Source organism: Ruditapes philippinarum, unplaced genomic scaffold (assembly GCF_026571515.1).
Source record: "Ruditapes philippinarum isolate M1 unplaced genomic scaffold, ASM2657151v2 ctg2780_1_1_1_1, whole genome shotgun sequence".
Lineage (NCBI taxonomy): Eukaryota > Metazoa > Mollusca > Bivalvia > Venerida > Veneridae > Ruditapes > Ruditapes philippinarum.
In genome coordinates, this window is record NW_026859087.1 from 197730 (window position 1) to 264032 (window position 66303).

Here is a 66303-nt window from a genome sequence, read left to right on the forward strand (position 1 = left end):
CTGATAAGGAACTAAAAGAAAACAAATAAATGATTAAATATTAGGCCCATAAACACTTGTTCTCAAAATTCCAGCCAATCGACTGTCCCTTGCATATAATATCATTTTTAAGCAAAAAAACAACTCCAATGAAACAAAATTACACGTATAAAGTTAAAACCAAGTATGTAATAATGTTTTGTAATCAAAACATTTCAAAATAGATATTTCAACATTCACAAATTGGATAGTCACATGGTCCCCCAAACAAAAATGCTACTGTCTCAAACCAATATCAATATAATTTGTGGCTTTTTTCTTTGCATTTTAAGCTTGTATAACGTTTAATTGGCCATTTTTTAACATTGTAAGAGCTTCTTGAAGTATAATGAATACGTAAAAGATTAAGTCCAACTTTTAAAATTGTAATTTTGCATTTGAAAGTTTGTCCCACGTATACTGTATTTTACGTGACATCTTAGGACAATGCAGAATAAGATGGGAAAAACTGATGAAAACATATCAACTGTATAAGCTTAATATTACCCATTCATTCAGTTTATGTAAGTTAGAATAGATCCTTTTGGCCATCACTAATGTTAGCAAAATTATTTTCGCTCAGATGTGATACCTGCGGTATGGAGTTTTTTTGTTGTATTCATACGTGACGCTCACTGACGAAAAAAATAGCCTTGTCCGCTTTCCTAGACTACCCTGTGGGGTACATATTTACGTACTTGAACCACGATAAAAGTTATAAGGTATTGTTGATAATATATATGTTAACATTTTATTCAACATAATGAAAATATGTTTACGTGACTGTAGCTTTACGTGACACTCATTCTTCTTTTGTGCTAAAAATTGATCCGACAACGATAATATGCTTCGTGTTGGTATTTGAATGACGTCACTGCATGTTTGGGTCCGCCATTTTTTCAAAATAACAGCTCTCTTCGTGGCAAATAATTTTAACCCCAGGTAAGAACATATTAAAATTTATGTATTTTTATGCCACCGCAGCATCTGCGATGCGGTGGCATATAGCGATTCACCTGTGTGTGTGTGTGTGTGTGTGTGTGTTTGTTTGTTTGTTTGTGTGTGTGTGTGTTATATAGATTATATAGTGAACTTAAAAAATCTTCTTGTGAAAAACCACTAGTCCAATTTCAACCAAACTTGGCAGGATTGATCCTTGGGTGAAGGGCTTCCAAAGTTGTTCAAAGAATTTAATTCCATGCAGAAATCTGGTTGCCATGGCAACCAAAAGGAATTATAAGAATAAATTTAAAAAATCTTCTTGTAAAGACCCAAAAGGCCTAGAGCTTAGATATTTTGCATAAGGCATTGTCTGGTAGACCTCCACCAAGATTGTTCAAATTATAGCCCTGGGGTCAAAATCGGCCCGCCCCAGGGGTCATTGATTTTCACTATATGTACATATAGTAAAAACTTAAAATACCTTTTTGTAAAGACCCATAGGCCTAGAGCTTAGAAATTTTGCATATGGCATTGTCTGGTAGACCTCTACCAATTTTGTTCAAATTATAGCCCTGGGGTCAAAATCAGCCCTGCCCCGGGGGTCATGGATTTTCACTATATGTACATATAGTAAAAATTTAAAATACCTTCTTGTAAAGACCCAAAAGGCCTAGAGCTTAGATATTTTGCATAAGGCATTGTCTGATAGACCTCTACCCAGATTGTTCAAATTATAGCCCTGGGGTCAAAATCGGCCCGGCCCCGGGGTCATTGATTTTCCTCATATTTACATAGTAAAAACTTTAAAAAAATTTCTTCTAGCAATTGACAAATGCTAGAGGTTAGATACTTTGCATGAAACATTGTGAAGTGAACCTCTAGCAAGAATGTTCAAATAATAGCCCTGGGGTCAAAATACCCCCGCCCCGGGGTCATTGATTTTCAATATATACATATAGTAAAAAATAAAAATAATCTTATTGTCTGAAGGTACAAGGCTTAGAGCTTTAATATTTGTTAAATGATATCATCTATAGGTACTCTACCAAAGTTGTTCAAATTTTGCCTCTAGTGTCAAAATTAAAAGTGAACTTTGATATCAGCTGACCTAGATTTTGACAAAGTGTATTACATGTTGTCCTTTGATGCAGTCATGAAATTTTAGGCTGTGTGAAATATGACCTTCACCACCAAATTCACTAGACTCAAGTGCATTGATATATTCCTACTCTGATCTTTTATTGAGTTAACAATAGATTTAACCACTAATCTGATAATAAGAATTAGATATGCATTATGACAATCTTCAATTGTATAGAAACAAAAAAATCTGTTCCTACACTACTATTTAGTGTTGTATTATTGCGGTGGCATAGCATTTTTCTCAAATGCAATCTTGTTTAGTTCTGTTGAACAACATAGACATAATTTCTTTTTAGGCAGTATTGAATGTTTTTAAACACTGAATAGAATAATAAATATGTTTGTAAACAAATGCCATTTAGAAATGTCAATAAGTACATATCAATGAAGTGTCATTCCATTTACAGTCTGTGTCACGTAAAATACTGTTGGTGTCACGTAAAATTCAAACATATGCATTGTATGTTTAAGACATTATTATAAGCATTACTGTCTTCATTTTTATTAAAAAACGATGTTTTTCAATAGAAACCATCTGTATATAGATGGAAATAAATTAGAAAAATATCACATTACAAAATTATACTTTAATTGTTCTCTTTTTCTTCATTTGCAAAGTGCAATTTAAATGAGTTAAACTAATTTAGAAGAAATACATCAGTATTCTATGGAATGAAGTTTATTTTTTTTATATAGTTTTTACCAAAGACAGAAACCAAGGCTTTAAATTGTAGACGTTGTCAGTTAAAATATTATATGAGTAGATATAGAAAAATGTTTTCTTCTCTTTGTCACGTAAAATACATAAATCATGTATTTTCAACTTTCATTACAGAAGTTCCATAAGCATGGCAAAAACACATGCTCAGCGCCAAAAAGAGTACAGAGAAAGAAAAAAAGAATCATTAGGCAAGACATGGTTAGCTTCCGAAAGTAAAAGAACAAAGAAGTACTACAAAAAGGTGTCAACTCTTAGTACCAGTGAAGCAAAAAAGAGGAGAAAACAGCTTCGTGAAAAGCAGGCGTCATATCGTGCAAGAAAGTATTTGGAAAGAGGTGTTAACAATGAAGCCCAACAAGGTACAACATTAAGCACTGCTCATAATGACATCCAAACTAATGAAGTCTCAAGTACTAGTACTGATTCAAGACTTATTGTAAAACTAGCATATCATAAGAAACAAAAGAAGTACAATAAGAAAATACAATACCTTAAACAAGTAAGTGAAGTTATGAAACGAAAGAATGAAAATCTAAGAAGGCAGTTAAATAGAATGAAACTCAAAATAAAAAAGAAGGGGAACATTGAAACTAAAAGTCCAAGAACACCAAAATCAAGATCTGAGAGTGAAATGAAGAAAGCTGGTATTGAACCTGATAAACATCCAAATATCCGGAAAAAGCTTATGTTTGCAAACTGTATTGTTGGTGAAATGAGAGAGAAAGTTATGTCAAGAAGAAGCTTGGATAACACTGTCATCAAAAAGGTAGTAGCTGGAAATATTATGAGAAAGTACCATTTGACGCAATATACTGCAAATCTCATTGGTTTACGTGTTCGACATAAAACAAACAGCGGTCTTGAGAGAAGGAACCTAGCTAAACAAAGATATACAAAAGTTACAGAATTCCTTGAGCGAGAAGACAATTCTCGACTGATGCCTGGAAAGGCAGATGCAGTCAAAAATGGGAAGGAAGGTCGCAAACAAAAGTTTGTGTTAAATGATTACTTAAGAAATATCTATATAAAGTATAGAGCGGAGTATCAGAATGAACACATAAGTTTTGCAACTTTTTGTCGAGCCAGACCAAAACACATTGCCCTAGTAAACTTTGCTGCTAGAGTTACATGCCTTTGCACCAAACATCAGAATTTTGCTTTGAAATTACAATGCTTGAAGAAGTATGGGCTGACGAAGAACACAAGTCCTGATAGTTTTTCCGATACCATTGAAACTGATGAGATGCATAAAAAACTTCAATCTGTACAACAAGATAATATCCATTATAAGGAATGGCGGAGAGTTAAATGTGATGATGGTAAGCAGAGGATGAAACTTTTGGACATCGAAAAAGATACAAAGAAGTTTGCAGATGATTTCATGGTCGAATTTCAGGCCTTTAAAGAGCATGCACAAAGAGTAAAGGGTCAATACCAGGCATTCAAACATATGAAAGAAAGTCTTTTAGAAAACAACGACCATGTTTGTTTACAAATGGACTTTGCTGAAAACTACAATATCAAAGAGATGGAGGAAATACAAAGTGCGTATTGGAATCAGGAATCTGTAACCCTTCATCCTGTTGTCATGTATTTTCAGAAAGATGGTTCTCTAATGCACCGCAGTATGGTTGTAGTTTCAGAAGTCCTCAACCATAATTCATCAATGGTACAATCTATCATTAAAAAGGTCATACCTTGGGTGAAGGAAAACAGTCCGAATGTCAACTTTATTCACTATTGGACCGATTCGCCAACTTCACAATATCGGAACAAGGCAATATTTGACCTAGTTGCAAGACACCCAAACCTGTATGGTATAAAAGCAAGCTGGCATTACTTTGAAGCCGGACACGGAAAAGGAGCATGTGACGGTATAGGAGGTGCTGTTAAGAGGTCTGCTGATACTGCAATGAAGATTGGAAAGGTAAATATTACATGTGCAAAGGACTTTTATGAATGGGGCTCAAAGTCAGACAGCAAAATAGCATACAAATTTGTAGAAAAACACGAGTATGAAGATTCAAACAAAGAGCATGAAGAGTTGGTGAAAGAATTGAACACAATAAAGGGTACTCTTAAACTGCACGTCGTAGTTGGTCTGAATGCAAACGAAATCATGGTTAGAGAAACAACATGTGTATGCAATAAATGTTTCGCAGACACTGGGTTCATTTTTGATAAAGATAACACTTGTGGTTGGCAAAAACACTTTGTTAAAAATGTTACGCATGAAGAAGAAGTCTCTGAAGATCAGAATGCAGAAATAGCGGTAGAAGATGTTACCTTTCCACATATTGTGAAAGGGGACTTTGTAGCAGCAATGTATGATGGGCATGCATATGTTGGTAAGGTCATTGATATTGATGAAGGAATGTTTGAGGTATCATTTATCATGGAGAAAGGCTCGAAAGTGAAAGACTGTTTAAAATGGCCAAAAAAAGAAGATAAAATCTGGATTGAACCAAAAAATTTGCTATGTAAAATTCAAGAACCAAAGGCACAAGGGAAAGGGATGCGTTCTTTTAAAATAAGTGACACTGACAAGGCGCTGATTGCTGAATGTAAATCTAAGTAAAAATTGTATTTTACGTGACAAATGATAGAACAGTAACAAACCATTTTGAACAAGGTCTTCACTTGTAACACGTATAATGGCTTAAAAAGACTATTAGTTGGTTTAATTTGTAAGTAATGGACTTACAACTGTTAACAATTCTGTAGTTATTAACTGGTATCAGTGCTCTTATCAGAGCGTTGAATTTTACGTGACGAAATTTATATCAAACCTAGCGTAAATATGTAATTATACTTTTTTTGTTGAGAGAGAAGAATGTTTTAACATTGCAATTATCACATGGATTAATATTAAGTTTGACGGAATTGTTGTACACTAGAGTTTTTTAATAATTATATGTTCAGTAATTTCCAATAATTATGAATTTTACGTGACAATAGTTATATGAACACTAAGAACAGTTACAAAGCATTGAATAAGTTCTTCACTTGTAACAAGTATAATGGCTTAAAAAGACTATTAGTAGGTTTTGTATGTAAGCTATGGACTTGAAACTGTTAACAATTCTGAAGTCATTGACAAGTATAAGTTCTCTTATCAAAGTGTTGAATTTTAAGTGACAAAATATATAACAAACCTATCGAAAGATGTTATTATACACTTTTTGATGAGAATGCAGAACTTATGAACATTACAATTATCACATGGATTTATTTTAAACATGACGGAAGTGTTGTACACTAGAGTTTACTTATAATTATATGTTCAGTTATTTCTAATAATTATGAATTTTACGTGACAAAAGGTTCATGGTATTTGAAATCAGTTACGAGGGGTGTCCCAGAATTACGTGGACTTTTGCTATAACTTTTTTATTTTTTAATGCATTTTTTAGCAAATTTGTACACAATACTCTTAACATATCCTTAATGAATATGTCCATTATTTTTAAATTTCTAACATTGTTTCTCTATATTTTACGTCGCTATAGTGACGCAGTATGCGCAGGGCGGGGCAGTCCAATATTTTGTATTAATAAGTTGTCTTTACTTTCGTATATCTTGCGTATTTATACGTAAAAAATGGCGCGACGTCGTAAGCATATGCAGTGACGTCATATGAACGTTCGTTTGAAATTTTGACGTCATAGCTGTTTCCGTTATTGTTTACCAGCGGACAACTGACAGCCGTTGATCTTGAATATTTAACAAAAAATGACGTCCACGGATTACGCAGAACATCGGACTATCATCAAGTTTTGTGTTAATCTTGGGAAGACGCCAACACAGACGCAGGAAATGTTGGAGACTACAAAAGTGAGACCTTCTGTTTGTCGATCACTCGTTTTCAAGTGGCATAAGCGTTTTCGAGACGGCCAGGAGGACATTGAAGACGACAAGGGTCGTGGGAGAAAGTCAACGTTGACTGCGGCGTCAATTAAGGAAGTCAAGAACGTCATAGATCGGGACAGGCGTTACACTGTGCGGGACGTGTGCGACATCACGGATTTGGGAAGAGGAACGGTCCACCGCATTATAACTACCCACCTGAACATGAAGAAACGTAGCTCTCGCTGGGTACCTTTCTTTTAAGAAAGTGAACTCAAACTGCTATAGTAAGCAGTGCGCATGATAGGCTATTTCCCTTGTTAACGCACATTGTCTTTGCATACAAAATAAACTCCACAATAATAATAATAAAAATAATAATAAAAAGAATGATAATAATAATAATAATTATAATAATAATAATAAAAATAATAATGATAAATAATAATTATAATAATAATGATAATAATAATACGGCGTCAGCATTATCACCGTCGTCATTAACACTATTATCGTAACAAAAGTTAATAGTATGCTTTATTATTATTATTACTATTATTATTATTATTCTTTTATAAGGTGTATTGAGTTAGGCGGCGACTATGTTGAGAAAAACTGACATTCGACGCCACGCATTTATTAACAACTAGCGACGCCACCGGAATGACGTCGTAACGTCGGAATGGACTGCCCCGAACCCGCTACCCCTTGTCTCATTACCCTGCCCTTAGACACTGATCTAGTTCCCGGACAACTTTTTTTTACGAATGCAATAAAGTTGCATTTTGTTCATGTTAATTTTTGTTTGTTTTTATTTTCAGTAGTTTTTGAGTTACAGCAAGAGTCCACGTAATTCTGGGACACCCCTCGTATTAGTAGCATTTAATGGTTTAAGCCAATACCTGCCACAAATAAATTTCATAATGATATATGTAAATAGTAAATGCATGAAGAAACGTCCATAACAAAAGTATAACATGCTTAAACAATAATGCCAAAGTCGCCATTTTATTATGTTATGTCAGTTATTGTTAGAAAAGTTGTGTTTACATTTTTAACGTTGTGCATAGTTCGCACATTGTTTTATACTAAACTTTTTCTTTATTTCAATTTAAAGCCTTATATGGTCTATCAATAAAAATGGGTATTTTTTATTTCTAAAAGATAATGTTAAAAAAAACTTTTATTGTTTTAGATATACAAGGATACACATAACGTAAAATACACTTCAAATGCACAGGGTTTGTCATATCATTAAATTTTTTAAAAAATTGCTGTTTCTGATTGAACCCACATAATAAAATATTACCCAAAGACATCAAACTTTTGTTTTTAATTGATTTAACTCCTATACTGGAACATTTAAAATTCACCTATTCTGGTATGATTTTTGGCTGGAAATTTGAGAACGAGTGAAAGTCAAAAGGCACAGGGGAAGGGGACATGAGGAAGGGGGGGGGGATAAATAAAAAAATGGGACAAAGGGGAAGATACTTTTCGTAGACGAGAAACAACAAGAGACACAAGCAAAACTGTCACGAAAACAATATAAAATATCATAGACATACATCTGAGGAACACTGAGGGGCGCCGCCTTAAAACGGTCAGTAGCATAATAATGACTACTGGGGAGTTTAAACCGGTTAATGGTGCACCAAACCTCGCTCTTAGTCCCACCATGTTCCTATAAACAAGACAGTGTAAATAAAATGAATCTCCGCAAAGTGAAATTCTAACAGTTGCCATGGTTACAAAAGGTTAAATAAGTAAAACACCAAAATGATCATGTAGAAACATATAAAATTAAACCCAATGACCATAACAAAAGTACTCGATGTCTTAAAGGAAGACAGAGCAACAAGAAAATCACCTACAAGGGCCCCGACGAAGCAAGAATGAAGACAAACATTAAGGCAATTCAGTCCCAAAGGGCTTTAAGAACTGTCCATCATATAGTCTCCCACTTGGTCCGTCACATGTAATCAAAAGAGGAAAGCGTAGTGTCCAACTGTAAATGAGTTGAACACTAAGCATGCGGTACGTCTTAAAATAGTAGGGTCATAACCCCTTTTAATAAAACGTTTAATGATTTTAGTAAACACAACAGAAAAATTACAATGACCCAAAATCTTACGAAGTTTGTAAACAACATCCCCGTAAAAAACAGGCTGGCTAATCCCTTGTCGCAGAAGTGTTCATTGAACGCCACCTTTCCTTGTTGATCTTGTTTTTCATATTTTGAGATCACTAATATGAATTTTGAAATTAAATCAAAGTTACGATTGTAAAATTTTGTAAAATATTTACGTAATTTATAATAGCGGTAGCCCTGTTTTAGTAGCTTACCGGTAATGGAAATGTTTCGTTCGTTAAAATCCTTTACGTTGCTACAAGCTCTAGCGAATCTAATTCATTGAGATATATAAACCCCGTAAGATGTTGCATGCGGTACGTCTCCATCCAAATGAGGATAATTTACTATACTAAAAGCAAAGTCATCTATTTTATCATAGATTTTCATGTGAATTGAATTGTTTTTAATAGTGATATGAAGATCTAAAAATGATGTAGTTAAATTTCAAAAATTCGTTTTATTAAGTTGTAGCTCCGCAGGATAAATATTAGGCACCATTTGATCAAAAAAAGAATGATGTAAATTAAAAATGTCATCAAGGTATCTGGAAGTGCTATTAAATGCTGATATAACATCTTGTTGTGTATTTTCAGAGAGACTCAACATAAAATCTCTTTCATAGCAATACAAAAACAAATCGGCGACCAGGGGTGCACAATTAGTACCCATAGGAATTCCTATGATTTGTTTGAATAGGGTATTACCAAACCTGACATAAATATTGTCTTAAAGAAAAGAGAGTGCTTTACAAACTTCGTCACAGGTCCACATAATATATTGTTTCACAATACAGTTCGTAAAGAAGGCTTTTGTTAAGAGGGATCACTTTGTTTCCAGAATTTTGTACTTCACAACAGCAGGTGTCAAGTGCTGTGTGGCAGCCGTAAAAAGTTGCCCCGTACTTCACTTCAGTGTTGTTATATTTTCTGGTCCTTCGGGATCATTGATGCCAACACTGAAGTGTTGAGAATTGAATACCGCTCAAGCCGGTGCTAGGGTGCGTGAGGGATGTTGCACTTATCCATTATCCCTCATGTACAGACTCAATCAAACCGAGTCTGCAATTCTTATGTTATTTTGTTGTTATTAATGATTCCGAGGGATCACTTTGTTTCCAGAATTTTTGAGAGTTACATGCAAGAAATGTAACTTTTTCCCGTGCAAAGGTTTTCTGAATAAGGGAAATTAGTTTATAATAATAAATATGAATATGAATAATGTTGAATCACCCTTAGGATATGTTGCCTGCTTTTTAAATTTGTCTTTTGACGTCTTATCTGTGATACGCAGATACGCGTTCATTGAACGCCGCCTTTCCTTGTTGATCTTGTTTTTCATATTTCATAACCTCTGATCCCCTTTCAAAATTCCATTTTCTTTAGTTCCGCCCATTGTTTTCTCGTTTAGGGCACACGCTTTTTATTACTTGGGGACCTTACGCCGCTTTTCATGGAATGGCACGGAAGTGTCACATTGAAGGTTCCATGATGACCGCCGTATGAACACATCTGCGGATGTTTCTAAATTCAAAATTTTACTATTTCACGTTTAAATGTTGAATTCTGCTTAAGCCGGTGCTAGGGGGCGTGGACGGTAACTTGCACTTTCCAGTACCGTCCATGAACAGGCTCAATCAAACCGAGCCTGCAACATTTTCAATTTTGCCGTGTTGGGCTTTCTTTAGGGATTCTGTGTTTATCTATTTTATCATTAATTAAATTGTGTGGCAGTGTAGTTTAAAGGGTAGAAAAATCGTATGTACTGACAGTTGAAATATGATAAACAAGATCGACAAGGAAAGGCGGCATTCAATGAATGTAGCCCCCACCCGACCCAGCAACAAGCGCCAGCGGCAAGGAGCCCAGGAGGACCCCAAAGAAAAACAGGACAGGGCACAAGGCAGAGTACGGGCAGGCAAACCACTACATCAGAATACATAATAAGTAACTTATAAGGAAATAAAACAAAACAAATAAATGATTTAATATAAGGCCCACAATGTCAAAAGGCACAGGGGAAGGGGACATGAGACACGGGGAGGGGGGGGGGGAATAAAATAAATATAAACCAGGGACAAAGGGAAGATACTTACCGTAGACGAGAAACAACAAGAGACACGAGCTAAAGTGTCACCAAAACAGTATAAAACAACATAGACATACATCTGAGGAACACAGAGGGGGCGCCGCCTTGGAACGGTCAGCAGCATAATAATGACTACTGGGGAGTTTAAACCGGTTAATGGTGCACCAAACTCGCTCTTAGCCCCACATGTTCCTATAAACGAGACAGTGTAAATAAAATGAATCCCCGCAAGTGAAATTCTAACAGTTGTTATGGTTACAAAAGGTTAAATAAGTAAAACACCAAAATGATCATGTAGAAACATATAAAAGTAAACCCAATGACCATAACAAAAGTACTCGATGTCTTAAAGGAAGACAGAGCAACAAGAAAATCACCTACAAGGGCCCGACGAAGCAAGACAGAAGACAAACATCAAGGCAATTCAGTCCCAAAGGGCTTTAAGAACTGTCCATCATATAGTCTCCCACTTGGCCCTCAGATGTAATCAAAAGAGGAAAGCGTAGTGTCCAACTGTAAATGGGTTGAACACTAAGCATGCGGTATGTCTTAAAATAGTAGGGTCATAACCCCTTTTAATAAAACGTTTTATAATTTTAGTAAACACAACAGAAAAAATTACAATGACCCAAGATCTTACGAAGTTTGTAAACCACATCACCGTAAAAATCAGGCTGGCTAATCCCTTGTCGCAGAAGTGTTTTTAAATCACTATTGAATTTTGAAATTAAATCAAAGTTTACGATTGTAAAATTTTGTAAAATATTTACGTTAATTTATAATAGCGGTAGCCCTGTTTTAGAAGCTTACCGGTAATGAAAATATTTTCGCTCGTTAAAATCCTTTACGCTGCTACAAGCTCTAGCAAAATCTAATTAACTGAGATATATAAACCCCGTAAGATGTTGCGTGCGGTACGTCTCCATCCAAATGAGGATAAAATTTACTATACTAAAATCAAAGTCATCTCTTTTATTCATAAATTTTCGTGTGAATCGAATTGTTTTTGATAGTGATATGAAGATCCAAAAATGATGTAGTTTAAATTTCAAGAATTCGTTTTATTAAGTTGTAGCTCCGTAGGATAAATATTTAGACACCATTTGATCAAAAAAGAATTATCTAAATTAAAAATGTCATCCAAGATATCTGGAAGTGTTTTAAATGCTGATATAACATTTCTTGTTGTGTATTTTCAGAGAGACTAACATAAAATCTCTTTCATAGCAATACAAAAACAAATCGGCGACCAGGGTGCACAATTAGTACCCATAGGAATTCCTATGATTTTGCTTGAATAGGGTATTACCAAACCTGACATAAATATTGTCTAAAAGAAAAGAGGGTGCTCTACAAACTTCGTCACAGGTCCACATAGTATATTGTTTAAACAATACAGTTTGTAAAGACGGCTTTTTGAGAGTTACATGCAAGAAATGTAACTTTTTCCCGTGCAAAGGTTTTCTGAATAAGGGAAATTAGTTTATCATTAATTAAATTATGTGGCAGTGTAGTATAAAGGGTAGAAAAATCGTATGTACTGACAGTTGAAGCCCGATAGTTCTTAATTTTTAATTTATCCAGAATTTCACCGGAATTCTTAATGGACCAAAATAGATGTTTGCCTGTATTTTCGTATACTTTATCACAGTATCTAATTACATGTGTTTTAATGGCAGTCAAACAAGACGTCAATAAAATAGAAAGTTTAGTTGTTGTGCTAGATGTAGAATTAGCAATGAATCTGGCTTTGTAAGGTTTTTTATGTAATTTAGGAATCCAATACATAATAGGAAGTTTTAGTTCTTTTTCATCGATTCGGACTTTTAGACTGGAAATATTAGTAACATGATGTTATATTTTCGATCCTTGAAGATCGTTCAGCACGACATTATTGTTGTGCTTGTGGTATTTTTAGTTTCAACTTTTCGGCATTTTCTAGTTGGGTGGTTCCAATATTCCTACTTGAATAATGTTGAATCACCCTTAGGATATGTTGCCTGCTTTTAAATTTGTCTTTTGACGTCTTATCTGTGATACGCAGGCTTCATAACCTCTGATCCCCTTTCAAAATTCCATTTTATTTAGTTCCGCCCATTGTTTTCTCGTTTAGGGCACACGCTTTTTATTACCTGGGGACCATACGCCGCTTTTCATGGAATGGCACGGAAGTGTCACATTGAAGGTTCCATGATAACCGCCGTGTGAACACATCTACGGATGTTTCTAAATTTAAAATTTTACTATTTCACGTTTAAATGTTGAATTCTGCTTAAGCCGGTGCTAGGGGGCGTGGACGGTAACTTGCACTTTCCAGTACCGTCCATGAACAGGCTCAATCAAACCGAGCCTGCAACATTTTCAATTTTGTCGTGTTGGGCTTTCTTTAGGGATTCTGTATTTATCTATTTTAACAATGTCTTTTTCAGAAGCAGTAGTTTTAGAATACGCATTAGTGCTATTAAGTTCTTTATGTAAAACGTTAATGTAATGGATACGTCATACAATTATGATATTATTAGCCGCCTTGTCCGCTGGTACCAAAACAAATTTTGAGTGAAAAGCTAGAATATATTTTTTCAGATGTCTTAAAGTAAGTCTCGGTTTAGGTGGAAGAAGATGTTCATTTCCACGATAAAAGTTAATACGTGAATCAATAATTTTGAAAATGTTACGTTTCCAAGTAGCTAGAGCATTACTATCAGCATTTTCACGGCGACACCATTTACTTGAAAAATCCTCAATTGTTTCAGCAATCTGACAACGACAAGCATTAAAATCAATTTCAGAGGGAATTCTGTATTTAGGTTCTTTTAAGAATAAATTACGAATTCTTTTGTCTGCAATAATATCAAAATTACCAGTGATAATATGGCCAAAATATGAATTACAGAAATTAGAAGTATTGCAGTCTCACGTAGTTGGAGTATTAGACTGAATATCTAAGTCAGAGACCACTTTGTTGTAATTAAATATGATATTTCTAACAGGCTTCTTATATTTATAGCAAATAATAGGTATCTCAGAGTTTTTGAAGTATAATGGAACTGAATCAGTGACACGTTTATCACGAAATATACTGGGTAAATCGATGAAGTCGATACCTTTATTAAGGAAGGTAACTTTTAGGAAATGCCTGTCGTGGTCAGAAGTGTTGTCGATATGAGGTCTTAAGACTTGCTGAGTATAACTTTGAATAAGATAAGCTGCTGTATATAAAGGATCTGTTTGAATAACTATATTATCTGCCTCCGCGTCTAAGATTTTCAGAGATGATAATGAAAGAGAAGTAAGACGTGATAACATTGCATGCTTACCAGAATTTTTTAAGATATTATTTAAGTCGTTGACAGACAGGGTAATTTTAGATTTACGTTTGACGTTGCCATTTTTACGTGTTCCGTGAGATCGGGATTTACGTTTACGAATATTCAGAATAGAAAATATATCAATGTTAGGATCTTTAGAGATGTTACCTTGTTGAAGCCTGATAGTTCTTAATTTCTAATTTATCCAGAATTTCCCCAGTATTCTTAATGGACCAAAATAGATGTTTGCCTGTATTTTCGTACCTTGTAGGTTATTTTCTTGTTGCTCTGTCTTCCTTTAGGACATTGAGTACTTTTGTTATGGTCATTGGGTTTACTTTTATATGTTTCTACATGATCATTTTAGCGTTTTACTTATTTAACCTTTTGTAACCATGACAACTGTTAGAATTTCACTTGGCGGGGATTCATTTTATTTACACTGTCTCGTTTATAGGAACATGGTGGGGCTATAGCGAGGTTTGGTGCACCATTAACCGGTTTAAACTCCCCAGCAGTCATTATTATGCTGCTGACCGTTCCAAGGCGGCGCCACACTGTGTTCCTCAGATGTATGTCTATGTTGTTTCATACTGTTTTGGTGACACTTGTGCTTGTGTCCCTTGTTGTTTTCTCGACTACGGTAAGTATCTTCCCCTTTGTCTCTAGATTTTATTCCTTTGATTAAACACCCCCCCCCCTTCCCCCGGTCTCCTGTCCCCTTCCCCTTTGTGGGCCTATTATTATTTTCTTTGAATTCCTAATCAGTTACAAATTATTTATCATTTAATGATTAACGTGTCTTTGCCCTGTCCTTTTTATGTTTTGGGTCCGCCTAAGCTCCTTGCCATTGGGTTCTTGTTGCTTGGTCATATGGGGGTTGCGTTCATTGAACGCCGCCGCCTTTCCTTGTTGATCTTGCTTATCATATTTCATTTATTTCGGAACCATACGCAGCTTTTCATGGAATGGCACTACTGTGTCACATTGAAGGTACCGTGATAACCCCCGTATGGACACATCTGCGGCTGTTTATAAATTCAAAATGTCACCATTTTGTATTTAAATGTTGAATTCAGTTTCAGCCGGTGCTTAGGGGCGTGGACGGTAACTAAGTGACGTCCATGAACAGGCTCAATAAATCTGATCCTGTATTTTCAATTTGGCCGTGTTGGGTTTTCTTTAGAGATCATGTTTTTCTCTACTTAACTTAACATTTTATAGCCGAAAACGTCATGAAAGGAGTGGCATGCATGAAATTGATAAAATAGATTGATGTTGTTTACAGGGAACAACTTCTAAATTATTTCTAGAAATGACTAAAACAAATTGTTTGATGTCACTTTGTTTCCAGATTTCCCCCCCCCCGCCGCTAACAATTGGCAACGTTTCGAATTCTCTGTGAAATACTTCACAGCCAACAACTTGACAAATACTGTAAAGGTGCCAAAATGTTCCAGAAAAAAAAACGTTAAGAGATTCTAAAACAAAAGTAGTCAGGATAGCTTGGTTCGTTAGGTATGGCTGGTATATATTCATATGGTTCCTGTCTTACAAAAGTAGACAACTACCGAGAGATCGCGTAAATGTGAGGATACTATTTCACAGGCAAAATATATGCTCCCCTCCTTGATATTTGCCGGGCATACCAAATTCTGGAAACAAAGTGATCCCTCGGAAGCATTAATCACAACAAAATAACATAAGAATTGCAGACTCGGTTTGATTGAGTCTGTACATGAGGGATAATGAATGATGTGCCGCCTCCGTGGTCGAGGGGTTAGAGTCGATAACTTCTAATCCAGTTACCTCTCTGGCGTGGGTTCGATCCCCGGGAGATGCTTTGGTAGTTTAGCGCGGAGGAAGGTAGTCTAGTACTGGTGTAACTCTCCAGGAACGATGGTTAGGAAACTACCCGCCTATATGACTGAAATACTGTTGGAAAAAGGCGTAAAATAAAACAAACAAACAAACAAGTGCAACATCCCTCACGCCCCCTAGCACCGGCTTGAGCGGTATTCAATTCTCAAAATTCTGGAAACAAAGTGATCCCTCGGAAGCATTAATCACAACAAAATAACATAAGAATTGCAGACTCGGTTTGATTGAATCTGTACATGAGGGATAATGAATAAGTGCAACATCCCTCACGCCCCCTAGCACTTTATAGTGTTGGCATCAATGATCCCGAAGGACCAGAAAATATAACAACACTGAAGTGAAGTACGGGGCAACTTTTTACGGCTGCCACACAGCACTTGACACCTGCTGTTGTGAAGAACAAAATTCTGGAAACAAAGTGATCCCTCGGAAGCATTAATCACAACAAAATAACATAAGAATTGCAGACTCGGTTTCTGGTCCTTCGGGATCATTGATGCCAACACTATAAAGTGTTGAGAATTGAGTACCGCTCAAGCCGGTGCTAGGGGGCGTGAGTGATGTTGCACTTATTCAGTATCACTCATGTACAGACTCAATCAAACCGAGTCTGCAATTCTTATGTTATTTTGTTGTGATTAATGCTTCCGAGGGATCACTTTGTTTCCAGAATTTTGATACGCATGTTATGTCTCTATAAGTGACATAACAAGCATCCTGATGTAATAACCGTACTGTCCTCTATTGTAATAACCGTACTGTCCTCTACAGTCAATAGTCTCTTACAAGAGATAAATACAGAATCCCTTCTAAAAGAAGAGTAGCCAGGATAGCTTGGTTCGTTGGGTATGAATGGCTATTATATACACAATAATTATTATGCTTCCTGTCTAACAAAAGTATGTACAAGGAAAGGCGGCGTTCAATGAACGCAATTCCCATATGAGGATAATTTTTTCACAGGCAAAATATATGCTCCCCTCCTTGAATGTCATGATTTTTCACAGGCCCGTAATAGATTTTATTCTGCAAATTCACTCAAAGAACTTTTTAATACAATTCCATCAAAAAACATAATTGATTATTTAAAAGAGATAAACTTGTATTCTAGGATCTAATTGGCTCATTTCTATTGTCATTTACAATGTTTTACATAATATTTTAAGCCTATCATAGCATTCGGCACGATATGGCCAGTTATGTGTTGACGTGCCGTAAAAATCCAAACAAACAAACAAACAAACCTTGAAGATCCTTTTCAATTAAAATACATTTTCAATTTTGCCGTGTTGGGCTTTCTTTAGGGATTCTGTATTTATCTATTTTTTGATATTTGCCGGGCATACCAAATACGCATGTTATGTCTCTATATGTGACATAACAAACATCCTGATGTAATAACCGTACTGTCCTCTACAGTCAATAGTCTCATCCACACTTTGCTAACATACACCTTCTACAGCCACATGTAGTATGTTGCAATCCACAACATGCTGTCATTTAAAATATGATAAACAAGATCAACAATGATATAAAGTGAAATAAGAATCCCTAAAGAAAGCCCAACGCAGCAAAATTGAAAATGTTGCAGGCTCGGTTTGATTGAGCCTGTTCATGGACGGTACTGTCAAGTGCAAACTACCGTCCACGCCCCCCTAGCACCGGCTTAAGCAGAATTTAACATGAACTAGTAAAATTTAGAATTTTGAAACATCCGCAGATGTGTTCATATGGCGGTTATCATGGAACCTTCAATGTGACACGTTAGTGCCATTCCATGAAAATCGGCATATGGTCCCCATTTAAATGAATGCGTGTGCATTAAACGAGAAAACAATGGGCGGAACTAAATAAAATGGAATTTTGTAAGGGGATCTGAGGTTATGAAGCCTGCATATCAAAGATATAACGTCAAAAGACAATTTTAAAAAGCAGACCTCATATCCTAAGGGTGATTCAACAGTATTCAAGTGAGGAATACTGGAACCACCCAACAAGAAAAATGCCGAATAGACAGAACAAAAATAGCACAACAATACTGTCGTGCTGAACGATCTTTAAGGATCGGAAATATAACATCCCTGATTAGGCATTCATAAGGCGGCGTTCAATGAACGCACGTTTTCTAACTTGCATTTGGTGTCTTCTGGGTGCCTTGCTTGAGTGTGTCGGGTGGGGGGGGGGCTGCGTCCTGTGAACGTTGCCAGACGTAATTTTGTTGTGATTAATGATTCGAGGGATCACTTTGTTTCCAGATTTTTTTTACCTTGTTGATCTTTAATTCTTGTTGTTTTTTTTCATATCATCTTACAATCCACAACCTACTATCATGCACAGTATGCATTCGCAAGGGTATGTCGCAGTTTACTACCCGATACCTTGCTTTCTAAACTTAAAGCATGGTAAGTCAGTGTTACAAAATCAGAAAAAAAGAAAACGTTTCGGTTTGAATGAGGCGGATCATGGGCGGTAGTGGTCAATGCAAGCTTCCGTGCATCTTGCACCTGCTTTACCAGAAATTAGCATATAAACATGCCAAAAATATATTAAACCATATCAAAATGGAAAGGTGGCATTCAATGAAAGCAACCCCTACACGATCCAGCAACAAGAACTGGGCAAGGAGCCCAGGCGGACACAAAAAACAGGACAGGACAAAAGAGCTAATCTCTTAAATGATAAATAATTTGTATCTGATGAATATCAGAATCTACATCAAAATCTTAACATCAGTTATAAGTATACAGATTAAAATCATGTAAATGAATATCTCCTTATAGACTAAACTTAAACCTGCACAAAGATAAAATATTTTAACGGCAGCCTACCCGCTGACATTAGTCAATCTAACATATACAAGCATGTACATTTACATTCAGAAACCTGTTAAACGACATCAAGAACAGTTTAGGCACCTACAAGAGTGACTGATACATAAATACTGTTCGAAAGATCAAATAGAGAAATAAGAATCCCTAAAGAAAGCCCAACACGGCAAAATTGAAAATGTTGCAGGCTCGGTTTGGTAGAGCCTGTTCATGGACAGTACTGTCAAGTGCAAACTACCGTTCACGCCCCCCTAGCACCTAGCACAACAACAAAATAAATAAGCAACTTTTAACAAATAAAACTATTTAAAAATAGTAAATGAGATTCTAGCGTTATGATACCGAGTTATGATAATGTTTCATACATTTCAGCTGCATTGCAATTATTATTTATAAGGAAAGACATCAAGAAAACATGCCAAATCCTCAAAATCTGAGTGGATTTTGTAATTTCACAGAATACTTTAAATAAAAGATAAATAAAAAGCGTGTGCTCTAAACGAGAAAACAATGGGCAGAACTAAATAAAATGGAATTTTGAAAGGGGATCAGAGGTTATGAAGCCTGCGTATCACAGATAAGACGTCAACAGACAATTTAAAAAGCAGGCAGCATATCCTAAGGGTGATTCAACATTATTCAAGTAGGAATATTGGAACCACCCAACTAGAAAATGCCGAAAAATTAAAACTAAAAATACCACAAGCACAACAATAATGTCGTGCTGATCATTGATTAAATGTACGAGGAGATTTTTTTACAGCCGCCACACGGCACAAATAACACGGATGTGATCATTAAATAGATAAATACAGAATCCCTTCAGAAAGCCCAACACGGCAAAATTGAAAATGTTGAAGGCTCGGTTTGATTGAGCCTGTTCATGGACGGTACTGAAAAGTGCAAGACCGTCCACGCCCCACGTTCAAGTCATTTAACGGACATTGAAGAATATTTCACTTTGTCTAGGCTGCTGCATCACCATGTGCTTACTGTGAAGGCATACATACTGTATAGGTGGACAACATCTTGTGTTTTTATATTCTTCAGACATTCACTCTGGAGTAGCAATATCACTTCCTCATTTTTACCACCTTTTCCTTCTGTACCATTGGGGTCTTATTCTACTTCAGTTATCAGTTACATTGTCATTCGGTAATTGCTTTATGATCAGCATACTCGGGTACATAATTATGAAATATGTTCTTAAGATAACCAGTTACTGTATGCTACAAATATGCTACATTTTGCATTATAATAGCATGCAACATTTTATTTTGCGTTGTAACTGTGTGTTCGCCAGTGCTTGTGCTTTGGTTTTCAGCCGGTGCAATTTTGCGTTAAAGTGAACATCTCGGGAATAAATGAGTAAAAATTAGCTATAATTTTTATTCTAATTGTCTCTGCACTGAATCTTACAACAGTTCTGGTTTGCATTAATTAATATGACCCGTAACGTTTCAGTCGAGACTACAGTTATAATCAGTCCGTTTATTTTCATAAATTATGTTGGCGATCCGTTTATGTCGACCCAATTCCGATTTGCTGTCACAAAATTCAATACGATAATGAGATAATTACGGACATATTTGTATCCTAGCAACCCGGTATAAAAAAAAATGGTTAAGAAGTCGTTAACAGTAACTGGCTTTTTATGTTTTGAACGTTGATACCAAAGTGACAATAAAGAAGCAGCAAAAAGAAGAATATTCACAAAGTACTTTAAAGTCAACTCTTTCGCCCATTTTATTATCACGATATTCAATATTGTATCAAACTTCGTACATTTTGTGGTTTTCATATATAGTTTTGTATAGGTTTGCTGATCTAAACATTCAGAATGATGAAGGATTCTATAGGTTAGATTTTTTATACCCCTAAAACAGAGTTGGGGGGGGGGGGGAGTATATAGGAGTAACCCGTCGGTCGGTCCAGATATCCGTTGCATTTTCTTTGTCCGGAGCATAACTTGAAGACTAATGGTTGAAATTCAATATAACTACATACAATGTTCAAGCACATTGAGAGGAAGTGCAGTGCACAAGAACCATAACTCTTATCTTGACTAATTACAGAGTTATTGCCCTTTGTTACTTTTCCTTGTCCGGGGCTTAACTTGAAAACTACTGTTTGGAATTAAAAACAACTTCATACAATTGTCAAACACAATAAGGGAAAGTGCAGTGAACAAGAACCATAACTCTATTTAAAGAAATTACAGAGTTATTGCCCTTTGTTACTTTTCCATTGCTTTCTTTTGTCCGGACCATAACTTGAAGACTAATGGTTGGAATTCATTATAACTTCATACAATGGTCAAGCACATTAAGAGGAAGTGCAGTGCACAAGAACCATAACTCTATCTTGACTAATTACAGAGTTATTGCCCTTTGTTACTTTTCCTTGTCGGGGCATTACTTGAAAACTACTGTTTGGAATTAAAAACAACTTCATTCAATTGTCAAACACAATAAGGGGAAGTGCAGTGCACAAGAACCATAACTCTATCTAAAGAAATTACAGAGTTATTGCCTTTTGTTACTTTTCCGTTGCATTCTTTTGTCCGGACCATAACTTGAAGACTAATTGTTGGAATTCATTATAAATTCATACAATGGTCAAGCACATGGAGAGATAGTGCATGGCACAAGAACCATAACTCCATCTTGACTAATTACAGAGTTATTGCCCTTTGTTACTTTTCCTTGTCCAGAGCATAACTTGAAAACTACTGTTTGGCATTCAATACAACTTCATAAAGTCTCAAGGACATTAAAAGGAAGTGCCAAAACAACTTCATACAATGGTCAAGCACAATAAGAGGAAGTGCAGTGCACAAGAACTATAACTCCAACTTTAGTATTTATAGAGTTATTGTCCTTTGTTCCTTTTCCTTGTCTTTCTGGACTTATTACAAAGTAATTCAATAAAAATTCATCAATGGGCAACATACAAGAACCACAACTATATTTAATTGCCCACAACCATAATTCTATATTTTAATTCTTTTACAAGGTATTCTGTTACTAGTAACATCCTCATTTCCGAAGCAGTCTTGTGGGGGTATTAATCACATTTAGTGATAGTTCTAGTTTAATTTACTTTTCTTCTTTCTTTTCTTTTCTTTATTTATTTTAATTGTTTGTTTTTGGGTTTTTTTTGGAATTGCCAAAATTGAGGTTTTTTATTCACTCACGCACAGGAATGAACACAGCTAGCGGTCATAAGTCGGTCATATGCTATGTAATTCTGCTTTATCGAATAAATATATGGTGCTAAATTGAAATTGAGATAATTATGCAGAGTTTATGTTTATTTATTCAAGTCACAGAAATAAATATGTGTCGCCAAAAGTCAGTATCTTGTAATCGAACTTCTTGGTGCTGAATTGCAAACTGCGAGAATGTAGATATGCATGATGTATTTATGTGTGTATGTACGTCATACGTGCGTACACGCATGTATGTGCATGCATGTTATTTCTTTGTTACATTTAATATTCAAAAGTGTTTTGTTGTTGTTTTCGTGTCTGAACAAACTGGCTGTGCTACATAAATAAAGCAATGCCTTGAAATACGAAATGAGTATAAAGGTGATAAAAGGCAGTGAAAGTGTCAAATTAGTATATTTTGTTATAAATACAGTAAACTCCAACTGTATCGATATCGCTTGTAATGATATATCGGTTATATCGATACGTTTGTCTTGGTCCCTGCCAACTTCCATTATAACCTAACGGAAGCATCCTCGCATATATCGATATCGCATGTATCGATATTTCGGATATATCGATGTGGATTTTCAACCCCAACGCACATATATTACCTCTTAAAACGATAATTTGCTGCACAAGTTTGTTGTGGAAGAGCGGTCTCGGGCCGCTTGTTTTAATGCATAAATATCTGCTCGATTAAATACAATGATGTGGAACATGTTCTGTGCGTACGTAACTACCGTTTTGTTCTCAATACAGGTGAATTCATCTCAAAAAATAAAAGCATGGTTTTGTCCTTTTATTGTTTCCTTTCAATAACAATTTTCGTTGTAAATAAGTTATACATGTACATGTAGCTAAAACAGTGAACATGTCAGAAAAACGAAAAAGAAAAATTTTGGATATTGATACTAAATATAAATTAATTCGAGAGATTAATCTTGGTAAACGTAAAAAAAGGACATTGCAAACGATTTTGGAATTAAACAAAACACATTAAGTTCAATCTGGAAAAATAAATATTCTGTCATCAATGCATACGAGACTACGTCGTTCAGCCCAGCCCGTAAACGAATGCGTCATGCCAGTAATTGTCACATGTCTAGTATATAATGCTACTGCTTATACATGTTGAACGATGCAGTGCATCGTCAGTAAGCTACACACCGTACAGAAATCGGTTGTAACGATATTCGGATATATCGATATAGTTTTGTATGTCCCCTGAATATCGTTATAAGCGGAGTTTACTGTATAGCGCTATGAATGAATGTTAACAATCATCTTGTATAATTAATTTGTCATATTTATCAGGCTGAGTATTAAACGCAATAAATGCGCCTAGTAAATATGATTTGTAATATGTAATGTACGTAAATCTCATTTATTTCAGCTCATCTTAGTACAAAGTAAATCTGTGTCCGTCGTGCATCGTTAATGGCGCCAATTTCTTTCTAAAAGAGACATCTCCATCTATACCAATGAGCCAATATTGTTAAACTAAGAAGGAATGTTTCTGACATGAAGCCCTTTAAAAGTCGTTCAAATAATTCAATTCCATGCTAAATTCTGGTTGCCATGGCAACCAAAAGAAAAAAAAAACTTTAAAATTCTTCTTTTCAAAAACCCAAACATTTATAACTTAGATATTTAGAACGAAACATCTTCTCTTCTAGTTGGTGCCTAGCAAGTTTGTTCAAATAAAAGCCATGTGGTCAAAATTGGTCATGCCCCAGGGGTCATTGATTTTCCCTTTATTTTTTTTTTTTTTTTTTTAAACTTTAAAAAAATTCTCTAAAAGTACAAATTAGCTAAAGCTTAGTTGTTTAGCATGAAATATTTTCTTGTAGACCTCTTCTAAGTTTGATGAAATTAAAGTCCTAGCCTTAAAATTTGCCTCTCCCACATGCACATATATTTGCAGTACATATTTTACATATACTTCGATGTTTGAAAATTGTTTTATTTGTATTATTATGAACATATATTAAATTTCACTTAGTGTGGTAAACCACTTTGATCATAGGATACAGGATCTTAAATTCTTCAAAATTTTGAAGAGCTAGATCATAGATATTAAATATGGAAAATAGTTTGGTGAACCTAGGTGAAAAAATTGTTCATATTGAAGCACTGTAGTTAAAATTGGCGCCGCCCCAGAGGAATATATATTTTCCTTATAATTTTTTATGTAGATAGTAAAAACTTCATAGATTCGTCTTCATTAAAACCACTAAAGCTAGTCTTGTTTTTGGCATGACACATCTAAGAGACCTGATTCAACCAGTAACTTAAGATTGTTCTCTATATGTAGACGATTTTCTTATCTGCTATCGATCGAAAAGTATGAGAACAATTGAACGGCAACTTCAACAATATTTAGATAAAATTCAAAAGTGGGCCATAGAAAATGGTTTTAAAGTTTCAAAGTCAAAAACTCAATGACTTTGTGTTCATTTTTGTCGATTGCGGAAACACCATAATGACCCTGAACTTTATATAGCTGGTTCTAAAATTCCAGTAGTTGATGAAGCTAAGTTTTTAGGCATTATATTTGATAAAAAACTTTCTTTTATAACACATATTAAACATTTGAAAACTAAATGCATAAAAGCTTTAAATTTATTAAAGGTTTTATCAAGTACAAATTGGGATCAAATTCTTTTACATTACTGAAATCATACAGAAGTCTTATCCGATCAAAATTAGATTATGGTTCTGTAGTATATGGATCTGCAAGAAAATCATATCTTCAAATGCTAGATACCATACATCACCAGGGTTTACGTTTAGCTTTAGGTGCTTTTCGCACTTCACCCGTAGAAAGTCTATATGCGGAAGCTGGTGAACCATCGCTTTATCTTCGTCGTAAAAAACTATCACTTCAATATGCAACTAGAATTTCATCTAATAGGAAAAATCCAGCTAAAAGTTATACTGAAAAATTTGTTAGCAAACCAAAGGAAATTAAACCATTAGGCCTTCGTTTAAAAGATGATTTAGATAAACTTAAAATTAATCCAGACAGTATCCTTCAAAATGACGATGAGGATGTTCCACCTTGGACTTATAATTCCCCGGAAATAAATATTAACCTTTCAAATATAAAAAAAGGCATCAAATTCACCTGAATATTTCAAAGAGAAGTTTCTAGCAATTAAGGAAGAACATGAAGATTTTATACATATTTATACGGACGGTTCAAAAGAAGGTTGCAAAGTAGGTGCGGCTGCGTTTGAAAATAATTTTACATCTAGTATGAGGTTACCAGATAATGCATCAATTTTTACTGCTGAAGCAAAAGCTATCGATTTAGCATTGTCATACATAGCACAGCATACCCACGATAAATTTGTGATATTTTCTGACTCGCTTTCTGTTTTAATATCCATTAAAAATAAAAAATCTGACAATATCATGGTAAAGAAACTTTCTTTTTGCGATTTCATGATATACTAAAAACAAAATATGTTAAATTATATTGGATTCCAAGCCATGTAGGAATACGAGGAAATGAAAAAGTAGATGCTTTAGCTAAACAATCATTAAATTTTCAAAAAACTGACTTATTGTTACCTACTTGTGATTTTAGACCGGCTATAAATAAACTCGTATCATCTGAATGGAAAGCAAATTGGGACAATGCCGTTTTTAATAAACTTCACGATATAAACCCATCTCTTGATATGTCACCATCTCTATCTCTGTCAAACCGCCGTGATCAAACAGTTCTTCTTCGATGCCGAATTGGACACACTAAAATTACCCACTCTTATCTCCTCACAAATGACAATGCCCCTTTCTGTGTAGGTTGTAATGAAAATTTTACTGTCAAGCATTTTCTTCTTGAATGTCATGATTTTTCACAGGCCCGTAATAGATTTTATTCTGTAAATTCACTCAAAGAACTTTTTAATACAATTCCATCAAAAAACATAATTGATTATTTAAAAGAGATAAACTTGTATTCTAGGATCTAATTGGCTCATTTCTATTGTCATTTACAATGTTTTACATAATATTTTAAGCCTATTATAGCATTCGGCACGATATGGCCAGTTATGTGTTGACGTGCCGTAAAAATCCAAACAAACAAACTTATCATAGCAACCAGTGATTTTCAATAGTTACCATTGTTTTTCCATAGCAACCAGTGTTTCCATAGCAACCATTGACTTCCATTGCAACCAGTGACTTCCCATAGCAACAAGTGACTAACAAAGCAATCATTGACTAACATACCATAGAAACCATTGATCAAAATTGCAACAATTAACTTTCCATAGCAGCCAGTGACTTCCATAGCTACCAGTGAAATTCCATGGCCAGCAGTGATTTTCCATAGCAGATCATTGACGTCCATAGCAACAAGTGACTCTCTCTCCATAGCAACCATGGACTTCCATGGACTTTTCTCTCTTTCATACTTACTATGCACTTTATAGTACTATCAGTTTTTCTTAGCACTCATTTTCTTCTGTCAAAATCTTTTATAAAAAGATCTTAACATACAAATATACTTGTCATAATCTGATAACATTGATTTGACATTATTTTATATGTATTTATTACATGTACTATGATTTGAATGTTTGTATATTATGATTGAAAAATAAAAGAGAAAAAAAAACATGGACTTCCCTAGCAACCATTGACGTCCCATAGCAAACAGTGACTTCATAGCGGTCATTGCCTTTTAATAGCAAACTTTATATTTCCATAGCAACCAGTGACATCCGTAACAAACATTGAATTTTTATGCAGCAACTAGTGACTTCCATAGCAAACATTAACTTTCCACAGCAACGAGGAACCTACAATTGAAATTTATAGCAGGCAAAGACTTCCAAGGAAACAGTTAATGTTGTATGGCAACCAGTGACTTCTTTTGAAACTATTGTTTCCCTTAGCAACCAGTAATGCTTTTACATGTGTACTTTTCCAGATACAAGTATGAACTTTGCGATATTAGTTTTAGATTTAGATTTTACATCTGCTTTTGTTTATAGTTTTTAATCTTACTTGTTACTTGTCATTAAGAGTATTTGTATTCTGGTGAGCGATATAAGGGCCATAAGGACTCTCTTGTTCTAAAAAGTATTAAGTGTGATTGTACTAGTAACATGACTTGATAATGACTGACCGACCAACTTTGAGTTGTTATTAAATAATCATCACTATGTGTTGTTATCTGGCACTTTGTCTTCAGTATCACATATGAGCCGCGTCACGACAAAACCAACAGAATGGGTTTGCATGGATCCAGACCAGCCTGCGCATCCGTTTCTCTACTTGCTTTATGGTTTGTAAGCGAACAGCATGGATCATGATCAGACTGCACGGATGCGCAGGCTGGTCTGGATCCATGCTGGTTGCAAACCCATTATGTTGGTTTTGTCGTGATGCGGCTCATATATGGTCAGTGGCTAGGCATAAAACTTGTCACTGATTGTCATACTTATTTATAGAGTTGCATAAAAGTAAATCTCAAAATGTTTTAACAAATATATATATATATATATATATATATAGTCTTTTTCTTTTAGAGCTCAATAATAGTATAAACATTTAAAAACACAGAGAGGAAAACAACACTGAGAACAATGCCTTTAATGAAATGTGAAATCGAAACCTATACACTTTACGTTAGGGGCCAGTTACACAGACGGTCGGTCCCAAATCGGTCATTTAAGTTTGAATTTACTCGCTGTTATGATCGGTTGTCATGCGTGATTTTTTTTCTGGTTTTCTGTGTAAACGGCCATCGGTGACAGAAAGCAAACTCAAACGGGGTTGGGTCGATGATGCAAATGCTGAAATACTATCGGTTTTCATCGTTTGTAAATCGGAGCTAAATCGGGCGTAACGCTGATTAATCGGTGTTTGATAGCTAGTCATCAGTGGTTAAACACTTTCCGTCAGATATGGCCGGTGATTCATATTTGGTTATCTTTGTCCGATCGGCGATATCGGTGATTAAGAGCTTGCATATAGGTTGCTGTCGGTTATTTGTAAAATATTTTCACCGATTGAGAATTTTAAACATGTTTAAAAATCCCAATCGGTAATTTTTCACCGATGACACTTATCTTTCCCCAATAGCAGTTGATAGGTGGAAAACAGGTGACCAATAGGTGATATCGGTGTTAAGTACGTTGTCATCGGTTCACTACATAATTTGGCTAAAAAAACTACCGATCAATCACCGATGGCTCTGTGTAACTGGGGTGTTAAGGAAAGTTTTTTGATACGCAATTTTTATTGGAACATTTAGGCCACTTAAATATAAATTAAAAGGAAAAAAATAACAACAAAGAAATTGTAAATGTAATCACACGATTGAGCATTTTTTTCCATTCCGTTTTGTTTTTGTTTTCTTTTTGTCATTTATTTCGCCTTTTTGTCTCGCGGTTACAATTGCAAAGATCAAAGCACATCTTTTGTTATTTTTGTTGTTGTTCTGTTGTTTGAGATATATTTAACTGAGTGCCGTAATTAACTATATGTTTCTGTCTATTCGGCACCCTTGCCAGTCCGTTGTAGATTTACCTCGTCATTGACATTCATGCTGACATTCCATGAATTTCCTGCGTCCTGTGGAGGAAAAATATATCTACCTGTGGAGATAACAGCAAAAGCATTTTGTGTCGTAGGAGCAACTTCTCTGTGGAACCATTTTCTTTCGAATTAATCACGACAGGTTAACCAATCATCATTTGCACCTTGGATACTTAGAGATCCTGTAACACAAGTTTTATTGTTTTATATCATAAATAAGATGCTCAAATTAAGATTTATCAATATTGTAAATTCTAAAAAGCATTATTTATAAAGATATTGTCGAACTTAACATTTCATTTAAATAAAGGGAGGTAATAAGAATTTCTTCTCTTTAAAATCTTAGTCAATTTTTTCAATAAAAAATGAATGTATATATTTTAATGATTACGTATAATGTGCACAAATATTTATAATACATATTTGCGATGTTTGAAAAAAAAAATTATAGGCATAATTAGATACATTGAATTACTGTGTCAGTCGAAAACTGAAAATTGAAAAGTCAAAATAACGAACCCACGATAATGATAACTGAATATAATTGTCTGTTTTCGACATAGTTGGTCACTTTTGTGGTTCCGATGTTTTGATTTCAATTCACCGTTGTACTTTGACTTTTCATCATCGTATTTCGACTTTTCACCATTATGGTTTCGTTTTTTCGACCTTACTCCATCCTACTTTCGACATTTCATCATCGTTGTTTTTACATTTCACCATCGAACTTTTGACTTTTTGTCAACTAATTTTGACTTTTCACCATCGCAGTCTCGTTATTTCGATCTTTTACCTTTTCGAAAGTATGATGATGATATACGAAATAACGAAACCATGCTACATTAAAGGATAGAAAAGGACGAAATTATTTCAAGTTTTCACCATTGTCGTTTCCTTATTTCGACTTTTCACCATTGTAATTTCGAGTTGTTATTCGAGTTATATGTGTCTCGCGATTGCCTTCGCGGCACACCATATTGATTAACCCCACACTTTTTTTAGGAGATGAAATTAGACTTTCAATTAAGATATATTTGATTTAGGATGTACATCGCTTCGTCATATTTGGGATGTTCAAGCGTTATGAATGACATAGATATATATCATTGTTTTAGCTACTTGCCATTTTCCTTTTAACTTACTGTTTTTTTTTTTTTTTTTTTTTTTTTGTATTTACGGTGTTTTTTGTAATATATCATAACAAATGAAAAATGCAAATTACCAGCATTGCATGAGGAATGCCTTACCAACAGCGTTACCAAATTAGGCCAAGGCAATATATTTTTTATGATTTATCCGCATTTTTGTGTATTTCTATGCCCTCTTTAATATATTAAAGTTTATTATCCAAATATACATATTATTTTTGACAGGAAACTGTTGATATTTGTTGACAATTATTTATCTGTTTTTGGTAAAATTTACTTGCTCGGAGGGAAAAGGTAACATCTATAAAAACAGTGAAAATGTCACAATTAATTGTGAAGAAATGGATGTTTATAAATATGAATGTAAACAATCATTTAGTGTGTCGTTATTTATTTTTGTCATACTTACAAGGGTAAAAATTTGCAATATATGCGCCGAAGAGAAAGTTTATAATTGATGCATATACTTTCTGTTTATTTTGTTAATTTCGTTCATTAAAAAGTTAGCCTCTTTCAAAATTTATCTATACGTTGCATATATCTGATTGATTGTTTGTTTTTGATTGATTGATGGATTGACTTTGGTTGATTGATTTTGATTGATTGATTGATTGATTGATTGATTGTTGAAAATTGTTTAGTGACCTACATGAAATTAGTGCAATCATTTTGTTGCATTTCTATGATTTAGAAGCATTTAGTAGCACAGAAAATAACATTTCAATTTATTCGACATAAATGAATTTGAAAACTCAAACCTCAAATCGCCAAAAACTGATTTATTCGGCCCCTTGTTTAAAAGGTTTCTACAAACACATACTCATTGATAAATATATATTATTAAATGCAGTCAATACATTCATAATCTAATTCAAATGTTTAATTTTGCGATCAAGCGTGATTTTACCCCTTCCCGTCTTTAGAATTATCATTGTCCATTTTAATTAAAGTGATTGCATATCCAATTATAAGCCAGTATGGCCAAACCGTAGAGTAATAAATATACAAAAATATACTTACTGCCGTAGTCCTATACTTGTTGTTGCTCAAACAAGGTCAAAAATAGTTTGAATAAACAAACTCATCGTGTATTGTGATTTATTACTAACATCAGTATCACTCGACTGATTCTGATCTACTTAATAATTACATCAAGGGAAAAGCATGTTAGCCACAAGCCAACTTCTGGAAACAAACATGTTAATATACTTTATTTTTCCATACGAGAACAAACGTGTGAGAAAACTGTTGATGGTTATTTTGAAATACAACAGAAATACCTATAAGGGATACTTAAAAAAATATGACGTAATGATATGACGTAATACAATTTTAAATAATAGCTTATTATTCTATGCATTTGTTTTGAAAATACTTTACTACAGTGCAAGTCCGTATAGCTATGCAATGGTATATGTATGTTTAAACATTTATTGTATCTCAGTTTGGAGGCTTTACTATTGCAAATGTGTCAAAGTTAAATTGTATACATACGCTACCTCTACCTCGTAGAAATCAGGTAGACTCGTGTTTCAATGCTCTTTATATTTTAATATTTTTAAAAATCACATACTTGAATCACGCACGATAGTAAAACGTTGATAACCTTAAGATCGGCTTTAGGAGCATGCATTGCTGTTGTCGCTTGAGGATCAAGTTCTTGACCAAAGTAGGGTTCTCTTTTTGCTCTGTTTTGATAAATACTCGACTCAGAAGGCACCCATTGCCTCCAGACTTCTACTTTTATTGCATCATATGCATAGTTCAACAATAGTTAAATTTCGTCACTTTCAAAAACAATCCACCGTGAAGTCAACAAAATGGTATGTGCATACAAAAATATTTCGTTGACATATTTGTGTCGTTGTTTTAAAATGATGTTGTTGATATTGTTTTTTGTTATACTGTCTCATCTTTACGTCCATGAAATTAAGACTGTACCATTATCCTATTAAGTGTATTATACAAAATAAATTAACTTTCCACATTATTGATAATCAGATATGCTGACAATTCAAAATGTTTTGCAAACAAAAACCACCTTTACTGTTCACTTGCGTATGTTTTTATTTTTCATCTATTTCATCATCATCATTATCATCACCATCGCCATCATCATTATCACCATCATCGCCATCATCATCACTGTCATCAATATCATCATCGACATCATCATCATCATGATCAACAACAACATTTCGTCGTAGTCGACATCATCATCATCATTATTACCACTTTTTTCATCATCATCATCGTCATCATTATAATCATCATCATCATCATTTCATCGCGTCTTTTTCTATCTATAATTATATTGCCTTTCTACCGAATTGATAGCACGGTGAAGTAAAACCTGGACATACTTTAGTTTAAGAATTATGGTATACTTAATCTACGGCTGTCAAATTGAAAAGCACATTAATTCTTCCAATGGCAGATAAAATATATGATGCAGATATTTTAATTAAATTCGTCATTTCAACAGTGAATTAAGAGGGCGAAAAATGTTATTTGGTCTAATCACATATATTTTACTATTCTACAAGTGAACGAAAACTGCGGGAGAATAGTATATCTTTACGTACATACACGCACCGCCTCCGTATAAAAGCATCTTTAAGCGGGCTGTTTTATTATTGCATAAGGAGAGGTCGGGACGATAGAGTCAGATAGGCGAAATGAGGGCTCTCATTACCTGTACAGCTCTTGTCTCCCTATGGGCTCATTGCACATTCGGGTTTGCTTTCTCGCCCGGTTCTTACAGGGAAGCCAGACAAAATTATTATGGTGAGTGGTTTTTCTTTGTTTTTGTTTGGGTTTTTTTAATAATAATTCATTTTTTTCTTACTTTCTTATTCAGCTTTTTATTGATTTTTTTTACATTGTTTGTTTTTTATGGTTATCATATATAAAAATCATATGGTGAGTGGTTTTTCTTTGTTTGTTTCATTTTTTTTTAATTCATTTATTTTTTTTTCTTATTATTTATTCAGTTTTTTTATATCATTACTTGATTTTTCTGATTATCATATATAACAATCATTATAGCTGAAGTTATTATTTTAAATATTCTAACGAAAGATCAAATGTAATATAAACTTAATACTTGTAACTGAATTGAAGTTTTTTTATGTAACTGACAGTGAAAAGTGCTATCATGTAGAATGAGACCAGTAAGAAAATAGTACTTTCAATTTTTTTTTATATTATGCAATAAATTATTCAATATCTGTCACATTTGAAAAAGGAAATTATCGTTCCATTTTGTTTTATTTTCTTTCTACAATTGTTTTAATTGTGTTAGTTAATATCTATCTTGACAATTTTATTTGATTATATTCTTTATCTTTTATATATCTGAGAGTTAGAAGGTGTCAATTTATTTAGGTATGTACAAAACGGACTGCAAGTGTTATTTAATATGTATTATACATTTATGTTTGTAGTATTATTAATAAATTTCCAAGACAAAAACAACTCAATAACTGTCTAAGTTATATGATATACCAATTTTATAGCTGCTCTGACATTCCACATAGCAAACTCGCAGAGATATATTTGCATGTTCTTTCTTTCCTTTTCGGTTTTTTTTCTTCTTTTTTTTCACCAGTACAAAACCAAAAGATGTTTAATTCATCATAATGATCATATATTAAATAATAAGACTTTTAGTTTCCCATAGTGTTGCAATACAACATAATATCCTAAAAATTTAATACCAAGGTTTTAACTTCGAGAGGACAGTATCATTTTTTTTTATTGAAACATTTTTAGAAAAGAATTATGTTTCTTTTTTTTTATTTTATTTTTTATTTATTTTATCATTTTCCAACGGGCGCTTTCATACACTTGTTAAACTGAGACACAGTTATATAGTGTTACAGTTAAAACAAGTGCAACAAAAGTACGACAACAATGCCTCGCTGATTTAACGTCGGTTTCCTTTATCTTCAGTTGTCAAAAGCTTATTGTATGATAATAATTTACTCAAATTTCAATCACATTCTCAACACAATACACGCCTGGCAAACTGTCGCTCCACTTCAAAATTGTGGTGTACGGTAAAACGAGTTTCCGAGATAGAACGGAAGGTCGATTTAAACGCCTAATTGTAAGTATTGTTTATGTTTTTGTCTTGTTGTTCATTTAAGTTGTATTTTTTCGAAAAACGGAAAATGTAGTTCCGTGTAGGATTGATTTAGCCTTCCAATGATCTAAGCTGTTACAAAAAGAAAATTATATTACGCCCGGAAGAACTTTTCTCCCTGACGAAGCGAACGACGATTTGTAGAATATTGAACTTCCCAACCATAGAAATGCCATACTCTTCGGATTTCTTGAAAAAGTGTATTAGAAAAATATCAATCCTTAATAAGAACTTGTCGTTCGGGCAACATAAATGACTCCTGAAGGATTTCTTAAATTTTTAAATCGATATTTTTCGAAAGTAGTGGAGCGAAAGGGCAAGAAATGGAGCAAAAGGTTCGATGTTGAGCGCAAGGCGATATTATTTTGACGTATTAGGAGGAGCGTAGTCTATGATTTTTTATATATAAAAGCTATAGAAGTTAAAATAGACATAATCAAGTGTTGAAACCGAGATATATATATATATATACCTTTTAAAGACAACTAATAAAGTGTGATATCCTTTCAACGACTATAGCGTAATAAATGTAATCGCGAAGGTGTCACCTATGGCTGCCGTTGTTCCCGCCAAAATGTTATGATTTTCGAAAAGCTAGATATTCAAGGTGCAGAACAGAAACAAAATTATGCAATGCATGGAACTCATTAAATTAAATAAATCACTACTACCGAGTTCAGTTCAAAATGACTTTCTGTAATTAATAGCTCTAACGTACCTGTTCAGAGCAAACACAAAAAAGCAACGTTTTCATGAATTTGTAAGGTGGGAAATCGCTATGAAAATGGTTGACAAAGTGTCAGTCGTTATAAGGATATAACACGTGTTCCAGTTATGTTTCTAGATACTTCCTCCCTTATTTAGCATTGTTGTTTAGTTTTTTATTTTCCTCTCAAAGTGTAAATAGAAATTTCTACTATAACTAGGTCTATTATATTATTGATAATTTTAGTGCATACACCGACTGAGCTCTGCCTTTTTTATTACGTTCGTTTTGTTCATCGATAAACAAACAAAATCTTAGATATTTATTTTAACATAATTTTTTCTTAAACCAAGATTTGTACTGCAGTGTTTGATTATAAAAGTAAAAATTTCTATTTACACTTTGAGAGGAAAATAATAAACTAAACAACAATGCTAAATAAGGGAGGAAGTAATTAGAAACATAACTGGAACACGTGTTATATCCTTATAACGACTGACACTTTGTCAACCATTTTCATAGCGATTACCCACCTTACAAATTCATGAAAACGTGGCTTATTTGTGTTTGCTCTGAACATGTACGTTAGAGCTATTAATTACAGAAAGTCATTGTTAACTGAACTCGGTAGTAGTGACCCATTTAATTTAATGTGTTCAATGCATTGCATAATTTTGTTTCTGTTCTGCACCTTGAATATCTAACTTTTCGAAAAAAATAACATTTTGGCGGGAACACCGGCAGCCATAGGTGACACCTTCGCGATTACATTTATTATGCTATAGTCGTTGAAAGGATATCACACTTTATTAGTTGTCTTTAAAAGGTATATATATCTCGGTTTCAACACTTGATCATGTCTATTTTAACTTCTATAGCTTTTATATATAAAAAATCATAGACTACGCTCCTCCTAATACGTCAAATTAATATCGCCTTGCGCTCAACATCGAACCTTTTGCTCCATCTCTTGCCCTTTCGCTCCACTACTTTCGAAAAATATCGATTTAAGAAATACATCAGGAGTAATTTATTTTGCAATAAGGACATGTTCTTATTACGGGTTGATAATTTACTAATACACTTTTTCAAGAAATCCGAAGGGTATGGCATTTCTATGGTTGGGAAGTTCAATATTCTACAAATCGTCGTTCGCTTCGTCAGGGAGAAAAGTTCTCCCGGGCTTAATATAATTTTCTTTTTGTAACAGCTTAGATCATTGGAAGCCTAAATCAATCCTACACGGAACTACATTTTCCGTTTTTCGAAAAAATATAACTTAAATGAATAACAAGACAAAAACATAAACAATACTTGCAATTAGGCGTTTAAATCGGCCTTCCGCTCTATCTCGGAAATGCCGTTCGCTCGTTTTACCGTACACCACAATTTTGAGGTGGAGCGACAGTTTGCCGGGCGTGCAATAGTGATACATTGTTTAAACACATTTGGTAGGTCACAATCAGACTGGTCACAATACATAAATAAACAGTAAGTCATTGCTGCAGTAGGCCTACTTTTCGATTCTGCATTGTAATAAACCTTCAAAATATCGCAATATCCACCTATTTATTAAAACAAGCAACATGTTAGCTTAAGACCGCTTTATGAATAAAAACTGGATGAAACTTTATTTAAAAGCTAGTGTTTATTGTTGTGTCCAATCAACTGACAATAAGGTTAATGAAAGAAAAATGACCGCTCAGGTTTAGATATGATTTAAGTGATATAAAATCGATACATAGAATAAGAAAAGGAAAGTCAATAAAAATGATATTTATTTTACGATAAGCTATTGTCTGCCGTATTAATGCTATTGTATACCGTATCAATGGTATTGTATACCGTATCAATGCTATTGTATACCGTATCAATGCTATTGTATACCATATCAATGCTATTGTATACCGTATCAATGCTTTTGTATACCGTATCAATGCTATTGTATACCGTATCAATGGTATTGTATACCGTATCAATGCTATTGTATACCGTATCAATGCTATTGTATACCGTAGCAATGCTATTGTATACTGAATCAATGCTATTGTATACTGAATCAATGCTATTGTATACTGAATCTATGCTATTGTATACTGAATCAAACCTTGTTTGTCGTATCAATGCTATTGTATACCGTATCAATGCTATTGTATACTGAATCAATGCTATTGTATACTGAATCAATGCTATTGTATGTCGTACCACTGAATAGTATGCCTGATTAAGCTATATTCTACCCTATCAATGCTTTTGTCTCACGTATAAATGCTATAGTCTACCACGTCAATCATATTGTCTGTCATATAAATTCAATTGTATGCCGTGTCAATGCTATTGTTTGTCTATCAATATTTTTGTCTACAGTATCAATGCTATTATCTGACGTATCAATCCTATTATCTGCCGTATTCGCTATTGTCTGCCGTATCAATGCTATTTGTCTGTTGTAATAAATGCTATTGTTTACTGTATCAATGCTATTGTCTGTCGTTTCAAATGCTATTGTCTACATCTTTGCCTTAGCAATGTTATTGAACTGTCTGCCGTATCAATGCTTTTGCAACACGTATTGTCTACTGTAATAATGCTTTTGTCTGTTGTTTTAATGCTACTGTCTACCGTATCAATAAGCATATTTTTCTATAATTATTCATACAGATATTATGATTTACGCATTAACCTGTTTCTTTGATTTAGGAACGATGAATATGTTTGTTTACGATTGACCTTTGGGCGTGGGGTTCAAGCAATTTTTTGTTGCACGCTTGTCGGATTTATGACATTTTATTTGTTGTTTGCTTTATATTTTTATTGACTTTCTGTTTGTGCATGACATTCACCTGTCTGTCCTACGCTAAAAATAGAAAAAATTGTCACTGTGAATTTTCCAAAAAAGACAGAAATGTTCAAATTGGTGATTTTTCAAGCCTTGCATGAACTTACAGTGATTGTTAATGAAAATACCGCGTTTTTTACAATTATCTAAGCCATAGTAAACCGTAATACCGTAATGATGTTGCAATTTTAACAGTGTTTATACAAGTGACAAAATTTATCCTAAAAACTATCCAAGTTCATTTTCTTATGGCATTAGCATGAGACCTAAAAAGGCCCTACTACCACTACCACCCTACAATCTAGTATAATTGCATGCTCAGGCCATCATGACAAACCATGCATTTAAGTCTGTCATAACCTGAACTAAATGCACTAGCTTGTGAAATAAATTGTTTCTTTCAGAGCGAGCGGTTTGCAATATCTACCTACCGTTTTGCTTGATCCGATCTTAGTTTTATCTTCTCAGCAAACTCAATACTTAGAATAACGCTGATTTTAAGTTGAAATATGATATCCTCTATCACAAGCAAAGATATCATAGGATAGGAATCTTATTAGATTGAAAGCTCATTGAAGTTTGTTCTTATACCATAGACATTATGAAATGTATAAGCTTAAAGGCACATTATGCCTGCGTAACGAATGTATTTTTAATTTTTTTAGGAAGGACAAAGATAAATTTTATAACATTTCAATAGTGGTTTAATGTGAAGTATTTTGTTAGATAGGTTACAAAATGTTAACAGTATACATGTAGTATCTTGACTTCCAATCAGTGTAACTGTAAAAGCAACAGAGCAAAAAGATGGTTCAGATAATTAGCCAATGAGCAATTTTTTTAACATTATGGAAGTACAAATAAAAAGCATTTTGAAAAATAAAATTAAAAGCATTTCTTGGACAAAATGGGTCTTTAAAATATTCAAATTTTATTACATTTAACAAGCATTAGAGAGTACATATATCTTAAGTCGTTCCTATATCCAGGAAGGAAGTAATGCCGTAGCTGTCGGTAAGTCGGAGTGAATTTTAAGTCTGCTATCCTCTCCCCCGCCATCCACCTCCCCCAATAACGCTTTTAAGTAGCCATAATTATGACCTTAACTAAGTCCGTGTGAAATTCAACTAAATTATCCTTCTAGGCATTTTTACATAGTTTATAAGTCGACTGCATACCTTTGTAAACTAGTGACCTTCCTATTGAAATAACATGTTTCTGTTTTTGGAAACATATTTTCTCGCATCTGATGAGACAACATTAAGTGTGACACTGTTGTTAGGTAATGTCACTTTGAAGTCAATATCCAACGGTAAACAAATTATGCTCAGATGTGAAAAGACAATTAGTCTTAATTGTTTATTCTTTTATCTGTCATTTCTGTTGCTAATCGGTGTATAAATACGTTTATGATCATTATTCTGTCAAAATAACGAATGAAATGTACGAATCTGTACATCAGATACCGTGACAAATGCTAATTGATATCGGCAGGTGTGCTCTTTAGCATGTTTTCTTTAATTAAAGTGTCTGTCATATCGCAGTGTTGCCGTACCATTTCTGTGTTAAAGCTGAACACAATTAAAAGGGGAGAAATAATTGTTTTCAACCTTTAAAATCATATCCATATAATCATGTAACAGATAATCTTGACTTTTTGTTTTTGTTGCTGCTGCTGCTGTTGTTTTATGCTTTTTATATATCAATTGTGAAAGAAACACATAAGTGTCTCCGTATGTATGTGGTGACATGTAAAATATTAGGATATCACGTCGACGCATTGATCGTTAATGCTGCTTCTTCTTTACGTTTTTATTTTTATTTTTCATCTTCTTTTTCCTGTTTTTCTTCTCCTATCTTTTTTATCTTTATTTTCTTCTTTTTTTCTCATTTTCTTCTACTTCTTTTACTTCTTCTACTTCCTCTTCTTCTTCTCCTTCTTCTTCTTCTCTACTCCTTCATTTTTCACCTTCTTTTACTCCTAATTTTACTTCTTCTTTTATATCTCTTTCTTCTTGTTATTATTATTCTTTATAAATTCTTAGTTTATTTTTTTCTACCGCAAACCCGGTTAATGTTATTGATTTCATTGAATTTTAGAGATAATAACTAACTGTGAAAAGGAAGGTGGTGAGTGCATGGAGGTCGATTTTGGAACAACTGACCCGCCTTCGCCACCGGAAACCACTACCCCTGCACCCACACCAGCACCAAGGCCAACTACACGTGCACCTTTACCACCTGTACCTGTAACTCAGTCTTTCTTTTGGCCTTTCTGGCCGTTTGTTCCAACACTAGGAGCGCCTCCTCCGCCAACCCCGGCACCAAGGCCGATAACTCTAGCGCCCAAACCAACAACTCTTGCCCCAGCACCGGTAAAAGTGAAATCAGTTAAAGTGAAAGCAGTTAAGGCAAAACAAGTTAAAAAGGTAAGTGTCAAGACTTAAATAATTATACGTGTATTTATATATATTTTTTTCTGGCTGACATAGATTTTATTGACATACATGTACAAAGTCAAACACTGTAAATCTTCTCATTTTATTAATTTATGTCGGAGAATACGTCATGAATGTCGAAGAAGAATACAGGAAACGTATTGTTTTGTTGCTGTTTGTATTTGTTGTGTTTATGCGCCTTTTTTGGGGGGGGGGGGCGTGGTGTTCTTTTGTTTTTTTTTTTTTTCTTTTTTTCTTGTTGTTGTTGTTGTTTTTTTGTTGTTTTGTTGTTTTTTTGTTGTTTTTTGGGGGGAGGGGGGTCTAAAACTAAAAATATGGACTCTGTTTAACTAAACAAGTTCATAGGAAGCGGTAATAATACATCGTGTATTAAAGCATCTTTCCTTCGTCCGTCTGTTTTCTGTTATGTGAGAAAAATGATTCATGGCACTTTTATTTTAACTTCTCTTTGTTGTAACAAGCAATACATTTAAATAGGACGGTATTTTGCCGAATTCTTTAGCTTGAGCAAATCGTTACGTCACAAATTATTGTAAGACAAGTCAATAAGCGAATAAAGTAATATTATAAGATTTGTTAAGAGAAAGAAATTGTAAAATACCCATTTTTGGAATAAACTAAATATTGAGATAGGTTCAGTTTTTAAATGCGTATTTTACTGCTTAAAATTTATTTTTACAACAGTGACAGTAATTCATTGGAACTTCACTGAGGTACTAAAGCATAAAACATAAAATTTCTTACAAAGACCAGCTGGGGGACTTGAAATGGAAAAATGTATATATACGAAAGATAATTAAGAATATTCTCAGAAATGAATTGAAAATCGTATATTTGTGCTATTCTTAGCCCATTTTTAGTGAAAAGCGTTGCAACGGTTTACAATTTAGAATACTTTTTCTGAAAACAAAAAAGCAAAAAAAAAAGAATGATCTGAAATTTTGTACTCGAATAATTGGTCTAGACCTACCTCAAATAGAACATTAAAGCAGCATGCCTCCAGATTCTTGGTAATTTTCATGAGAATTTCGAATTGTTTTTAAAGGTAAAATTGTGTGGAGTGAACAAAGAAAGTAATTAACGAGGCAAACGGCTTTTTCGATCGACATGCATTACCAAATAAATGTAAAGATATGCAAAAATAGTTACTGCGTTAGTCACGCAATAAAAAATATGGTACTGCACAATCAGTAATAAATCGCACACAACATGCAAATCATTATTTAAATTTAGAATACTCTTACTTTTCTTACGATCTTAGTTCATTTTTCTGAAGCTTGGTTTTCTTGAAATATTTTGGCTCATCTGGAGGCATATATTTTTAATCTCGACAATTTTTTGACAATTTTTTTTCCAGTCTGTCATGTCTGAAAAAAAAAACCTCAGTGGAGTGCCTTTAAGCATTCTCATTGAACTTGTCAGTCAACTTTGCAATTGGACATCGACTAAATTCTAAAATGTTATATCTTGGTATAAAAAAGTTGACATGCATATTCATTAAGTGACGCTGAAAATCCATCAAAATAACACGGGAATGGCATCAATGAGTTCATTAAGTATGACATTAATTAGAAAAATAATGAGTACATTTTTATGGCTATACTAATGAGAATTAATTATAGTATATAATTAGCTTTGACAGTTGTTGTAAATGGCCGTATATTGACCTATCCCCTGTTGTTAAAAAGGCGTTATTCCACGCGCGCATGAATTTCAATAAATAAAAGAAACTTATGTAAGAAATCAAGGTACCTCCCCTCCCACGAGCTTTCGAAATAAGTGTCATGTTGAAATTGATTAAATCATATTTGAGCCGTGTCATGACAAAACCAACATAATGGGTCCGCGCAGTCTGATCAGGATCCATGCCGTTCGCTATCAGTTTCATTACTTGTTATAGGGTCTGTAAGCGAACAGCATGGATCCTGATCAGACTGCGCAGACGCGCAGGCTGGTCTGGTTCCATGCTGGTCGCAAACTCATTATGTTGGTTTTGTCATGACACGGCTCATTTAATTATATGGAAGAAAATGGCTGTGCACATACGGTTTTGACTATTTACACCTCGACTTCCGGTAAATGTACCAGCTTATCGCCGTCCTTAATCCGGTATTTACCGGGCAGGTAATCCATGTGCTTTGCCCGTTCCAAGCATTGATGATATTTCTGCATTAACTGAACAACATTACATAACATTCATCGCTTCTCCCTTCAGCTGTGAAACTTCTTACATGCTCGTATTCAATTGTTCAAACATTATTTGACACATGTCTGACATTTCTAAAGATTTAGATAAATATGCATTTATAAGGCATAATGTGCCTTTAACACGATAATAATCATTTTAATTTTAACTTCGCAAAATACTAACTTTACAAAACGGAAATGCCGTGCAGACCAAATTAGCGACGGTATAAGCACATTGTTAACTTATATACCAATACGTTGTCTTAAAATGTTTTTATTTCTTTCAGGCACTAAAGGTCAAGAGAGCAAAGGGCAAGCGTCGCCAAAGAAATCAAGGTGAACAAGAAAGGGAGGTCAGAAAACGCCGACAGGCATTTGCTCCCGACCCTTGGGATTATCTATACAATGAATGCACTGGGGGGTGGGAGTTTGACATTGGGTGTGGTGCAAGAGGTGGTAATATTTGTTGTTATTCCTCGAATAATAACAATTACTAGGAAGTATGAAGGTAAGGGTATTCGACAGAAAATAAAAATAATCAGGTACATATTTTATTATCAGGGAACGAATCATGATAGAACCATCTACAATTACACAAGAGAGGCGTTATGTCAGTAATGATGTAAACGTATAAGTAATTTGTTGTAAATAATGTGCTTTGTTGTTAATCAGATAAGAAGTTTGTCAGTGATATCGTGGGTTGCCAATAATATAGTGGGATGTCAGTAACATCATGGGCTATTTGTTATATCGTGGTTTGTCAGTAATATCGTGGTTTGTCAGTAATATCGTGGGTTGTCAGTAATATCGTGGGTTGTCAGTAATATCGTGGGTTGTCAGTAATATCGTGGGTTGTCAGTAATATCGTGGGTTGTCAGAAATATCGTGGTTTGTCAGTAATATCGTGGTTTGTCAGTAATATCGTGGGTTGTCAGTAATGTCATGGGTTGTCAGTAATATCGTGGGTTGTCAGTAATATCGTGGGTTGTCAGTAATATCGTGGGTTGTCAGTAATATCGTGGGTTGTCAGTAATGTCATGGGTTGTCAGTAATATCGTGGGTTGTCAGTAATATCGTGGGTTGTCAGTAATATCGTTGGTTGTCAGTAATATCGTGGGTTGTCAGTAATGTCGTGGTTTGTCAGTAATATCATGAGTTGTCATTAATATCGTGGGTTGTCAGTAATATCGTGGTTTGTCAGTAATATCGTGGTTTGTCAGTAATATCGTGGGTTGTCAGTAATATCGTGGTTTGTCAGTAATGTCATGGTTTGTCAGTAATATCATGAGTTGTCATTAATATCGTGGTTTGTCAGTAATATCGTGGTTTGTCAGTAATATCGTGGTTTGTCAGTAATGTCATGTGTTGTCAGCAATATCGTAGGTTGTCAGTAATGTCATGTGTTGTCAGTAATATCGTGTGTTAATAGTAATAGCATGGGTTGTCAGTGATATCGTAGTTTGTCAGTGCTCTTAGCAGTTGTCATTCATTTCGATAATTGTTCTTCAGTGATCTTGTGAATACATTGCCAATGATATATATTAACTCAATTAATATTGCTGAATGAATAAGTTATTAAATATTTAATTATTTTCGTTTCACTTGCTCCTTTTCGCTGTTTAATCATATAAGCGTCTTACTAAAAGTTCGTGACGCAATCATGTGAAAATGCAGGGAATCTTGACAAAGTAACGCAAAATCGTGCAAATCTATTGCTGACTGAAACGAGCACTTGAGAACATAAACACATATTCTATATAAAACTTAATTTTAAGAAATTAATGAGCACTTAAGGTTGTCATGAAATCAAATTTTAAAACTAATGAAATAAATGTTGTTGTTTTTTGTGTAATTTAACACAGATTTTGCATATTTCTACTGCTTTACTAACGCTGTAAGGGCCGTTTTTGCACATGTTGACCACTTTTTGGTAATTTTCGTGGATTGTAAGTGCCGATTGCAATATGTAAATTACTTCATTTGTTCAACCCACATCATTATACAATTATTGACTAGTGAGCCATTGAATATGATGTGATATTCACCGGCAGATGACTTTCTGCCGGTGAATATCACATCATATTCAATGGCTCACTCGTCAATAATTGTTTTATTATATGAATAGGCTAAGAAATAAAAAAAATCACAAAAAGTACAACCTTATATATACATGTACAAATTTTGCCTCGTTGAAGCGCGGGAAAAAAGACGCACGTGTTAGGCGTGCAACGACTTCGCGAACGCTGCGCATACAAAAGTAATTCAAGTTTATACTCATCATTGCGGTGTAGCCTTTAAGTAAAATGGTAATGTATTGATATTTTAATCGAGAAATATGTCATAAAGAACAAAAAGCAACAATTATTTTTTAAGTAACACGCGTATTTAACAGTCTACGGTGTATGATCATTGAATATGAGTCTCAATCTATTTTTAGGCTGGGAAAATCCAATTCAGCCAGTGAATATGATACTACACCCAGTAAATATGATTTTATAAAAAGTTCTGTTGACAACTGTTTGGACCAATGAGATTGCAGCTATATTTAGATCATATAATAATTTATTTTAATTTATATACATTCCCAATTTTTTTTATGACAATTAACATGAATCTGGAGGCGTGCTGCTTTAAAACATAATATCATAGAAGCCGTATGAATAAATTCATTCCTATAATCAATTATTTTGGTCCGTTTACATTCCGTGCTACTAGTGTCGGCAATATTTTTGCACGTGACCATGGTTACTATTGCACACTTTCTGCGTTGTTTTCACATTCCAGCGTTACGGGATATTAACGGAGTATTATATAGACACAGATATAATTGTCATTTTTGTTCTTTATTCTAGATCTAATACTCGTTGGATGAGGTTGAAACCCGCTTCCACGTCACTGAACGATCAACGTCACCGTCCTATTACGTCATCAGCGCATCACCATTACGTCATTAAAATACCAAGTGTTCCGTAGTCCGTGTTCTTAATTTTGTAAATAAAACCTATTTAATCAAGATGATTGAAGTCCTGCTTTATTTTGTTAATATATCATCAATTGGAACACCTAGACGATTATTCTTAGTTTCTTAGTTCCTTTCTCGTAAAGAAGGGAAATCCTCTGCGTGTAAAAAGTCGCACGGTCACTTTTCTTACAATATGTCCTAGATGCTTGAATGTGGTCATTTCTATCTGCAAAACTGTTTTGGTAAGGAACCATCCGGTGTAAAATCTGAATGTTCTTACAAAAAAAAGATAAAGTCTCAATAACGATCTTTAAAAGCCTAATTAGGACTTTGATACTTTGATACTCTCAGTTACAACTTATTAGGAATTTTTAATCATAATGAAGAGAAACAAGCCGTATAACAATTTTGTAACTCATGACAAGGCGCTTTTAAAGACTAATGAGGATATATGAATAGAATTAAGAGTTGAGAAATAAAGATCAATTAGGACTCTAAAAAGTCAATTAGGACTCTAAAAATTTAATTAAGACTCTAAATGTCCTAATGAGGAGCTTCAAAGACTCAATATGAAGTAAAAGTTTATTTAGTAATTTCTGATTAGGTTTTTATACAAATAAGAAATTATATTTCTCCAAAGCTTTTAAAACTTCAAATTAGTTTTTGGACATCAAAACGTCACACCGACACAGTTAGGTCATTAAGCAACTTTCCAGCTTTACTGGTGGAATAAGATCTCTCGTGACTTTTCGTCACGAATGGGAACCTGAGTAGAACCACCGACGTTTCATCAGCTTTCTGGATAATCTGCTCAAAAGAAAGAATCCTTAGTCCCTAGCGGTGTGTTCAAACTCACAGCTGTGTGGGACAAGTAGATGGACACTAGTCCAGTTAAAAATTTGCAACAGTACCCAAAGCAGTATATTTAAAAGATAAGTATTATATGCACCTTACATGTCAGCTCTAATTCGCTATACCTTCCATTATCAGTTTACATCAGTATTGACAAATAGGGGTGTCGATAATTCTTATATAAAAGCATACTATTTATCGCCTACATCTTTTACCGCCTAAAGCCTAGGTCACAAATAAGAAAATGCCGCCGGGCGGCGTCTGTTTCTCCAAAAAATCGCAATATCGGCCGGCGTCCGTCCGGCGGCAGTGACTATCGGACGGCAGCAGCTGAAAATTTTGCTCATCGGGCGGGCGCCTTCGAGTTTTAAGTAATACTTAAAAGCTAACGGCGGCCGGACGATAATTTTTGGGGTCACTGAGTATAAATATCATCGAGCGGACATCGTTCGGTCGCCGGGCAGCAACTGGGCGATGTTTTTTTGATCGGGCGATTTTTTGTTCTACTAAAACAGCGTCCGATTTAAAAGGCGTCCGGGCGGACATCGGCCGGGCCCCGCCCGGTGCCTGAATAGAGACAAGTAGTCAAACGATTATCGCCCGGTACCCGGACGATTCATGTACAGGCACCGGGCGATCATCGTTTTGTCATCCGGCGACCGGGCTGCTTGTGTTTGTTGTAATTTCAGCTTGAAGAAGTTGTAATTGCCTCAAAAATATATTTGTGAATTTCTTTTGAATACTAGTAAACATTAATTTTTTCTTCAATGTCCATGCGAATGTCTGATTGATTTTCGCCTTCTACGGTCTCGATACTGGTCGTTGGTGACTCGTTGTGAACAACACGGACCAACTCCTTGACCTTCCCCTTGGATTTGGCAGATGACTTCTTTGCTGGCATAATTACAACTAGCTGATCTATCTAGGATGTCATTAAATGTAAAGTCATTGTCGCCCGGCGCCCGCGCGGCAACCGTCCGATTCACTTTTAAATCGCACAGGCGCCGTACGGACATCGGGCGGCGACCGCCTGATCCGTTCAATTTTTTCTGTAAAATATACTCGGCAAAAATCGCCCGACGACTGTTTCATTCATGACCACGCACGGTATCATATTTAAAATCGCCCGGCGTCCACGACATCAAAAAATCTGCCGATTTTATAAAAATCGTTTAATCGGACGGCGCCCGTTTTATTTGTGACCTAGGCATAAACAATCACTCATCTAAGTTACCCGTTCAGCGTTATAGTGCAGTGGTGGAGTGTTTGCTTCGTGAGTCTAGAGACCTTGGTTCGAATCCTGGAAAATGCATTTCTTACTCTTATTTTGTTTTTAGATATTTTTTTCAACGAACTGGATTTTAGTTCTTCGTGAATTTCTTTCACACAAAATATATGAGAACATTTGGATTTACACAGATTTGCTTTTAACAGGTTAAGTTAAAGACAACATAGTTGTGATTAGGGTGATAAATGAACAATGGTAGAAATGAAAATATTTGAATATACCAAAAGACTTAAATACCAAAATTGTTAAAAATGTAGCGAATGGAATTCAGAGATTCAAATAGAATAAAATCGATAATATTAATTTTATCTTCAATGATTGCTTAAATCAAAAACATTCAATTATGCTTAACCTTTTTAAGTTTACTTTAAAGTGTGCAAAATATTACATAAATTACAGATTTATAAAGGAAAAAGAAAAAGTTACGTGACACACTATAAAAACGTATTCTAAAAGTAAATAACATATACACAAACAAAAATTGAACAATTGCAGATTTGACCTCGAAAACCATTTTCATAACATGAGAACTGTAACCACTACGCCACTCGGATAAATGTGTATTCTTCTGTATTGCAAATAAAATGCAAAATGTAATAATTAAATAACTTGCACAAATCATTATATCATAATGGTACGACACGACCAAATAATGTAAGCGTTATCGTTTTCGACTGACAGCGTAGGTTCATACTCTACTTTAATCAATGTTTTTACATTTTAAATGCAAACAAAAAAGACACTTAAAGTGAATTAATCTATGACGGAAAGTATGCGATACCATAAATATTCATGTTGATAGTATTTAGTATCCTGTGTGATAACAAACCATGAAATAACTATATGTGAATGTTAATAATAAAATGTTGTAGAACAAAACATATAAATGTTGTATTAAATTATATAGAACTAGAAAAAAAAATTGTTTGCAAGAGAAAATCATGCGATATTTAGCGTTAGTATTGCGATATTTAACGTTAGTATTGCGATATTTAGCGTTAGTATTGCGATATTTAACGTTAGTATTGCGATATTTAACGTTAGTATTGCGATATTTAACGTTAGTATTGCGATATTTAGCGTTAGTATTGCGATATTTAACAGCAGAAGATTTTGAGACATTTGTTTAAAAGTTGTAAAATTTAGCGGTTATAATGCGACAGTAAGCGGCATGTGCTAATTTAGCGGCGTTGTGATATGTAATGGCGCCACACAGTGCAATATAATACATAACCTTTAACAATACTATACAAGTAATAGAAAGAGCATAGAAACAAGAGGCCATCTGATTTGTACGAGGGATAAATCAGATTGTCGAGTGTATTGATGTTTCTTTCTCTTTTGTATTATAAGCCAAAATAAAAACACGTTCTCTGTTGTCACAATATGAAACCCCAGAAAAAGAGTAACCAATGGACGAGCATCTGAATATGATATTTCTATCCCTATCCTTTTCTCTGTCGTCACGATAAGTAAACCCCAGACATAATGAGCAAATCAAATGGCATGCTATGGAGTGCGGATAACTAATACCTGCATTCCAGTTAACGCATTTCTCATGTATATGTATAAGATTTAACTCTGACATATTTTCAACAGAAAGGTCCCCAGACTATGATACAATACAATATTGTACAAAAATCTGGAAACAAAGTGATCCCCCGGAAGCATTAATCACAACAAAATTACAAGAGAATTGCAGACTCGGTATGATTGAGTCTGTACATGAGGGATAACGAATACGTGCAACATCCCTCACGCCACCTAGCACCGGCTTCAACAATTAGTGATAAAACTTTAGAGAATATAACCTATATATTTTAAATACTTTGAAAAAGATATGCATCCGCGTATTGGAACCTGTTGTAGAAGTGTTACTTCGTTACTAAAATGTTATTAAATATCTTTTAATATCCAACATACTGTCATTTCGAGCGGCAGTCACAATTGTAATTTAATTTATTATTCATCATTACTCTTAAGATTCCAATACCTTCGAAGATACCTATCAAGTTCTTATGAAAATGGCACATCAGAGACGGTGACAAATCTACATGGACTATTTTAATCAAGGAAATAATATATGGCGAAAATCTACATAGATTCGAGTGTGACCTTTTGCCAAGAGACCTGGTTCATGTGCCGGGCACTACGTCTTTTGGCGATAAAAAAAGTCTGTAAAGTAAGATAGCAATCTCTCCAAACATGTGAAATATGCTCTAGACAATATCTGGATATTCAGTCATCTCTAGTGACCTTGACCTTGCAAATATATTAACCTAAATTACAAGCGTATTACCTGTGATCATGATAGTTACCATTTGTGTAACAATCCATCAATAAATGATGACTTAATGCACCCTATACACATCTACATACTTTAAGAGACACTCCGACTGACAATGGCAACATTTGTGCCAAGTGATATTACAACCCCCCTATGAATGTACCTTGACCTTGACCTAGATACCTGGATGATGCGTGCACTAATACGTTTTATGCCGGTGATTTTTTTTAAATATATTATAAAAGAAATTCCATTGATGTAGGAGATATGCTGCAGACAAAATCTGATTATTTCATCATCTTGAGTGACCTTGACCTTGCATATATTAACCTTTTTTATTACATGTGTCACAGCAATAGTCATGATGATGTGTTACAATTCATCCATAAATGATGTATAAATGGTCCTACTACACATTTTCATATCTTTATCTGAAATTTTACTGAAATGTGTGACCTTGAATGATCTTGGTCACAGGGACCTGAATAAGCGCGCGACAGTCCGCCTCACAATAGTGAACAATTGTGCCGAGTTATTTTGAGATCCCTCTATGCAGGTAGATGATTTGCTCTTGATAAGCATTTTTCAATGACATCTAAGTGTGACCTTGACTTTTTACTTAGAGACCTGACTAATGTGCGCGACACGGCTTCTTATAGTGGTGAACATTTCTATTAAAGATCTGCAATTAATGCTTTAATCAAGCTTTTTCTTAAGCTAATAATTTACAATTACTTTACATGTTCGAAATGCTCTGTGTTTGAAACATACTTTTCACCGAAAAAATTTAAACATGCGTAGAATTATCTAGTGAACAATAAGCATTAAGTTGTTGACCAACAAATGCTAGCCGATATGTATGAAAGACCGGTAGGGCCATTTCCACTTCATGAATTCCCGATTTCATCTTCATGAATTCACAATTTAATTTTCGTGAATTCACGTTTATCAACATACCAAATTCATAAATTCGCGATTTCAGCTTTCAGCACTAATGTTTCCCTTGACATCTTGAAAGTCAGAGCGAAGTATCTTTTGTTCAACGAGTTTTATCTGTTTAGCATGACCTGTATATAGTTTTATAAAGGTCTTTCTGTTTGGGTTTACGTAGCACCGTCACAGTTGAGATCATTCGGCGACATTTAAGCTTTACTGGTGGATAAATATCTCAATTACCTCTCTGTGCATTATTTCAGACATAAGCGGGCACTTGTGTAGAACATGTATTAGATGTGCGGCCGAAAATGTTTCAATAGTCGACCAAAATAACCATTATAACCGCTTACAGCGATTCCAGAATTTGTCAAAGAGGAGAGGACGTAATTGTCTAGCTGTTAACGAATATCACAAGGAAAAAAGCATTAGCATTTACTATATTTAGATACTTTTTGAGTCTTCACATTGGCCATAACTGAAGCAGGTGCAAGTATCTGTCTTTGGGAATAGAATACAAAAACATCACTGCAGTGAAAGGTGGTCCTAGTAACATGTAACTTCTTTACATATTGTTCTTTGAATACGTTTATCTAGTGGTGACAGCCGAAATATTTAAGACAATTTTTCTGCGCTGTAAAAATAAATATAAATAAAAAATATTAAATAGCGTTTTAATTATTCATATTTTTCTATATTGATATTTAATATTCATACAACAAAACTCCGGAAAATGTTGTAAAACCAGGCGCACCATAGATCTTAACATCAGCTACTGCAAACGTTGAAACCCATACTGAGTCTCCCTTACGTAAGTGAAGCACAACAAAATTTGTGCCCTGAGCGTCATGACCGGGGCTTATTGTGTCGGCTACACCGGCAACTTTCCCAGCTCCATCATATGCATCCACACTTTATGGGGCTCATATCCAGCACCAAACGCTAGGTAAAACATGTAAACACCTTCTTTTGGTACTGTGAAAACACCTGAAAATATAATATTATAAAGAAAAGAAGAAAATGTAGCTGAAACAGAACAAATTAAAATGTCATGAAATGAATGTGTAATTTTCACACATACAGGATATATTCTACTTTTTGAAAAAGTTGAAAAGAACAATCAATCACCTATCGGCCTTTAATATAAGCAGGTTATAATGTTCTCCCGCAGCTTCATTAAATAGTAATTATTATCATCATGTGCCTTGAATAAAGGTAGGAACACAAGATGTACCACTCTAGATAATAAAGCATTCTTGTCAAGAATGATATTGATAAAGTTACCTTATCACGTCAGGAAACATTTTCCAATAACTTAAAACGATTTGGCAAAAAAATGAATTTAATTTTGCTTCTACTTTCTAGAAAATATCCTTAAATTGTTTGCCGGGTTCTATGACAAAAGCAATGACTTTCACGCCTTCTTACTTCGGTCAAAATAGTTGTGAAGAAAACAGGTTTTTAGAATCCATTTGTCGGTTTTTTGTCATGAAACTGATTTTAAAGAGCTTTTTTAAAAGTTATGTATAAGCGAATAATCAGTGCTATTTTACTGATAAGAAAGCATAAGTACCAGTGCGGTTATTGTAGGCATTTCCATCATTGAGAAGGACCTTGTTAAATAGTACAGTCTGTTCAATTCCAGCATGGTCAACATTATGGTCAAGAACAGCAGAAAATGCAAATGGAGTCTCCGGAAAAGATCTTCTTATTCTTCCACCTAAAAAGCACGACATCCATTATTCAAGAAAACGTTTGTTTTAAGTCAGTTCTAAGATCCTTGTATTTAAACAATATCTTAAAAGTCTTAAATTAGTATCTAGTCTCTGAATTTTTTTTTATTTAAACCCTGATAAGCCAATAAAATGTTTAAAACTATTTTTTTCTAATGAGGCATTAACTTTTCACTTATCAGATGTTTCCAATTGCTTGATGTTTAATTACTTATTCGAAGTTTTTCAAAATAATTACCAGAATATCTCTTGATTGCACGTGTGCTGCTTTGTTTTTCCAATGGTTGGTCTTGCCGTACCTCATCGTCATCTGTTTTTCCATCCAACGTGTCTGTGTTGTCATTCTGTAAACGTTCAATCTCTGCTTGTTGTGTTTCAATGGTTCTTTCATTATTCATAACTTGCCTCTGTAAGTCATTGATACGTGTCTCTAACAATTCATGTTTGCGATTGGACCTTGTTTGTAGAAGTGTCAACTCAGAAACACGAGATTCCAATATCTGTACTTGATCAACCTGTCATTAGTTGAAGAATAAAAACAAATTATTGCCCTTGTTTTTTTTTGTTTTTTTTTTTGTTTTTTTTTATTTTAATCATGGTTATTAATATATAAATGAAAATGGTGGACATGCTTATTGCTTCATGTTATTGTACTCTTCAGGAAAAAAAACTTCATAAAACAGACCTGCAATTTTTAATTCTCTTAATACTTGTAAAATTATCAAATAACTATTTTAACTTTCAGACATTGCGATCAGTGCTAGGAGTTGTCCTTTGTTCATTTATTTTATCATCAATCCTTAGTTTTGAAATATTGAATAATGATAACAGTCCATTTATAAACTTTTTAGTTTTGTGAATTAATAGACTATATTCATCTTAATCAAATGTTTTATTGGTAAGGTAAGTTAAAACAACCCACAATGAATTGTGTTACAGACGTCCTAAAACAAAGGTTAACATAGCTCCGCACCTTTTTCTCTAACTCTGACATCCTTTGAACAAGCTCTTCATAGTTGTTTTCAGAAGCATCTACCAATCCAACGAAACTTGCGGTAAATATCACCGCCAGCACAAATTTTCTAAATGACATCTTGAAAATCCGACAATGACTAAAGTAACTATTTTTCGATCAAATATCACTCTAGTTTATATAAAGGTGAGTCTTTCTCTTATCTGTCTGTCATTATATGTGACCTGTTACGGCTGTATATAGTTTGGTATCGCAAGTGCTATCAAAAAGCATATAGTTACGATTGAATAATTTATTTATCAAATAAATGAGCCGCGTCACGACAAAACCAACATAGTGCATCGCGGCTCATTAATTATTTTCCATACGCCAATGAAGTTCAAATGAATGTAATCAAAGTTCACATTAGAGTAATAAAACTCACTTTAGGCATTGTCTAGGAACGTATCATCTTTAAAACGTGTTACTCATAACTTTAGATATGATAATATTTATTACTATAATCAATTTAACAAAGAAAGGGCATAGATCATGTAGATATAATTATAGATAAAAAAGGAAATACGTGAAAACCCTGTATTAAACTCATTAAAAAGCTAATTTGGTTTCTTTTCGCAATGAAACAACAAAAACAGTGAAATTTTATAATGTTTCAAGAAGAAAAAAACCTCTAGAATTTACAAAGTGAGCAAATATTTTATTTTACTATTTATTGATCTCTTTCTTTCTTTGTTTTTGTGTTTTTGTTTTTTGTTGTTTTTTTTTTTTTTTTTTTTTTTTTTTGTTGAACGAAAATTGGACTAAATGAATGAATATGATATAAGGGTATGATGTTGGCTGTAAATTGCATAAAACTCCATTGGTTATTACACATTATTACATCGTGGATGTAGAAATTTGTGAAAGAATGCATAATTGACGAGCATTGTACAAAGGTCCTCCGGATAAACAATTATTAAAATATATTCTTACATTCTATGCCTCTTTATATGAGAATTTATATAGACAATTTCAGATTTTAGCGAGTGTATATGCCTATCTTTTTGGGAATAGTTTAGTTAAAACATTGTTTATTTCAAACTAGAACTATACACATTTACAATTTACAGATAAAACTGCTAACACTTGAAATGCATGAAAAAGGATCAGAACAGAAAGCTGAAGCTTATATAGGTCTCAACCAAGTATTTATTTGCTAACAATTGGCAATGTGTATATATGTATGTACATGGGTATGTTTGAAAGTACAGTGAATATATGTTCAATTAAAAGAATTTTTTAAGAAAAAACATATTAGTATGTATTTGGTTGGTAGAGGTTTGAAAAATATATGATGTTACAAAACGTTAATTATCAGGGAAAAACAGGAAAAGAAGGAGTAAGAGGGACACAGCATGGCATTGATAAAAGAGAAATAGCGTTCATGCGGAAATCTCTTGCTTGTGTTGATGTATTATTGAACAGAAAGGAAAATATTACAGTTTGTTTTATCAAGCATGCTCGTACAGTTGCCATATTGTAGTGTTTGCAGCGTTACAGTACATAGTTTGATTTGGTGTTAATGAAACTCTTATTGTATTATTAAGTGGTCAAATAAAACGAAATAGTGCTTAGTTTCAGTAAGATCATAGCAACATAGGTATCATTTAAGAAATAACATCAGCCTGAGAGGTGTATATCGGCTATTTAACACCGGTTTGGAGTTTTGATGCGTAGGAATTGACCACGAAGGCCGTAGGCCTGAGTGGTTAATTTTGTCGCATCAAAACGACAAAACCGGTGTTAAATAGCCGATATACACCTCTCCGACCGATGTTATTTCGATTCTAACACGATAAAATAAGGATAATCACTAATGTTATTTTTCAAGCGGAAAAAACTTCCGGTGCCGATTTTCGTATAACGCTGTTTGATTTTCGCACCCTACTGTTGCGAAGATATAGAAATTATCAAACAAAAGAAATAATAAGAAAAAAACGTTATTTTATCAAGTTTTCAACAATAAAAACTTACCTCGTATTGTGTTTACATCAGTGTCCAATTTATCATTCTTGTATGTACGAAATAACGTCAGCTTGTTTATGAATGAGTTGTTTACTTAGGATGACGTCATTACGCTGCTTACGGATTGGCGCCGTTTTGTCAAAATATTTATTAACTGATATGGATCTAATATGTGGCGTTAGTGTATGTGAGATATTATTTCAATATTGTATGAAAAGAAAAAAATTAAACGAACTGAAAATATAAATAAAAATGCTTTTTATTGTTGCTTTAAAATGCTTTGAAAACTATACAATCGAGGGTGAAAACATAACAGCGCATATACAAGTAGTCCCTAACCGGTGTTTATTGGCAGTTTAACACCAGTTTTTTTCCTTCTTTGTCTATAGTGACAAAATCACGTGAGTGTTAGAATGAGAAATATTTTTGGGAATAGACTGTGAAGACATTATAACAATGAAAAAAGTCATTGTAATGTGTATCTTTATCATTAATTATACTAAAAATATCATTCATTCAGTAAATCTGAGCGTTTTTACTGTTTAAAATTAATTGATCGTGTCATAACACGTTATTTTTTAACATTAGAAGTTTACCGTTATAATTAACCGTTCTCTGGCCGACATGTGTTAGGTCCCTACCAGTACCAGTCCTTTGTAGCGTAAAAAGGATTAAATCCTGTGATGAAAGACATACAATATACGATATTTCTCTAGCTTGTACTTTTTCGACTACCCTTTATTTAGTTTACACATCGGTTCTATAGCGTATCTTTACCAAATTAGTAAAATTTAGTTGCTTATAAATGAAATATTTTTGTAAGAAAAAGTAACCAATCATCCTATGTATCCTAAAGATGTATTGTTTTAAATTCAAAAAGGAAATATCATATGTTGTAGTATTTTAAGATACATATAAATTGTAATTCTTTTCAATAGTGAAATGTCTGATATGTTACTTAAAAGAGTTATTCTGGACTTAGTGTAAATGCGATAACTGATAAGTTGCCAAATTTTATTTCTGATGATGCTGTTGGTTGTTATATTGTACGTTAACGAAGGTCATTAAAGCTACTTATGTTAAAAGTAAATGTCCTGATAATAATGAATGGTTTGGTAATGATTGTGAATAGAAGTACTCATTACCACCATGACAAAAATCATTTCAGAAGAGTAAAGTCCATAAACTATAATAGGACGTTATCTAGTAGAAGAATTTATAGGAAAACTATAATAAATAAAAAAGGACGTATCAGCAAGATTTATACAGTAAGCTTATTTTATCACTATAGTGAGACGTTATGGAGATTCCTAACAAATACTCAGGTTAATAAAGAACATTTTAATCTAGTCTAGTCGATGATCTTTGACAAAAGTCTTACCAGGGTCTTTATTTAAAAGACGCTGGTTGACACGGAGTCTGATTTTTAACTTGATGATATATCTTCTAACATACAATTTTGAACAGAAAAATACGATTGAGGAGGAAAAGAAAACTATCAGAGCATTGAATAACAACACGAATGATTCCATCTTTTGATAACATTTTAAATGAATATCACTGAATGGTTCCATCTTTTGATAACATTTTAAATAGTTTAAAGATGCATTCAATGAGGATTATGCATGTATTATTTGTAAATTGTTCAACATTGTTTTATAGTCTTGAACATTCCCTGATGTTTGGGGTTGTGGAATTACATATATTCATTACATAAAAATAATAGACAAAACTTGTCCAAATAATTTATTTCTTAATTAAAATCTAACTTTAAGCGATCTCGAAATATTCAGTTGAAACTAGATGATAAGTTTGTACAAGAGAAAATTCTCCAAAATGCATGTACAAAATTAGGTTATACTACATCTTGTTTTTTAATTAAGAAAAGTTTTATCTAAATTTAAAATTGTGAATTATTGTCTGACCATTGAGAAAGGTATCTTGGTAACAGGTGACACCTAAAAACATGTACGTTTTTGTGATAAGAATATCATTGGTGATGAATTTCACTATTTTTGGAGTGTCTCCGTCATAATAACATCAGAAATAGGTATTTTGACATCATTCAAATTAGTATTTTATAAAGTAATTATGGATCTTTGTCAAATAGTTTCACTGTTCACATCCTTGTTAGTATTAGCATTTGTATTAAACCAGTACTTCAATACACTCACTATTTGATTTTTTTGTTGTGAGTAGAAACAATTTTCATTAATTTGTATATGTGTAAAGGCAGTCATGCAGATAAGCAATCTTGTATCATTGGTTGTGATTTGTATGAATGTTCTCTTTCTTCTTTTTTATATTTGTCAGATTCTTTGAACTTTTTTAATTTTGACAATGTTTAACTTTTGTTCATATTAAATGCATATTATATACCTGACAAATTAATTAAATCTCGAATCTTATAGTATTTGCAGTCAGGTATTTACAATTTATTGTTTGTTGATATCATTTGTAATGAATTTTAAAACTGCATTTCATATACAGTATTATGACGGACTTACTAATTGCCAAAAAAATCAACTAATATCTTTGTAACGCTGCTGTGAGACTCTCGGTTGAAAAATATTGATTCTATATAACAAAAATACAATAACACCATGTTTTCTATTTGATTATATTTGTGAATGTTTCTTCTTTAGTATACATTAAACACATGATGTGTTTCACTTTTTGTATGATATGAAATGAACATAATTACTTCAGCGACTTACATGACATTTCAAACTATATTAACATTATTTTATATTTACATGTATATATTTTATTATTTTATGTTCATGGTATTAAGACGACCGTGTCACTGTCATTTTGTAATGGATAACACTGTTAATTTAGTCCATGTTATCAAATTATGTACAATTCATATGGCACATGTTAACGAGATAAGAGCACGAGTCACATAAAATTTGAACTTGCAAAGAAGGTGCCTTTATCTGTGTCTGACTTTCAAGATGTCAAGTAGGACAATGATACTTGAGGTTTTATTTACGGCAATTATCGCTCTCTCCATACAAGGATTGACAGATGCATCCGATTGCAATAATGAAGAGTTTGTTCAAAGGCTGATACTGCTAGAAAATCGGGTAAGACATTGAAATATATTTGTGTAAATTCTTCTAGGGATTTTTGTTTATAATATTTATAGTTGAGTATGTAAAACGCTTAGTTCCTTGTCCCCTTTGGGCTGAGGGGCTGCCTTTTAGGGTTTAGACACCAGAAATGCAGCAACTGTTTATCCCTACTTGATTACAGGAGTCTATGCATCTGTAAGCTCCAGCAGATGAGATTGGTTGGTGCTTGTTTAAGTTTGTATTACCCGACGTCAGCCAAAACCATATTTCATGTTCCGGCGCCACATGAATTAAATTGTGTTGGTACGCCGTGAAACCAAACCAAACCAAACAAAACAAAATCTATTTTGATTTGAAGCGTCATTCTCACGCCGAGTAAATCGGATGAGAAATTGTTGAAATTGCGCCGGTCGATGTATATCTTAGAACTATGTTGATTATATCATAAAGAATAATACATGAATGCATATCTAAATAACGATTTGGGGCTAGCTAATATTGCAAATGTGCCATGAGAATTAGAGACACCAACCAGATATGTCTCTCAACATCCAAAGTAAGAGATGTGTGTATAATGTATTTGATATTAGGTAGGTTCAGTCAATATATTGTATATCACTATCATGACTATATTTGATAATAATATAAGATATAGTGATAATAGTTTTTGTTTGCTAGGTTAATCAAGAGCTATCTTTTACCAGACCAAAAGAAGAATCTATCGCTCAAAGGCGGCTTTCACGACAAGTAAAGGTATTGGAATCTCGTGTCGCTGAAATGGCACTTCAACAAGTAAGGTCCAAGCACAAACATGAATTGTTGGAGACACGTATAAAGGAGTTGGAGGAGCAAGTATTGCATAATGAAAAATCTATTGATAAACAGACGGAGAGTGAAAGATTTGGAGATGATGAGCAAATTGAGAAGTTAACTATAAACAATCAAGAACATTATAATGACAGTCAGAACAGACATAGTAGACCATTGGAAAAAGAAAGCAGTAAAAGTAAGATGAAGCTAACTGCAGGTAAATTAATAAATACTAAATAATGATTTGGATATCCTTCGCCGCCGTGATTTTTTTTTCGCCAGATAATTTCTAACATTTCGATTTAAAAGATTTGTCCATGTATTTATCTCATGCATATATGGAAAAAAATGTCGAGTTAATGTCTCTTGGACTGATGACTTGTACATGACTTTGTTCCAGTATTTTCTCAAGTTTTTATTGCAAGTTTTGTTAGAACCGTTTCTCGTGTTCTTCCTTAAAGAAGGTTTGAAATATCATCAAAGTAATTTTTTCAAGAATGATTCCTTATATATTTCTATTTCACTTATTTACAAAAAATTGTATTTTATGACTGTTTGCTATACACGTATCTAGCATAGAGCATTCATATGTCGCAATGGTGTTTTAATTAAGGTGGAAGAATAAGAAGATCGTTCCCAGAAAATCCAGTTGCATTTACAGCTATTCTTGACCACGAAGTTCTCCACTCTGGTATTGATCAGACTGTTGTATTTAACAAAGTTCTTCTGAACGACGGAAACGCCTATAACAATCACACTGGTAAATAGATACACTGCTTGAATAGTACGCCGATTTCTAAAAGCACAGATGAAATGATTTCCTATAAGCAAAATATCTTATAAAATGTTTCAAATTCTTTGAGTATTACATGTTACAAATCTTATTAATCTCCCGACTTTATGGTTGGTTTTATGTGCTTACATGAATGAATAACTAATCGTATTAAGAAAATATGTCATTGCATCAAAACATTCTTGTGTTTTCAAGTTAATTGACTTCCGTGTGAACCGCATGAACCAGTAATTTATCAAATTAATTAAGATGTTATATATTCAATTTCTTTTTTGTTTTTGCTTCTATAGTTTATACATACATGCCTCTATCAAATTGTATGATGTCCACGCATGATATTTACATTCCTTGTATCATTTTAGGTGTCTTCACGGTACCAAAGGAAGGAGTTTACATGTTTTATTTAGCTTTTGGTGCTGGTTTTGAAGCTCATAGGTTGTGGTTGCATATTGTTGTTGACGGACAGGCGAAAGTTGCTGGTGTTGCCGATACAGTACAAACTAACCATGATGCACAAGGCACAAACCTTGTTCTATTACATTTACATAAAGGCGAATCAGTATGGGTGAGCACGTTTGGAATACCGGATGTCTTAATCCATGGTTCTCAAACGTGGACAACATTCTCCGGGGTATTGTTATATGAGTACTGAGCTTTACATGTAGAACTGATATAGAAAGTAAAGTTGCACACGGTGGTTCTGTTGTCTTATTCATTTCTGATCATTACAACGTAAATAAAATTTGTATTTATTTTATTATTTATTTTATTATTTCTTTTTCATTTTTGCCTTTAAATCACAATACTCAGGTGAAAGTGAGGACATTTCAAACAATATTTCTAGTCGAGTATTTTTTTTACATTTTTTACAACATTGATCGAGGTTGAGTCTAGTCTGGTTTTGATTTTGAGGCTTTATCTTCTCTTTATCGTATTTTGACTAAAGAAATAACTATTGAGGAAGAAAAGAAATCTATAAGAGCTATGAATAACAACAATAATGCTACCATCTTTTGATAACATTTTATTAATAAATGAATATTTCAAATATGCAAACAATGATAATCTTGCATCTATTAATCTATTATTTGTACACCTATTCTCACAAGATAGGCCCAACTTGCATTGACCAAATGTTAAAAATTGAACTTGTTTTTTACCAAAGTTTTATGACATAGACGTTTATACAAATATGTGTCCGACATACTGGGAAAGTTTCATCACTCAAACTTGATTATTATCTGTAGAACAGTCACTGAAACAAATTGAGTACTTTTTCAAAATGTAATTTACGTTACCTTAACTAAAAATAAATCGAAGGTCATATTAAAATTATTTTGATATATACTATCAATGCATTTGATACAAATAGTCAAAGTAACATTACATATTTTATACACAGGTCTTTATAAAACCGTACACCAAGCTTTAACTTTCTCATTTATTTTGGGTTGAGTATTTCTGGAAAATATGTTCATCAGTAAAAATAGCTACATAAACAAACTCGTACTTATTTTGTTGATTTTAATACGAAATATAAGCACAAAATATTAAGATACAACAGTATTTCACTTTAAAATATATTTTATATGCAGCATACGCCAATACAAACAAAACTATGAAATGGTAACGTAAATTACATGTATGCAGCTTTAACTGGGCAACAGCATAAACTTTAAAATTAAAAATAAAATGACATCTATGTTTCATTTTTGGCTTTTAATGCATCTTAGATGTAATTATCAGTAACAAGTTAGTCGACTGAGATATTATAATGAAAGGTTTATGCTCAAAAATATACATTTATTTATCAATTTCTTTAAAAAACTAATAACTTAAGGACGCAAAGTACTAAGTGAATGCCATTAAGTTATATCTTTTTATCATATATATATAATATATAACAAAGACTATGACTGGGTTTTAAAATGTTACTTTAATACCAAAAATAACAAATGAACAAAATAAAATAATTGACCAGTTATGGTTACGTAGATTACCTCATATTCAAGGATGTTAATATATGTTTCAACATGTTCAACAATAAAATGTTGATGTCCGAGTTATTGCAAAAGAAAATCAATAGATTCTTAAATTGAAATGGAAAAGTCTGATCAAATGCATAAGAAAATATTTTTTACTCTTAAACATGTTTATTTTTTAAAAAACAAAAACAAAAAACAACAGCAAAAAAAAAAACCAACAAAAACCGACTTTGTTTGAAACATTGAATCATTTCTTTAAAGTAACGTGGCCTTCAGTTTTTATGAAGATTTTAAATGTTTCAATATAAAAGTCAAATAAAAAAAATGGTGAAAAATCATACTTGCCATCATTTAAATACAGAAACAAAAATGAAACTCCTTGATACATCTAATCTAACTGTCTGCTATCTATTTGTAAATAAGTAAAGCGTGCAATTCGTTTTCTGATTTTCTTATTTTTAGAAACGAACATCATCGGTGTTCTTTAAATTTCAATTTATCTTAAGACACTGTTTTAAAGTAGTTCTTACAGTGATATGTTGCACTTTTGTAAGATTAAATAAATGAAATACTTAATTAGAAACTAAAAATATTTTTTGAACACTCAGAATATGAAAGCTGGAGGCCGCTTTAAATGAATCTAATCTCGTCCTCTTTTATGCTGAAAGAGCGCCCACAACAACTAACTTTGGATGACTTATCTATGCATAGAAAAACATCTTTAAAATTGACACAAATCCTGTTGTCATTGTTTGACCATTTCAAAATTGGTGCATTGACCCCTTTACATTTAAGTTTTTGCTAGTATGAAACAAGAAAATCGTCAACTCCTCAATCAGTCCAAAGTACCAATTTGCTTAACTACTATTTTCCTGTTTGCTGGTGCTTGAACTTACACCATTTTCATCATCGACAATTGTCTTCATCTTGAACACAACCAGGCCAATCAATTTATTAACTTGTATTTGATGCTCAAGCTCTTTCATTCTGTGTCAATTTCTGGATACTTTATCTCTGGTCGCTAAAGCCCCTTTTTATATTTTCACTGTCGTAGCTTAGTATGAATTTGTTCTTTTTTGTTCTCTTTCAAGGTTCAAGGTATTTTACTCCTTAAGATGACTGTTTTTCCTTCCACAAAAGGCTCGCTGTATTTCAGCCTAGGCTATATACTTGCTGAAACAAAAAAAAGTAATCTACGTTTCTAATTTTGTAATCAACGTTACCATTTTTAGAAACTATTTATTTATGCCTAAATATCAGTTTTTCCTCCAGGAACAAGCAGTTTTATTACATTTGACTACTATATTATGATCCACAGTATAGGAACATGTCAAATATTTGAAAAAAAACTACTTATTGGTGTTGCAGATATCACAAGTTAATATTTTCGTAATCTACGTTACCAATATTGGTATCACATTTGTTATACCTTTTTAAGATATCAGATGATCTGGTATAACACAGATAACATACAAGTGTCTGTGTAGATCTGTTATGATGAAAATTTATGAACAAAATATTTTGGTAAGCAAAAATGGAGACCAAGAGAGGAAAGGATTTGTTACAAACATAGTGAGCTATGTAACATATTTGCAATATATGTTTGAATTAATAAATGTATCAGATCAATTTTATTAGAATTGAAGATGTATAATTCAATTATAATCTTAAAACTACAATAAAAAACAACATTTTTATTACTTACCCTGTTTTAATTTGCTGAAGATAACTGGAACTCAGTAATAAAGTGAACTGCGCGGAAATTGCAAATGCAAATGGCGGAATAAGTGGTAAATTTGAAATAAAGGGAAACAAACTATGTGTATATTGATCTAGAAGTTTATATTACGGAACCTTGAAACAGTTTAACATTATCTCGGACATGAAAATCAAATTATTTGGCGAAATTGAAAAACCGTGGTAACGTTGATTACATCTCGTAGATTACATCTTTATTGTCACGAGCATGAATTTTTTTTACAAACAATTAACTTTTACAAAATATAAAGTATTGAATGTTTAACAAGTCTATTCTAATTGATAATAGTCTGTAAAGAGCACCCTATGCTACAATATTTGAGTAATAGCAGTAACGTAGATAACAGTCTTAACTTTACTTTACAAATATTAAGTTTGTGTTTCTGTTGTATTTTTTTTTTTTTTATGAAATAAGTTAATCATTGTATTGCATTTCGTTTATACTATGTTTTGTTAGTATTAACATCTGTTTAAACACCTTTTAATGTGTTTATTGCCTGCGCTTTTTTTGTTCGCAAACTAAGTAACGTAGATTACATTGGGTTTAGAGACAAGAAGTTTTGTTTTAAAACGAAAAATGCATAGAGCTTTACTCAGAATTTATTTTAAATCTCAAACTTCAATATATCATCAAACAAAAAATAAAAAAAAATATGTTCAGTTTTAACAAATTGATGCATCAATTGTGTGTTAAATCATGTAACCCTTTACGGAGACAGCGTTTTTTCTTTTAAATTGATATTATTTGTTTGTTTCTTTTTCTAAATACCAGTTTCTTACATTGTGTATATGAGTTAAAGGTAGGAACCGTGTTATGTTGAAAAAATAACAAAACTCAACTGCATAAGTGTATATGTTTTAACTTTCGTTAAGAGACACTCAAATTTCAAACTTGGCCTATCTTTTGAAGAAAGGTGTTGTAACTGGGTTTAAACCCCTTATTTTTAGACTATGATAAATTTTCTTTATGTTTTTGGGGTCGTGGGGAAATTTCCCTAAACCCTAACTTAAGTTATGAAAAAAAAAGGACAAAATGACGTAAAAATTAAACTTTAAATTTTTAACCTTAAACATTTCAGAATGGGATTTAAATTGGGAAATATTTTAAAACAGTTTTTAAAAGAGAAAATTCACAAAAAAAATTTTCATAAAAAAAAATTCATTATTTCTTTTTAAAAAAATCTGGAAAAATCTTCTTTTTTAAATTTTAAATTTTAAAATTTTATCTTTTAATTTTAAAGAAATGTAAACAAAGTCTGACACTGGAAAAGTTTGGGGTCGTGGGAACCAAGTAAATCACTTGGGGCTAGTGACACATGTGTGAATAACTGACATATTTCAATTGTCAACAAATCAACTAATATTCTAGGTAACGCTGCTGTATGACTGTTAGTTTAAGAACATATTGTATCATAGTTTGGGGACTTTTCTGTTGACAATGTTTCAGAATTAAATCGTATACATACACATGCACAGTGCGTTAACTGGAGTGCAGGTATTAGTTACCCACACTCTAGAGCATGTCAATTGTTTGGTTCTTTTGTCTGGGGTTTACATATTGTGACGACAAAGAAAGGGATAGCGACGGAAATGTCATAACTATTTAATGCTCATTCATTGGTTACATTTTTGTGGGGTTTCATAATGTGGTATCAGGGAACGTGTTTTTTTGTTGACTATGATACAAAAAAGAAAGAACATCAAAACACTCGGTAGTCTGATTTATCCTCGGGGACTACGCCTCCTCGTATACATCAGCTACCCTCGTGTTTCGATGCTCTTATTACTAAATCATATTACAGACGTAAAAAACAGGTAGGCTATTCGTTTATATTTGTGAATGATTCCTCTTAAGTATAATTTGAAAAAAGATAAGTCATATACTTCACATTTCGTAATGATAAGAACTAATCATAATAATTTTAGTGACTTATTTACAGACTCAATCCTACCGAGTCTGCAATTTACACGTAATTTTGTTGTGATTAATACTTCCGAGGGATCACTTTGTTTCCAGATTTTTATAGTTCACAATAGCGGGCGTCAAGTGCTGTGTGGCAGTTGTTAAAAGTACTTCACTTCAGTGTTGTTATATTTTACTGGTCATTCGGGATCATTGATGCCAGCACTATTAAGTGTTGAGAATTGAGTACCTCTCACGCCGGTGCTAGGGGGCGTGAGGGATGTTGCACTTATTCATGATCCCTCATGTACAGACTCAATCAAACCGAGTCTGCAATTTTCACGTAATTTTGTTGTAATTAATGCTTCCGTGGGATCACTTTGTTTCCAGATTTTTAACATGACATTTCTATATGTATTAACGTTATTTTATACATGTTCATGCTAAGGCGACTGTGTCACTGTCATTTTGCAATACACAACACTGTAATATTACGTCCATGTTATCAAACTATGTACAATTCATATGGCACATGTTGACGAGATAAGAGCACGAATCACATGAAATTTGAACATTTTTGGTAAAGAATGTATATTAGTCTTAGTCTGACTTTCAAGATGTCAAATAGGACAATGATACTTGAGGTTTTATTTAGGGCAATTGTCGCTCTCTGCCTACAAGGATTGACAGATGCATCCGATTGCAATAATGAAGAGTTTGTTCAAAGGCTGATACTGCTAGAGAAAAAGGTAAGACGATGAAATGAAATATATTTGTGTAG

At 33.6% G+C, this 66303-nt stretch overlaps 3 protein-coding genes across 4 annotated transcripts; 2 read left to right on the plus strand and 1 right to left on the minus strand.

Moving 5' to 3' along the window:
* Positions 1 to 32362: 32362 nt before the first annotated feature.
* On the plus strand, positions 32363 to 45179 carry LOC132755162 (uncharacterized). The gene is made up of 4 exons (XM_060745969.1): positions 32363 to 32613; positions 39619 to 39947; positions 42452 to 42672; positions 45017 to 45179. Exons 1-3 carry the CDS (start codon positions 32505 to 32507, stop codon positions 42659 to 42661), a joined length of 648 nt encoding a protein of 215 aa, XP_060601952.1. The 5' UTR covers positions 32363 to 32504; the 3' UTR covers positions 42662 to 42672; positions 45017 to 45179.
* A 6000-nt stretch (positions 45180 to 51179) lies between these two features.
* Positions 51180 to 53396, minus strand: LOC132755163 (uncharacterized). The gene is made up of 4 exons (XM_060745970.1): positions 53193 to 53396; positions 52458 to 52734; positions 52060 to 52206; positions 51180 to 51473 (listed from the first exon to the last, which is right to left on the minus strand). Exons 1-4 carry the CDS (start codon positions 53310 to 53312, stop codon positions 51358 to 51360), a joined length of 660 nt encoding a protein of 219 aa, XP_060601953.1. The 5' UTR covers positions 53313 to 53396; the 3' UTR covers positions 51180 to 51357.
* A 4706-nt stretch (positions 53397 to 58102) lies between these two features.
* On the plus strand, positions 58103 to 60555 carry LOC132755164 (heavy metal-binding protein HIP-like). Of its 2 annotated transcripts, none has more exons than XM_060745972.1 (4): positions 58103 to 58285; positions 58952 to 59279; positions 59697 to 59843; positions 60239 to 60555. In XM_060745972.1, exons 1-4 carry the CDS (start codon positions 58154 to 58156, stop codon positions 60526 to 60528), a joined length of 897 nt encoding a protein of 298 aa, XP_060601955.1. In that variant the 5' UTR covers positions 58103 to 58153; the 3' UTR covers positions 60529 to 60555. The 2 variants fall into 2 exon arrangements, with proteins under 2 accessions (XP_060601955.1, XP_060601954.1); XM_060745971.1 differs by having other exon boundaries at positions 58106 to 58285; positions 58952 to 59300.
* Positions 60556 to 66303: the final 5748 nt, after the last annotated feature.

Excerpts from the sequence above, each read along its gene's own strand:
- LOC132755162 (XM_060745969.1), top strand. The coding sequence starts at position 32,505 with ATGAGGGCTCTCATTACCTGTACAGCTCTTGTCTCCCTATGGGCTCAT. Across the intron at positions 32,614-39,618 it reads AGCCAGACAAAATTATTATG|AGATAATAACTAACTGTGAA; the intron begins GTGAGTGGTTTT and ends ATTGAATTTTAG. Across the intron at positions 39,948-42,451 it reads AGGCAAAACAAGTTAAAAAG|GCACTAAAGGTCAAGAGAGC; the intron begins GTAAGTGTCAAG and ends TATTTCTTTCAG.
- LOC132755164 (XM_060745971.1), top strand. The coding sequence starts at position 58,154 with ATGTCAAGTAGGACAATGATACTTGAGGTTTTATTTACGGCAATTATC. Across the intron at positions 58,286-58,951 it reads TGATACTGCTAGAAAATCGG|GTTAATCAAGAGCTATCTTT; the intron begins GTAAGACATTGA and ends TTTGTTTGCTAG. Across the intron at positions 59,844-60,238 it reads CGCCTATAACAATCACACTG|GTGTCTTCACGGTACCAAAG; the intron begins GTAAATAGATAC and ends GTATCATTTTAG.
- LOC132755163 (XM_060745970.1), bottom strand. The coding sequence starts at position 53,312 with ATGTCATTTAGAAAATTTGTGCTGGCGGTGATATTTACCGCAAGTTTC. Across the intron at positions 52,207-52,457 it reads TGCAATCAAGAGATATTCTG|GTGGAAGAATAAGAAGATCT; the intron begins GTAATTATTTTG and ends CGTGCTTTTTAG. Across the intron at positions 51,474-52,059 it reads TGCCTACAATAACCGCACTG|GTGTTTTCACAGTACCAAAA; the intron begins GTACTTATGCTT and ends TTATATTTTCAG.